Source organism: Cuculus canorus, chromosome 3 (genome assembly GCF_017976375.1).
Source record: "Cuculus canorus isolate bCucCan1 chromosome 3, bCucCan1.pri, whole genome shotgun sequence".
Taxonomy (NCBI): Eukaryota; Metazoa; Chordata; class Aves; order Cuculiformes; family Cuculidae; genus Cuculus; species Cuculus canorus.
Window position 1 is genome coordinate 18,436,600 of NC_071403.1, and position 60,948 is coordinate 18,497,547.

A 60,948-nucleotide genomic window follows, 5' to 3' on the forward strand; every position below is an offset into this window, starting at 1 on the left:
GAGACTACTGGAGGTTGCAAGTGCTTTTTTATAAGAAATACTTGGGATTTAGGTAGGAATCTAGTACTTTACTGAAATCCATAAATTTTAACCTTATTGCCCATCTCCATCTTCTGTCATTAAAACTGCACTTCATAGACTTCATAGACTCCAAATATTTCAGCTGCCATTCTGTCATCCAATTTGTGGTCCATTGTCCATCAAGCACAGCGAGATTCAGAAGTTTTAAAAACAAGATTCCCAAAACCTTTTGGGAGTAGAGAGAGAGGAACTAATCAACTGTCTTGAAAGATGCTGGAGGAGCTCATTCCTACAGCAGCATGTTTTGATGGCTGCCGCCTGCATCCGAGATGTGTGGGTGTTCAGAAGAAACAAACAGGTAAAATATGACACTGTAGTGATCTGTGGTGATCTCCAATTCACTGATGGAGAGTATCCTGACCTTGGTCAGAAGAAACTGGCCCAAAGCTTGTGCCTTTCTACAGATGCATCCCAAACAGGTTTTTTTGCGTAAAGACTGCTGTAAATCAGGCTTCAAGTTATAGCTGTGAAAACTTCTGCATGGAGTCATGTGGGTTGTGACTCATGAACTGGGTGACGTGGGAGAGAAGAAGGGGGTGAGGGCCAGATAAAATACTCAGGTGAAAATGGAAGCAAGCTAGAGGACCACCCCACAGGACCCCAGGCAACAGCCCTGGCATCCTTAGAAAGGGTCTGGACTCTCCGTGTTTCAGGTTTTTTTTATTTTCCGCCAACAAACTGTTTTATATTTTTTGTATTAAGACGATTATAAAATTTCTGCATTCAACCTTATTTATACTTTCAATTCTCCTTTAAATCACTTTAATTAAATTTTATTGCTTGTTTCTCTCCGATATTCAAAGGATATGGCTGTTGGAGTAGATAAAATGCAGCCAGGGTACTGGCTCAAATCCTGGCACAAGATCATTCACAACATTTAAATGTGGATAGATGGAGAGGCAGTGTAGTGAATTTAGTCCTCTGTGAACTCTACCAGGCCACCCAAGCACAAGCCAGAAAGTGGCCTCTGGTCCCCTTCATTTGCTAACAAAAATATGCCACTGAGTCCAAACCAGCCATTCTTCTTCCCCCCAGTGTCTGGGGCGCTGACCTGTTTGCCATCACTCCCACTGTAAATGCCCCATGTGGTTTTTGGACAATGTACTCGGGTGAGGAAAAGTTCATTTCAGTAGCAGTTCAGTATGCTAAGTGTTTTTGCAATTTTAAGAAGTAATCTTTCATCACTGGGAGCCAATATGCATTTTTGTAAGTAGATCTCTTATCTCTAAAAATTTCAGTGCTTCTTGCTATGAAGATACTTCCTTATCTCTTGGTGATCTTGTCTGGATGAAACATGTAAGTGAGCAGAGGTACCGCAACAATAGGAAGTTCCATTACATAACTAACAATAGCTTAATTGATTCATGAGTGCTAAAATCATGGACAAATCTTTTCAGATGCTATCTACATGTCCTGTGTTTGTGTGTGGAGAAGTAGAAAGGATCTGGGATCTCAAATGCTGTAAATCAGGGAAACCTAAGTAGATTCATGCAAGTTGACCATTTGGGTGAAGGCCATCAGGGTCGTTATGATCCCACAAAAGCTGCACAGGCAGAATCAAATACCTGACAGGCATTCTAGCTAGACTCTTCAGTAAGTACGTCAGCTCCTAAGTTATGGAAAACCATTGACCTAAAAATGTGCTTTCAGTAAGCCTGTACGTATGCCTAGTATGAGCTTAAGCAATTTAGCTGCACCCCACATCAGCGTCTAACTCGTTAAACCAAACTTGCCCAGGCATACTGCACTGGGAAAGGATTTGGGATGACACATTACTGAGTTAAGCAGCTACATGTGAAAAGGAAATTCATTTCTGTTCAGAGACAACTCTAATTTGTTCAAAATAGCATAGGTTTTAAGTTCTTAAAACTCCCAGGGTGCTTAATATATTTTAAATGCATGATGATGAATGAAGCATCCTAAGATTTTTCCTTTCCCACATTGATGTGGGTCTGAGGGGAGATAAGAAGGGGGTTTGATGTCATTGTTACGTAATTAGACTTGTTTGGATTATAATTATCCAGTTCAATCGTCCCCTTGGACTTGTCCATGTAACATGATTTGCAATTCAGCACAGAATAGGTTTCCTTGACTTCATGTAATTGCTCGAATTTTTATTTGTCAACTGTTGTAGATCACAAGCATTTTCAGTTCTGTGTAGACAGGCAAATGCTGCTTAAAATAACTCACATCTTGCAATTCTTCCCTCAGGAATTTATCCATGAACATTTTCAGTGTACTAATTAATGAGACCAAACTTCCCCCTTCCACTTGTCTGATTAAAATTTTTAAAGGAATACTAGACAAATTCAGATTGTATAGTAAGTACTGGGCATGCTCTTCTCTGTGTTAGCTGACTCTCGCTCATCTTGATAAAAGAGGGAGAGAAAAGCTCAACACATCAGAAGTCTGCTACCGCCTGCATCAGGAATGGTCTCTGTTGAAGGGGAAAAGAATTAATACACGGCAGAGAGGTGCCAGGTTGAAACAAGCAGTGAAATAGGCAGCAAAATTATTATACCATGTAAGTTAAAGAAGCATCTGTTGTCATGAGATTTTGAAAAAATTAATAATTGGATCTGCCAAAAGGTTAATAGTCTGTGGTTCAAGTGGAAAATGAGAAGTCCCAGTGTAAGAATTCAAGGGGTTTTTTGCATGAAATCTGCTAAGCTCACCATCTGAGTGTTGTAAGCATGTCTAATGTTCGGTAATGGGATGTTACAGCAGGCATCAGGTGCTGTCCATTTCAGTTGGTCATACGTGAATCACACATATTCTTCTTGTCAAAGTCAATGGACTCTCTTCCTCTGAACATCCTTTTTGATACCAGCTGCACTCTAAAACATGGGACTAATCTATATATTCCTAGGAAGGGTATAAAATTTATGAGGATACTGAGTGGACAGCATCCAAATGGGCCACTCTGAGGCTAATAGTTAATAAAGACATTTCCTCTACAACAATGATTTAGGAATCCTAATTTACATCTATACGGACATGGAATAAATGAGCAGATGTGTGCTATGCTCAGCACATGCATGCAGTTATGGTTGGGAAGGCATGAATACAGAGCAAGTAATGGTGACTTTTGCTACAAGTACAGGTCCCGCAAATACATATTCATATACTGACTTTAAACTACCTTTAAAGTACGTACCTCGCATCCTCTACAACCTTTAGCCTCTTGAAACTCACTGTGAACCACTGTCCCTTCACGAAGCTGCGAAATACTGTTAGCAAAGTTTTGGAAATGGGGAAGAGGGAGGCTGAAGACTGAGTTCAAAGAGGCAAGCTGGGGCTGACACACAACTGATGTCCATGCCAGTGGCACTTGTCTCATGCCCCAAGTTACATGACGAGTCTCCAACAAAGCTCAGAAACAAGCAGGAGACTCCTGAAGCCAAAAGAATTACACGATCTGTCTATAAAGACAAAACCCTGACAAGACAGTATTCACCAAAGAGGGAAATTTTAAAGTTCTGCCATAAATGCTGAGCAGGAATGGGACAAGCTCCTTGGACGGGAAATCCCTGTGGAAGATGGTGCATGAGATGACAGTGACACCCATGGCTCACTGCTCAGCTCTAGGTCTTCTTATGTCCCTGCAGAGATATCCCACCCGTGGTGGGTCCTGGGCCTGCAGGACAGGTGGCGGTGACAAAAGGACCACAGGCAACACGGGTTTAGATGCCAGGGAGTTGAACAGGAAAGTGAAAGTATTAATGGTCCTGGCAGCTTGGGATCTTGAGGTAGGAACCTCTACTCTGTTGCTGTAGCCAAAGTGGTACTGAGCCTTCTCCGCCTGCTGAGCCACCCTGCAGCAATGCAGGCAGCCTTAGGTGGGCACACAGGCTTTCCACACAGCCCACCCACCAAAATGGATGGAAGGAGGAAAACTGAAAGGATAAAGGAGGATGAGAAGAAAAGGCCAGGAGAGGTTCATTGAGGGGCGGTGGAGGGCAGGCAATAGAGTAATACAGACATAAACGAGCACGCGAAGTGACCAAGTGTGCCTTGTGTAGCTCCCATCCTTCCAGGTCAGTAGAGGCTGCTCTGATCAATGATTTCACCAGCCTATGGGAGAGATGCTAAAGAAGGTTCTCTTTAATCTACAAGCAAGGCACAAATACAACATTTGTTGATTTTAACAGCAAAAAATAACATCCATTAGTCAAACAAACAGCACACTCGGGAACTGTGCAGTGTGGGAGAGAAAACTGGTTGCAGGAGTTGTCTATTCTCCCTACATTTCTCAGCATTTCAAAGTGTACATAATATCCAGCTTTATTATTCGCTGGCCCTTTAAGTTGGAATTGAAATGCAATTAAAATAGTACTTGAGAGAGCAATACATTTTAATTAATGGCCCACACTGCTGAGAAGTTGAAAACCAAAGACAGCATTGCCCAGTTGCAATGAATAAATCAAGACAGATTCGTTCCTGGGCGTCCATATATCAAAATGACGACATAATCTAGTAAAGCGAGAAATCCATCGCTGCTGTAATATCACTCGTTTTGATTCAGAAATTTAGCCCAACGGGTGCATATGATTAGTTGAATGTCAGTTGAACAACTTCAGTTTTTAAAAATGGGACAAAATATATCAAAGGGATGAGGTTCTCCCACAGGGCTCCAAAACCAAAAGAAGCTCCTGTGAGACTCAGTCCACTGAACACCCCTCCCCACTGAACTGCCTCTCCTTTTGGTTTCCAGCTCCCAGAGCTCTTGCCCTGCGCTGCCAAACTGGTGGCTCATACACAGCAATCGCAGATAGGGGTGGCACCTACAAGTGGTGTGAGAAAGCTGGGGTCTGGGGCCTGAGGTTTGCTCCAGCTGAACAAGCTTGTCAAAGCCTGGGCCAGCCCATGCTCTCCCCAACAATCATGGACATTGCTTGGAAATATCCTGGCCAATCCCTTCTGCTCCCAGTGACACTGGTCCCGCGGACAGCCTAGATACAGCATCCTGCTTTGGGGGATATCTCAGTTATACAGTCTACTTGTATACGTGTGTGTGTTTGTGTGTGTATATACATATAACATATATATATATACACATATATGCCAAAGAGTGGTACCAGACACGTTTGCTAATATAGATCCAGACTTTACCAGTCCCTAAGTTCATGAATATTTCCCATGATGATCATCTGGTACATAGCATTTACTTAGTAACATATTGACACACTGAAAAATAAATAATGCCGCTAAATTTTGCTAAATAGTAAAATAGGAAGTAGTTCACATGATAGAAGTCACCGGAACTTTCAAGAGTATGTATGTTCACCCAGACATCACACTCCAGTTATGAAAATGGCTAAGGAGCAGATGCTAAGCAGAAGAGATTTCTTCAGCTCTTTACGAGGAGAAAACCAAACTGAACCCAAACAAAGAGAGTCAAACTCTTAGTAAAAGCAGAAACTGAAATGAGAGACTGGAAGAAAGTAAACCTAACAACCATTTAAAAACACATTTAGAGACCTTAAAATTACAGACCATGGAGGTAACAATTTGCAGAGGATAGCATTTTTTGAGGTAAAGTGGTCTTTCCTGGACTAGGGAAAATCCAGGAAAAAGTGGCAAAAGAAAGGCATTTATGAAACAGGATAATGGAGGAAATTTGCTGTTGTCAGTATGAGATAATGAGCCATAACAGAAATAAGTTGAGCTCTTCTGTTCTCTTGTTCAGTTCTCAGTTAAATCTGACCATTTTTGAGAAGTTGCGGACAACTTTTGGGGCTAAAATCCAACAGCAGGCTTTGATGTAGGCACCCTTATCAAAACACAGAAAGGACTGGGACAAAGAAGAGAGAAAATGCCCCTTACAATCCTGAGGTTCTTCTGCATTTCAAATGCTTTAGTCCGTTTTGGTTACCTCATCCTAAAACACATGAGGTTGAAACTGATGGGCTTCAGAGAGGGGTCAGCAAACAGGTGGACACAGGGGAATGCCCTTCTTACTTTCATCTCAAGGTGGAGGTAGCTGAAGGCTTCCAATTCATCTTGAAAGCAGTTTGGCTTTCAACACTTGTTCTATGCCACGAAGACCTGCCAATCCCAAACAGACCTATGACCTACCTTTGGAGAAGTACATCCTTCCCTGAGCAGTGTCTTAAGAGAGACAGCAACTCAGATCAGCCAGCTGCCACGGTCAGGGACAGTAAGAGGTTTGCTTGTGCAGCCTTTGACAAGACTGTGGGCTGGTAGAAACCAGGTCAAAGGAGAAACTGCAATGTCCTGGATACAAGGAAATGTCCAATAGCTTCGAGAACACATGAATATTCCTAATTTTATATCCATTGATTTAGATGTATGGATTTTATCATGAACAAATGTGGAATATCTGCTCCTCTCCTTAATCATGAAGCTACAAAATCAGTTTTTATTTGTGTACACTCTTCTTCTTCTTCTCCTCTTGGGAATACCCAGACAGTGAGTTGCCAGTGTTGGCTGATGGGATCATTAACTCTCCCTTTGGCAACAGGTTCTGCAGTTGGCTCTTACCACTTACGGAGCGATCCAGTCCAGCCAGACCATTTAGCTCATACTTCTACAGCAAAGTGTCAGAGGGACCATGGGCAGGCATAAGCACCCTCTGCCTGGTCTGCAGGTCCTGACTAGGCCTAGACAGAGACCTGCATGTCCAGATCAAGGACGTCCTTGGCACATATATGTGAAGAAGAGGAGTTCCATATGCACTGGCTGCGGGGACTGGGGAGAAAGAAAAAGCACGCTTTTGGCAGCCTGGCTTCTATCACTTCTGCCTTTTCATTAAATATTGTTGGAAAATATTTTTCAAGTACAAAATAGTTGTTTGTGTATTTTGGTTTTTTTTTTTCCTCAGCATTTAGTAGCTCTTTTTTAAAGCACCAAGGTTTTCTAGCAACTGGCAGACATAGTCATGGAGTCCACGGATGGAGTCACACTTTCATCACTGGAGGTGTTCAAGGCCAAGTTGGATGGAGTCTTGGGCAGTCTTATCTAGTGGGATGTCCCTGCCCATGGCAGGAAGATGGGAACTGGATGATCTTTAAGGTCCCATTCCGACCCAAACTATTCTATGATAGTTACAGACATCCACTTCAAAGTACATGATTTGTCCCTGAGACCAGAAGGTGGTGGGTGGCTCTCAATCCACACCTGGGGAAGCAGCAAAGATGAAGTACTTCATATTCAGACAAGTCTGCTTGAGCGTGTAGCTCTCTTTCCGACAGCATCTTAGCAGAAACTGGAATATCACATTGTCACTCAGACTTGTGAAATGAAGTCCAGACAGGCCCCTCACGAGCCCCATTTTACTTTCTCAGGTGTCAAAAAGCCAGAATAGGGTAAATGCACATGAAAGTTTACTAGCAGTGGAAGCAAAGAGACCTAATCAGATACCTAGATAAGTGTACTGAAGGGAGTGCAAGGAATCTAGAGGAAACAAAAAGACAATTTGTAATTATTAAAATAACTAACATGTTGCTTTATAAACCACGATGAACTGCATATTTAGGGTTATGCTGTATTTTGAGCTTTGATTAACTCACAAAGTTATGTATGGCTTAATTGCCAACCTTTATAACAAGACAAAAAAAACGCAGTCAATCTGAGTCCCTGTTGTGAATGGATAAAATCCATTCACCTACGGTTACCCTTTACTATACCTTAGCTTTGTCCCTGAATCTTGAATCCAGTCTACAGGCTTATTTAAGTGGACCATTTGCCGTGGAACGTAATTGGGAACAAGTTAAATATGGGGGGGGGAAAATAAATTCACTGGAAAGCTCCTGGAGGATCTTCACTTTCAGGATTTTAGCATTTACAAGGTTTCATTAAAAGCTACACTGCATTTTCTGGCAGCAAGTCCTTACAATGCTTCCTCACCCATGCTTATAATCAGCACTGATTATTTTTGCCATTGCTACCTCCAGTCTGTTCAGGCACCCCCTGCACTGGTGTATTCCTCAGAGTAGCTTCTGACAGAGGTGTAGCACATCTACTGGAAAAGGGTAAAGCCATTTCACAGGCATTTCTGTGAAAGAAACAAACCATACACCTAAAGCCACTCATAGCCATTAATGGGCGCTTTCTAACTAAAAATGAGAAGAGTCAGTCTCCTTAGGAATTCATCCCCTTTTTTGTTTGTAAAGCCAGACATCCTGAGTGCATATCCCTTAAAGATAAGTTTTCAGAGGAAAATAAGAACCAAACCCCTGACCTTTTCAAGATTCAAGATCTAGTACAAAATAGAAAGTCATGGCTAGACTCAACCACAAGGACAGTGACCCAAAATGTTTGCTTTTCTTCCCACTACAGCCTTTCTGTGACTAAAGCCACTGGTGGTTATGAGGCACTGTAGATCGGATCCAGCCTCAAGAAATCCCAGTTGCTATTGACTGTTTTCTGGAAGGAGACGAAGGATAACCTAAATGTGGCCTATTTATATACTTCTTCCCTACAGACGTGCTGCCTCTTGGCAGAACCTAGGCACTGAGCTAGGTGGACCTTTCTCTCATCTTTTCTAGGGTCCCCTCTGGTGTGCAAGTCCCCATGCCGCTCTAACAACTCCCAGGTTTTCTTCTTGCTGCCTCCAAAAGTGGCACCTGCTCTCCTAGATATTGCAGGGTAGTCTATGTTTGTCTTAGTTTTGCCTTCCTGCTTGTTTATTGCTAAGTCAGATTCCAGGGGTGCAGGCAAGCCTCCTGCAGCCTGCCAGGACCTTTGGGCTTAGTGCCCAAGGCTCATGGCCGCAGGCAGATGTGATTCAGCACTTCTTCAGCACATTGCAGATTAACGGCGAAGTGGCTGAAGCTTGGGCTGCCCCTGGGAAACTGCAACATGCAGGAAAAGAAGAAAAGAAGGACTCCAGGATGATTAAATCATAGAATCTCAGAATCATTTAGGCTGGAAAAGACCCTTAAGATTGAGTGCAACCATAAACCTAATTCTGCCAAGTCCAGCACTAAACGACATCCCCTAAGCACCACATCTACACGTCTTTCAAATACCTCCAGGGACAGTGACTCAACCACTTTTCTGAACAGCCTGTTCCAGTGCTTGCAACCCTTTTGGTGAAGAATTTTTCCTAATACTCAATCTAAACCTCCTCTGGAGCAACTTGAGGCCATGTCTTCTTGTCCTATCTCTTGGGAGAAGAGATCAATACCCACCTTGCTACAACCTCATTTCAGGTAGTTGCACTGCTTCAGCCTGCTTTTCCTCTGAGCTAACTGAATTAAAGCAGAGACAGAGAGATATTCAGTTACCTCCTACGGTACCTACCAAATCCCCAAGCACTCTTCATTTTCACCTTTCATCAGTAATACAGTACTCCCATATTTGCTTCAGTATAACACACATTTATCTCAGTTCTATACGTTCTCTCTTTCGAAGAGAACGTCCATATCACAGTCATGCAAAAGAGGTCACCAATAAAGAAGTGTTGGAGGTTAAAGTGACGCCCTGCAGGACTGACTCACTGCTGAGGTGGAGGGTCCCTTTGCAGGACCCCAAATTACATTGGTAACACCTGAGGTTTCCTCATGGGACAGCTCAGGGACTCAACACATTAACTGAGGAAAAACACACTAGAGCTTTAAAAATAGTATCAGTGGGCAGCGTTGCACTATGTAATAGAAAATCCAGCACAAGGCTGGATAATCCTGTGATATTTTGAAGAAATCATGCCCCCTGCTGATTTAATTAGGTTTTTTTTTTTTAGCTTCAGCTCTAAACCTGGTGAGAATATTCAAACTTACTGATTAGTGTTCAAGGTCAATAAATCAGGTGTCCTGCTGGACAGTAAAAATCTTCTCTTTCCGTCCTGAAATAAGATGCTTATTATTGATTTTTGGAAGCAGAAGGCAAAAGATGCATGATATATCCTTGCAGGGGCAGCCTTTCTGAGACTATGTCTAGCATTTAACGTGTCCTTTGAAGCATTTAATAGGGAAATAAAAAACTGGAATAATAACATAAACAGAGATTTGGGACTATGGGATTCACCAGATTTATAAAGCCCCTGTGGATGTTTGTGACTTACCTGCATGGTGACATTGTGTCATTTTCTAACCTGCCTATAAAGGGCAGTTATCAGCTGCCCATTTAAAACTATCATGAGTGATTAACACTGTAAAAATAGCTCACTGTGGAATAGAAATTTTTGATCTCAGATCAAGCCTCTCAATGGTCAGCAGTATGAAAAAAAATTTTTTTTTTTCAGAAAATCTCATCTCTGTCAAACATGAAGATCACCCTCAATGCTACCGTTGTTGCAAGTCAGACAGCAAAAGCAGGAAATAAAGGAAAAAAACCCAGTAGCATGTTGTCATGGGGGTGCAAACTGGGCTCCCAGCCAGCCCTGCACTCCCATCTCACAGCAGAGCTGGACATGGGCTCATGCTCCCTGCTCCACTCCCCACGTAAGGGCCATCAAGCCCCATTTCCCACTGCCCTGTTTCCATCTGGCAGCTCGGAGTCACTGGAGCTATGGTACAGTGATGTCCCTGTTGGATTTAAGCTAGTCCAATGTTTCTTTCCCCTAAAACCCTCCTTACTGTGCTTTCTGGTCCTGTATTGTGCTCTGCTTTTGTTAATGCAACTCTCCCAGACGTTTTCTTTGGGCTTTTCCTTGCTAGACTGCAAACTTGCCTTCACTGGAAGGTCATTGAGTACCCTCTAGTGGTTATTTTTGGAAAACAGAGCTCAGCTTTTTATTGGTCTCTGGAGACTTAGCAGCAGCTCTTTGGAAATCTTTGTGTTTATAGTTAAGATACACAGGGGATGGATTACAGTAAGTATAGCACATGCTAACAGTTGCAAACTCTCACAAGAGCTCCTTCTCTTTAGGTACATCAAACATGAAGGGCAAACAAGATTAAAAATCAATACTTCAGAGAGAAACTGCTTGAGCTTTTTTAACTAGTAGATGTGTACAAGGGCAAAATACCCATAAGGAAAAAAAATCAATCTGTCAATAGCATTCTGTTTTGGGTTTTTTGGAATTGGAAAGGCTGGAAATTATGCCAGGGCGTTCCTGAGAGGAGCAAGAATATAGCTTCATGATGGGCCTTCTTACCCTTTATTTATTAGCTTCATTAATCATCCCTTTTTTAAAATTAGGTAATGCATTTGCTCTTTGCTTCCTGTGAACTGCATGAGGTGGGTTAGATTTCACCTACAGCCAAACTCCCACCCAGCAGCTCACTCACCCCCCTGCACCCCTTAGAAAATGGGATGCAAAGAGTCTTGTGTCAAGGTGAGAAGAGGGAGTTCGCTTGCCAGTTACCATCATAGGCAATCTGGACTTGACTGGGGGGAAAACATTTTGATTTGTCATCAATGAAAATAGAAGACAAACAAATTATCTCTTTCTTCTCCCCCTTTTCCCAGGTTCGGGTTTGTTCCCAGCTCCTCTATCTCCTCCTCCCCTCAGGTTGCAGAGAAGGATGAGGAATGGGAGCTGGGGTCAGTCTGTAGCAGCTTGTCTCTGCCACTCCTACCTCCTTATGTTTTTTCCCTGCTGCTCTGTGGGGTCCTCCACGGGCTGCAGTCCTTCAGGATAAACCTGCTCCAGCGTGGGTCCTCGACAGCCTGATGGATATCTGCTCCAGCTCCTGGAGTATCTCCTGCCCTACCCTCTTGCTTCCCCTCCTCCAACCTTGGTATCCCCTCTGGTGTTTCTCATTTTTTCCCTCCTCTGCCCGTTCAGCATTTCCTACCCTTTCTGATACAACTTGCCGGTAGTATTTTCATGGAAATGTTGTATAGCACTGAACCAAAAGATTCACAGAAACCCGAATATCTGCCTACACAGACTGTGGACACAGTCTCCATGTAGAAAACCCTCCATGCCTTTCTCCTTTTCATTGCAGTGAGCAGCATTACTTTATGCTCCTGTCATCTATCAGTCCAATCCCTCTGTCAGCAGTCTCATTGGTTTGCCTTAGGCTGATGTCAGACTAAATGTTGTACAATTACCAGGCTCATCTTTACGCCTTTATAACAGCAGCTTATTACTAATAACTCTGCAAGGCTTCAGGAATTTCCCTGGTACACCAGGATGTATTCAAAATGAAGATGAGTGGGCCAATTATCTCCTAGGCAGATCTTCCAGGCCTCCTGAGTATGCAGCAAGACTTAAATCTATTTATGCCTAAGACAGGTTTTTTTATGTACTCACTTATAACTTAGCAGCTAAAAATTATGACTTCTCTCATTTTGCTTGAATATGCCAACCTGCTTATTTCTAAATGGTTTAAATAAATATTTATGGCTCTTTGCATCTTCTCCCCATCTCCTTCACAGGGACTTTGCTGTGGCTGCTGTCTGCAGTTTTTCAGAGATGTGCACCAGGCTTTGCTCTTTATATGTCTCATTTCTCTCCGGGATCACCAGCTCCATGTTGATCTGCTGCATATTCGACAAACATACACTACCTCTGCCAGCTCAGAAGGCTTCTGGATCCCTCTTGGTTCTATGTTGGCTGTCCATCTCCTTTTTTCACCTGGTCTTTCCCTGTGGAGCTTTTGCTCATGGCTCCTGAAACTGTACCTCATGTGCTGTACTTACACCAAATGTTGGTCACCGTTTCAATTCCTGAACCACCCTTATGGACAGAGTTTGCTTTTGCTGGGAATCACCATTATTTCTAGCAAGTAGCTGGCTGTCCGTTGTGATAAAACAGCGCATCAGGCTCTCTGTATATACATCTAAGTAAAAGACAGACCAGGTGAGCCCCAAGCCCTCTCTCTAACCTCCTACTTTGAGTCCTCCATAGTTCCCCCTTTCCACTAACAGTTGAAACACCTCCAGCATCCTTCAGTCTCATCCCTTGTTTTGTCAAGTCTTCTGAAGCAGCTGTGACCCCATGGAGAGGAGCCCACACTGCAGCAGACACCTGGTAAGACCTATGGCCCTGTGGGGAACCCATGCTGGAGCAGTCTGCTCCTGAAGGACTGTGGAAAAGACCCGCGCTGGAGCAGTTCATGAAGAACTGTAGCCCATGGGGACTTGCACTGGGAGAAGTTCATGGAGGCTGTCTCCTGTGGTGGGATCCCATGCAGCGGAAGAGTGTGAAGGGGAAGGAGCAACAAAGACTATGAATGATGAACTGACTGCAACTCCCATTCCCCATTCCCCTTCGCTGCTTGGTGGGAGGGGGAGGTCAAGAAATTGGGAGTGAAACTGAGCCCAGGAAGAAGGGTAAGGAGATGTTTTTAGAGTTGTTCTTATTGGTCATTATCCTACTCATTGTTAATTAGCAATAAACTAAATCAATTTCTTCAAGTTGTGTCTGTTTTGCCTTTGACAGTAATAGCCAAGTGATACAAATGTTTTATTCCATTTTCTCTCCCTTGTCCAGTTGAGGAGGGGGATCGATAGAATGGCTCGGTGGGCACCTGCCATCCTGCCAAGGTCAACCCACCACGTAGGGATGCAACAGGTCAAGTACCAAAGAGACTCTGTTCTACAAAGCAAACAACTGTTCATTTCTGTGTGATTTTGATCACAAGCAAACAGATATGTGGAGCAAAAAAATAAATTAGCTTAGCCAGCGCTTCAAAGGGTGTGAGCTGCCACCCATGGTAATTTCAATGTGATATCTCTTCCTCTTTGCAAAAGGCCGCTTGAGTGACTCATACTGTCATCTACCAACATTCCAGACTCCTTAAAACTGCAATGCTCACTCTCTGCCTTGGACCCAAAGTTTTCAAAAAGTTGAAAGACAGGCATTCCCAGCCTGCGCCCTGAGAGGCAGGGCAGGTAGTGGGAGGTCACCCTCCTCCCCTGCCTTACTCGCCTTACTCACCTCGTTCACACTTGGTTTCCCCGTGACTGCTCCCCACAAAGGGATGCAGCAATGTCCTCCCTCCCCACAGGTGAAAGTTGAGACACTGAGCCACTGGTGACTCTCTGGCTCTCCCCAGCAAGGGGGTGCCTTTGCCCCTTTTCTGATTAGACTGCAAAGTTATGATGCTGACCCAAAGAGAAAGCCAGGACGAGTGGGCACCTCCTCCCCCTGCTTTACTACTGGGCTGAGGAAGAAAGCATCTTGCTTCCATACCCTCCCTTCTCTTTTACGTGCTGGAACCCCCTGCACCAGCCTGGCTGGTCACCATTCTGAAGAACCTTGAAAATCTTTCCTAATGAGCGCTACAATTTTTTTTTTAATCAGCATCAGGCTGCTTTTAAAGAGGAACAAGGAGCTCCACATCTCTCCAGCCCTGCAAGAGGAGCTGTAGGGTGCTGCCTTGAGTGGGCAGTGCTTTCCCAAGGGCTCCAGTGATTGATCCACTTGGCAAAGGAGCTCTTCTAGTTACATTTAGCTCCTTGATCCTCATTTCTCTCTTTCCAGAAGTGACAACTTTTCTGTTTGCATTGCATAACACCACCCCTTTAAAAGCTGCCCTGCAATTTTTTTGCCTAACAGCATGTAATTAATCAGCTCAGATTCGTAATAAAATATGACGCCCATTTAATAGACTGAGTCATTGGTACAGCCAAGCAAAACTAGCTGGTGGGAAGGATGGCAGGGGAGATAACGTGGGGCTGTCAGCAGGCACGGGGCAGGCCTGCCTTGCGCAGCCAGCGCTCTTCAGAGGCAGCCTGGCCGACACCAAGACCAAACTTGCTTGTGTTTCATTGTTGCTTGGTGATGTTTTGGCACATTTTCCTGCCTTAACCAGTGCTTCTGCATCAGAAGCCAGATTGGTCAATCCTTTCCATAAGCAATGGGCATGAGGAGAGGATTGGCTGGGAATCGGGAAGCGAACAAAATGTGCAGAGCAGAGAGGGACCACCATCCCCCACAGGGACTGCTGTGCTCTGAATGAGTGGAAGGGATCAGATCCCACTGACAGGATGAGCCCTTCAAGGGAAGCCACCAGCCTTGTCCCTAAGCAGTTGCTCGCATTTCAAACATCGGATCTATTTCAAATGCCTATTTCTGGCATTTTTACGTTGTCAGCTGTGATATAGTCACGTCGTTAGTCTTCATAAAGGGGTGACAAAATACTCATTCCAAACCTGCACTAAAACCAGGTGACCACCAGCACTGTACTTCACGCGCTCTGGAGCTGCAAGAGAAAGCAGTTCTGTGGCATTATAGAAATCTCCCTCGTGCGGCTCAGGCACAGTCAAAGCTAACGAAGAGTCCACCTTCGGCAGCCAACAAAGGCTTTAAAGGTTGCATACACACAGCTAAATTGAAGTATCCGGGTCTGCCTATCAGTAACACCAGGAGGATGGTGAGGGTTTGTACAATCAGCTCTGCAAGAGTTGCAGAAACAGCAAAGACAGATCAGTTGTACTTTTACATTAGAAATACAGAAAATGGCCTGTATAGTCTTAGCATAAAAGATGATACCCACACCTGGGAAACAGAAGGATCGGCAAAGAGAAAAGTGCAACTTCATAATTTCAATAACATGGGTGTATATATCTAGATACAGACAGCAAAAATAAACTGACTCAGATGTTATGGTTAACACAACAGTTGTGTAGGAAGATTTTTAAGAAAATTTCTTTTAACTTTGTTTCATGCAATTATGAATATTCCCATATGACTGCTTTTGTCTTATTTGTTAGAAGAGGTTTATCTAGAAAACTTTTATGATGTAAGCTAATTACATTCCAAATTAAAAAGATTTTATTAATAATGAACAAGATACTGGGATCTGGCATTTATTTTCAGTATTCAGCAAAATTCCCATTTAATGCTGCGCAAACTGATTTGGTCTCTTCCCCAAGAGCAGAAACTGCAAATGTTGTGATGGTACAAATCATGCGTTGTGGGACACTAATTGCATGAGAAGATCAAGGCTGCTCTGCACGTAAGGAGAAAGGCAAAAGCTCTGCCAGTTCTTGGTGTTTCCTCATACCACCATGCCCAGGGAGGTCGCAGCAACCAGGGGAGCTCACTTTCAGCCCCTCAACACAATGAGTCCTGTACTGAGCTTGCAAACGCAGCAACAGCCTTGTGTCAGCCTGTCACAGCTGCAGGAGGAACAGGAGCAAAGGAGAGAGTTGTTACTGCCCAAGTTCCTGTAAGTCTTGTTTCTGGCTGCTTCCAGCCACATCGTGAACGTCCCTTTTTTGTATCGGAAAAAAATATTAGCAAAAAGCTAGCACTAAAATAAATTACCTATCCCAGTTCTTATTGTTGAATAAATAATCTCCCTACTTTATAGCGCTGCCAGGAGGGATAACAGTATTGTTAAGGCATGACACTACACTGCACAAAGAGTGTCTGCTCAAAACTTGTTCAATCCTCTCTCATCTTTGCCTGTACCCACTGTAAAACATACAAATCTCCTGCAGTTAAACTGTAAGGTAGCCATTCCAGGTAACCTGTAGGTCCTCTCTTTTGGTTTTAATTCCCTATTAAGGTAAAAAAACCCAAAGGTAAGTACTTGAAAGAGGCCTTTTAGCAGATGTCAAGAAGCTCCTGAAAGAGCAGCTGAAAGTATTTGCTTTTGGTGATGGGCTGACACTGGAAAAGCCACTTTAAATGTGTAACTGACGGGCAACCTGAAAGCCAAGGAGGTGGAGCTGCAGAAATGTCCTACCGATTGATGCCAGAACATTATTTAGCTCTTCCTTAGAGGACATCAGTGATTAGGAAAAGGTCCAAGTTTTCCTAAGGAAACACTGTAGTGAAATGCACCATCAAGCTGGCTGTCCCTTCACCGCCACTCACCTGTGTCTGTCCCTGTGCACTGTAATGAGGTATCAGCTCACAGGTTGTGCGAAACCCTCTAAATCCAAATTTCACCTAGAAAATGTTTTGCAAGCGGATGCAGCCTCCAGCTAAGGGAGGCTTCCCCACTTGAAAAAGAATAAAATCCAGCACCTGCTATTTTCTATTGATTTATGTATTTAAATGACTGTTAAGTCAATCCAGTAAATCTCCAAAGGTAAATCAGTCCTGAGGAACAGGAATGACCAGTGATGAGAATGTGGGAACTTCAAAAGGGGGTCAGGGCAAAATAATCCTAGGAATTCCAAATCTTTCACCTTCTATGGGATGCCAGGGCAATACTGCTGGGTGTGTATGTATTTCTCCTAGCTACCAAAACACTGCTTCTGCTCCAGAATTTCCAGCTTCAGGAACTGAAATTCTGTCTTAAATATTCAGACTGCATTATAACAGCTGAAAAAAGAAGACAAGAAATACAGTTAGTCCACTGCCCGTCGCTGATCGAGTGTGCCATTCATCTCATTTCTAAAGCATTCTTCACCACCATAAAGGCTATTTTATCTAAGCAACAAAGACAAACAGGTTCCAGCTGGAGCTTTACAATCTAAGACACTGATTTTCTTAAAATAAACAACATTAGTAAGGAACAATGACGATGTTTGCTAATTTGGTTGCTTCCACTACTAAAATAGCAGAGGGCACAGAAAGAACAGAAGCAATAACCTCAGTGAGAACATCGTGGGGATTTTCCTTCTTTACTTTATCCCTCAGTGCTGAGGAAAGAGATGACAAAGTTGTGGTGAATGTAGTGACTTTAAGAATTTAATTATTTAAATCAAGGATTTAGGACACACCAAAAGCCGTGGTATTTTTTCTGAATTCCTGGTTTATAAAACATAGCTTTTGCAGCTAATGGCACCCTGGCCGAGTCACAATGCTGGAAAAAAAAGCTGTTGACTCTATCTACTTCCCGGCAGATTATGCAATTTTTTAGAATTTATAATTCAGATCCAGAACACACCACTCATCAGGTCAGAACAATGCCGAGAGCTAATCTTGGTGTCTAGCATTATGGTTACGAAGGGAGTTTTGTTCAGTGAAGGAGGTACTGTACAGTGTTCTGCTCCTGCTCTAACAAACAAAAAACAAGATCCATATTGCTTTAAGATGTTATGCTGCCAAAACTGTTACATCAAAATTTAAATTGAGAACAGAACCCAAAATCACTTCTCTGGCTAAAACGACATGCTCTTTTCCGTGTCCTTCAAAAAGCAAGTAAACCACTAACACTGAGTGCATCTCTTGGTAGTCTGGCATATGTTCCTAACCCCCCTCGGAAAACCATACATCAAGACATGATGTGAAGAAAATACTAAGAATATTTTGGTCAGACTAAAATAACCACTTAGGGCCCCAGTCAGTCACTACAATTCCAAACAAAATTTATTACAGATAAGTGAATGAATATTGAGTGCATCACCTAGTAGAGTTGCTGAGCAGTCAACTTCTAATCCTTACAAAGATAGCGCTCAGAGCCCAGTGCTGCTCCCTGGTAGGTGGTGGCAGGATCAGAGGATCATAAAGGCAAAGACTCAGGGTACTGAAAGAACAAGAAATCGCCTCAAAGAGGTGCCAAAAATGAGCTGAACCATACTTTTGCACAGTGACATGTAAGTATAATAAAATACAGGCTTGCATAATTTAGAATTCACACACTTGTCCCAGTGGTTCAGTTAAAGGATTTTAGTAAATCAGCACCTCTATAGCTTTCAATGGTATTTGGACAATGCCTTCCAGATTGGAGAGATTTATAGATCTGCCAGAGGGCAATTTATACAGACTGCTCATCACTATGGTACACACTTCTGTAGTGCTGGTACAACCACAGGCATTCAAGAGATTTCGAGCTAAGAGTGCTGCACACACAATCTCATGTCTGAGCCACCCCTTGTATTTTACTAAAGTAATTATAGAATCATGGTATAGTCCTTAAAATAATCTAAACAGAAAAAAAGATTTCAGTATTTATTTTTCTATTATCCAGATTTCTGAGCATGCAATGTGAGATGAGGTCTAGATGGTAAGTGAGCTCTTACAAATTCTGTTAGCATCACAGAGCGTCCTTACTTGGTGAAAGCTCCCACCGAAATAAGTGGAACTTCACCCAGAGATTATAAAAAAAAATCAAAATGTGAGGATGAGAATTTTTACCTGTGCCAGAAAATATTTACACTGGTTACCTGACTTTCAAATAAAAAACCCAAAAGTCAGATTTATATAAAAATCCATTTTTTATTGAACTCTGATCACAGAAGAGAATAGCTCAGTATAAAATCTCTAACAAAGTGATTTTATAGTGCAGTAAACTATTTCTCGCAGCCATAAGCTCTGGTTATGAGCATACAACACGCATTTGTATCATAGAATACAAAACTGGATTTTGTCCTGGTAGCCTGGTATTTGTTAAGCAGGAAGACAAAACTTAATAAAAGCTGATCCTTTTCCTAGCTTATAGTATCCAGAAAACTCAGTTCTGTAGCAAAGCTTTGAGATCATGATATGCGAAGTATTGTTACTACTCAACCTGCTTGGACTGTGCGGCTGCTATTCAGCATTTCAGACCATAAGAGAAGTCACTTCAAATGCCCCAGTGACAAATCACAGCAGTAAATTATTTCCTGAACATACAGAGCAATTTTCATCCAAGGAGCCATCCTAGCAGAGCAGAAAGGCATGCACAGTGGCTAAAGACAAAGGGGAAGTTTTCCATGACAAACTAGCTACTACATAAAGCCTGAGTTTCTAGAAAAGTAATTTGTTTGCTTGTTTTCACATTTAACTGAGTATTTCCAGCACATTTGGTTGATGTCAAGCAACTAAGAACTGAAAAGCATGCTAAGCTCTCTACACATACTGAAACCAGAACTACATTTTCTTCAAACTCTGTACCTCAAGCTTTCAGTGCACTGTTCAAACACCTCCAGCCAAGTCTGGCGATTTGAAAGCAGGCTGAACTGCAAAATAAATAAAACCTTTTTTGGCCCATGGACTTTTCCTGACCCTTCTGCCAAACGCGTGGAAGCCAGGTCAGACACCAAATCCCAGGTGAGTACCTGCTGTCCAGCAAAGAAAATTCATTAGGGGCTGGATGGACTCAGATTGCTGTTCCCTGTGAGCAAGAGCAGCACTTGAGGTGAAGCCAGTGTACCAGGTGATGCCATAGACTCAAACCCCTTAACTATATAACACTCCAGAGTCCATTTTGACATTTTACTCACTTGCAACTATTACAAGATCTTTCTATGAAGTAGAACTCACTCTAGAATAGTTTAGTAAGCAAGCATTTGACCTGAAGACACACGTACAAAAAAAAGAAACAATGCAATAACAGCTCTGCAAAATAGGTTTTTAGCAGTTACATAGCAATTTTCATCTTCACAGAGCTTTGTGGTATTGCAATAAGCTCCTCAGGAGCTCTCAAGATTATTAATCAGAAAATAGAGAGTAAATACTAATTATTTGTGGGTCCTGCCAATGCAGGACTACAACATTTTTCATTACTTCCACTACAAGCATTTCTGGTTAGATAAATAGATCTCTATCATAAGACAAAGAAGTTTTTATGTACTTCAGAATGCACTTATGCATAAGTACATAACTTGTATACTGTTACGGCATCTATAAATAATAAATACACACCAGTAACTGTTACAGAGTAGCCATTGAACTCCAGCAACATCTGGAGGCAAGGGCAAAAACTAGAGGAGCAACTACTCCATCCTCTGTAGCTTTTGGCCTAAGTTTTTTCTTGTATTTCTCTAGTTTTCTCTCATAAACACACTTCAAAAGACATCAGTATAAGATGGTTTTCAACATGAAACAAATTAAGATGGTATCACTGCAAGAGTAACAGTTCTCAACTTAAAGGTAAGGACAGACAACTTTTATCTTCGTGTTCTTTCAAAAATCAAAGATTTCTCTCATTTAGCAGACTAAAACCTACCTGATGCTGATTTGATAGACAGCAGTGATGCCATACAAGCTCATATCAATAAAAACACGAATAGCTTTTGCCCTCAAAGCTGTACGGATTGTGTGGTGTTCTGGCAGGACCTGCTGGCACAGTATTGACACAAAGAGGCCAGCGTTCACTAATCTGCCCCTGGATAACTGGTACCGCTGTGATGAGAAGAGCCATAATCTTGCCCATCAATAAGTATCTTTGCAGTTAAGTCAAATGCAACATCACTGACATATCAGGCAATCAATAGAAAAGTGTGTGCGCATTCATTAGGCTACCTGATAAGTCTCAAGCATAAAAAGACACTGAAAGGCACTAGTCCATGTAAAGTACTGTCTTCAGTACATGCCTCATTTGTGTCTAAGACCATAGCGCGCATTCACCCACTCTTGAGGCAACTCTAATGCTCTAAGCTGAGCAACCAAACAGATAAAAAAACATTTCTCCCAATCACAATTTTCTAGATGTTAAGTAGCAAGTGATACAATAAAGAAAACCAGACATGAAAAACAAAGTATCTATTCTATTCTGTCCAACCACCTGATGAAACTTGATCAGGTGTGCTGATTTTTAACTACTGCTGGGGAATAAATATTATGGAAAAGATGTCTGGACAGACTGCCTACCACCAGCATGTGTCAAACACTTTAAAGGACAAGCTCTGCTCTGAATACCTAGTGCATTTTCTGATTCCAGGGACAGTGTAAGCAACAGATTGAAGCAATTGATGCAAATTATGCAAGAGATAATTGATCACACTGTATTTTGCTATGATGGCAGACTTTATTCTCTACTACCTGACACCTGGAGTAGCTATTTGCACTTGGTGTCATCTGACACTTCCAGTTTCCCTCAGCCTGAAGATGACACTTGGTCCAAATGCGATGCAGCTACACATTCTGCACAGCCAGAATACAATACAGGAGCCTTGTGTTTTTGTTTAAGTGGACATTCTATTTTCAGTCAGCTCCTTAAGGGTGATTTCACAACCACTAGACTACCATTTTGGGTTAATATTCAAAATTACAAAGTGCCCATAATCTTAAAATGGGAGGACGTGCCACAAAAGTGTTTCTCTCAAACTTCTGGGCTACATAACAGATTACATTAGCACGACCTGCACAATACCGCAAAAATCAGTGAGCATTTCAAAGTCAGGTGGGGGACACAACATTCTATGGAATGCATAAAAACAAACTCAAACAGCATGAAAAAGTAAATTTTATTTTTATTGTTTTACAAAAGCATGAACACCTTACGCAAAACCAGCATCCTGAACCACACATTTCCCTCATCTTCCTGGGATATTGGCAGAAAGCATTTTCTCTGTTCTGTAGGGCTTAAACATACTCTGCTAAGGTAAATGGGAAACATCTCACTGATTTCCACAGTTTTGGCTGCTTACATTAGCAAAGGGGCCGACTCACCAGACCACAACACAATGAGATGTCATATGGGTGACTTGCTCTAGGTGCCAAACTGCTTAGTCTGTAATTCTAACCAAGATGAATACGCTATCCAGATAATTAAAAAGCTACTCATTCTTCAACTTTAACTGAAACAGATCTAATTTTAAGTACCAGTTTAAACATTATGACTCTCATTCCACACTAAATTCATGTGGGGCTTAACTTTATGCACCATGAACAGTTCTATCCAAGTTTTTAAGAGATAGTAAGTGTGCTCATAAGCTATTTTAGGAGTGAGACCTTTCAGCACAACAGCTATTCACCCCTTTCTTACCTGCTTCCCCAGCATATGGAAGCCAAGTGCTTACTCTGAAGAAATGTGCCCTAAGCTTAATCTGATAAAAAAATGTGCAACATTTTTATTTTGCTTTCATTTGTTCCTTCTGATCTGAAGCTGGAAGTAGTAATGGTCAAATAATCAAATAGGCCATTTATTTCTTTATTTTAAAAGTGTTTTGTTATATAGAGAACTTGATTTCTATGACTTTAAAGACTTACCTGGAGCAAATTACTCACACTGTTTCCTAAAATGTTCCCTACTATAAACAGAATATTTCCTCAAGATCTGAGTCGAGGTCCTTTCCCTCAGAATCTACGATGCCTCAAACTATTTACTGCACTGGGAGAAATGGCTCTGGCATGTCTGCCATTCTGTGTTTAAAATGACTGACAAATACTATTTATGTCTGCAAGACTGATACTGGATCAATGAAAAGGCTTCATTTTACTGCTCAAGCTGTAGGAACTGTTCTACTAGCTTCTGCCAACTTCACATTAAAGAACTATAATTTACTTCACATACTGAAAGAACTTGCCAGGAACCTATATATTTATGCCGCCACACACATATGCTATGTATGCATACACATATATGTACACACACATACAGATAATTTGTATTTATTTTACACTGACAAAGTGCTAAAAGAATCCAACAACTGTCACTGCTAGAAACGAGGCTAAATTAAACGGTATCACTTATATGGCATCAAATAGTCATGAGACTCCAGTCCAAGAGCTTCAGAACTGTTAGCAAAAATGTATCTTTCCTTGGCAAAAACAGAAAAGTTCCAAGCGATCTGAGTTTCACTTTTAAATAAATTGAAGCATTAAAAAAATAAAGAAAAAAACCCATGAAGTAGATTTTATAGTTTAAATTTCAATTCTGTGTATAGCTAACACACATTTACACATATATTCTAGAATTTTCATGGCAAAATTCTGAGGTGCCTTGGACTCAATGGTGACTTTAATGAATCTGGCATTTATCTCACATGTGCATCGTTGCCTCAAATTTTGAAAAAGAGAAAGCCGTACAAGTTCAGTCCTGTATTCTGTGAATCTGGCTGCATAGTCAGAAACAGAAGTATTGCACTCAAGACCATGCCTACAAAAAAATGCACATTTAATAAGGCCATTATATTCAAGACCATAATGGGACTCAAGTCACATGAACAATCAAATATATCATAGACCTAGGAAAGCCATATTGCAGAAGATGGACTCAAAGCAGCAGTGTTCTAGCAATTTAATAACTGATTTTTTTTTTCCCATGAAATGCCAATCTTTCAAACCCGTTTTAACTAGAGAACCAGCCAACACGATATGTTTGTATGCATGCATTCTCACAATGCATTGTTTCATTTTTTCTTAAAAGTTACCAAGTGCTGCAGAGCTCAACGGTAGGATTCTACTCAAGTTCTGCCAGTAAGGTTCAAGTTATCATCAATTTTAAGCAGCTTCTATGCATGACGAGGGGAGACATTTGATTTTCAGTTATTTAAGTATTTGCCGACATGCATAACATAAATATTACTTTACAAAGTGTAGCAAAGAATAATTGGACCTGTACTGGGATACTTCTCTGTGCTCTTTCAGAGCTAGATCACATTCACATAATCAGTTTATCTGATCTGGCTCACCAGAAGACAGAGCAAACAACTAATTCAACATAATACAAGGAATGATAGGTTTACAAGTTATCTGCCCACATCCCATGGCAAATAGAATCCTTTAGTCAAAGTGGGGTAAGCTACCTTGAATTTAAAAAAGGGCAAAGTGTATTCACACCAGCCATTACCTTGGAGCTGCAGGCATGCCGTAAATCTGCTAACTTGCTTTGTAGTTAATTGCTCCTTTAGCCATTCCAAAGTCTCCCAGTCAGCCAACATTTGGGCTTGTTTACAGGTAGTGGCATTTGTCCAGAAAGGAAAAGTAGCCCACTACCCCTTTTCCCTGTGCCACACCACATAAATACATAGAGTTATGCAAATGAAAAAAGCATCAGTACAAAGGCTGGAAGAAGCATAAGACACAGCAGACAGGAAACTTAATGGTCACATACATTACAGCTCACCAGAGACATACTTTCACGATCCTATATTCTGCCATAAAATCCACAGTGGTGGAGATTATGGATGAACTACCTTCCAGCTGAATCAACTCCAGCATTAGGAATTATTTCTAAATACAACAGACTATGACCAACCCTTTTTTTTCCCCTAGGACTTGTTTCTCAGGTTTAGACAGTTTTCAGTACAGAGACAAGACACAAACCTGAGACACAGAAGATGCTTAGTTAATATTAACAGACAAATGGATAATTGAGACAAGAAAATTATTACACGTCACACACTTTACACCTACAGCTCCATGTACTTTTTTTCTTCAATGGTAGCGTCACTTGCTGGATGCAAGTTTATCACTAATGATGAATGTGGTTTTTACCAGAGCTGGGAGGAATACATTTAGACAGCAATAATCTAAGCCTTGGAGTGATGACCAAGAAACCTGGGAGCTGGGGATATGGTTTCTAATTCCACTCCTGCCTCATACTCATTGCATGCTGAGCGGCTCAAAATGTCTTGCTTAGTAATCACATTATTTGGAAAAAGAATAACTCTTTCCACATTTTCTTCACAAAAGAAGACGTAAGAAGTCCATTAATGTATCAAGTAAGATGAAAAGTCATCTAAAAGGCTTCTATTTATGTTAGTAATTTTGACTAAAAAATTATTAGCAGAATCACTTTGTCAATTAGGTTGGCAAGAGCTGAGAATATTTTGGGAACAGAGTTTCAGAAGCCCTTCTTTGACATTCACATTAACATGGTGGCCCGACCGTTAGCAACACTTTGTTGCAAGTGTCTAAACAAATACAGTATTGTTGGGTATCAAGCAGTAGCAGCATTTTCAACATTTTTTGTTTGCTGTATTTAGTACTTATTAACTGAATTCTCTCTCCCAATAAAGTGACAGTCTCGTAGTTGTAGCATGACTACTCACACATACCGCATTTCTAAATGGAATTACGTATTGTTGTCTTCTCTCCATCATAATATTATCTTACCATTTTCAGTATCAGTCAGCACTGCAGGTTTAATGCAGGTCATGGACAACAAGTAGCAGCCCTACTTTTAACTACCTGCTTTAGATAATGTGTTGTTTCATATTTATACATTCTTAAAATGTTTTCTTCACTTAGTCTTACTAAAAGTACCGCTCCAAAATTTAGGTTTACATTGAAAAAGGTTATTGATGCCTTAACCAAAAAAATGACCCCCCAAATCCCTTTTACTCCCACAGGAAATCATATTTTCTCCTGAATTAGTGCTAACAGATACTTATATTCGAGGACTCCATATTTCAGAAACCAGTTATTTAATGCTCAGTATTCTTTCCAGCAGATGAAGAGGTAGGTATATTTCCACGCAAGAGAAAAACAAAACAAAACAAAACAACTGTAACAGACACTTATTTAAATCAAGTAATGTCTGAAAAGTGAAACACTGTTCTGACAGCACATAAATATAATGTGTCTGAAGATACTTTCCAAGGAGGACAAGAAAAGTTGCGCATTCTGATTAGATAATAAGTCATAATTTGAAATTTAATCAATTTCTGGAAAGAAAACACAAATATCCAAATGCTACTTCCTTCCCCTCCCTCCCCCAAAGAAATGGGGTGCCAGCAAAGCTGCCTGTAGTAATGGTAGTATTAACTTTTGGACTGCTAAGCATGGAGCCAATTCTAATTCTTCCTTATATTCACCAACACCAGCAGTCTACAAGTTTACACAGAGACCATAATGCATGATAATTACATAATTACAACAGAAATTCAACTTTAGAGGTGTTCTTAAAACAATCTTCATAAATAATGAAAGTATCTGTGTTCTAGCTCTTCGGTAACCTAAGGTTAATTGGTACAGATAGTGGTTTTTTTCTTCCTTTTATAAACCAAACTGGAGGTTCCTCACTGCCAACAGTGGTTAAGGCCTAGATCAAGTTATTCTCCTTTTGCTTTTCCCTTTTTCTGCTTTTTTCCATTTTCCACTACTGCATTATTTTCTGGTTTGCTTACTCCATTTGCAACAGCACCATTTGCTATTTTGCCATTCTTTACGGATTCCTTGGGCAGCTTATATGTCCGATAGTAGAAGTTACCAAACAGGAAAATGAAGGTGACAGCATAGAAAATTACACCCCAGTGCATCCATTTAGGGAAAGGACAATCAATATAAATAGACAAAGCTGTGTGGCCAATAGTCACATGGAACTGCACCTGAAAGACAGAAAATATAGAATCAAAAAGGTCTGGATATATTCTGTAGGTCTGACAACATCAATGTATACTGATGCGTTAAGTTATGAAAACTGTTAAATTGGGAGCTGATAGGGAAGCTCTTATTTGGTTGTCACATCAGCCACGTGCACCTGTTTGACCAGGGACATCAACTTTATTGCACCAGTTTTCAGAAATAGAAAAATGAGAAGATATTCAGAGATCTGGATATTCTCTACTTTTCGAACAGGTTTTTGCAATTCAGTTGAAACAACCAGTGAAGTAGTATTAGACTTTACTGACACAACTCTTATCCGTGCTGTGTATTTTTTGAGAAACGAAATAAAGAATTCTATCTCCCAGAAGTATTTTAACTGAAGCTGTGAGAATTTAACAGCTAAGAACTTTTGGAAGGAGCAGCATCTGTTCCAAAGCTCTCCAAATGCAAATCCACTTAGAGACAATACCTTCTGAGATAAAGGGAGAAATGTTACTTACCAACTGTAATATGGTCAAGTATCGCTTCCACCACAGGTACTTCTGAAATTTAGGGCCACAGGCAGCTAATCCGTAATACATGTACATAATGACATGAATAAATGCATTCATCTGAGCTCCAAAAAAAGCTGTTGAGGAACAGAAGGTAAGATTATCATGCAATTCTGAAAAAACTAAAGAAGTCTTTTCTAGTACTCATGTGATAGTAAAAATTACAAAGTATAGGACATGCTATATATAGATGGGCTTCCATCTTTGAAATATTCAAAAGTATAGTACAAACATGACTGCCAACATGTGCTGACACAAACACCTGTGCATGCAAGCAGCATACCACATCTTTCATGGAACTACTTATGCAAAAGCTTTTCAAAAGATCTTTGTTGAACAGACATAAATCACATGTATGCTACAGTAACAAATGTAGTATAAGTGTAACTGTTTTGCTCAAAGATTATTAAAAGCAATATTTGACAATGTATAAAGTTCTGAATTCATATCTTTTAAATTATATTTAAATGCACAAGGTTCACTTCTCAGCAAGACATCAAGAAAGTCATGTGGAAGTCTGATTAAAGAGGCCAAAACCCACATAAAGTAAAACTTTACTTATGGTTCTAAATGTTTAAGAGTATAGCCAAGTGAGTCTGTCTAAACTGCTTATCTTTAGTTTCCTTATTTATGACTTAAGATATGCAACATTCTTAAATACATAAATATGTAGTATAACTTTTTCTAGAATCATTCATGCCAGAAACAAAGATGACAGTTCTCATTTGCATTAAAAGCATCATTTGCTCTGTCAAGATTAGCAGCCATATAACAGAAACAAATTATATTTTGTTAAAGTATTCTTACATTGCCAGAGGGGCTCAAAAGAGTTGTGATACATAAGATTAGGGCAATAAACACAACAGCTGCTGACATCAAACTGTTCAGGTGCTCATGTGGACTAGACCCAGTTAGTTAAAATATGGTCTAGCTTATAATAGATCTGCCCATGTAAGCAATGTGCTATAAAACTAGAAAAGAGAAGAACACAGATCTATCTATATTTATGTAGTAGTATTACATAAAAGCAAAGAGTGATTGCTGCTTTTCCTTTTGCAGGGGCTAGAAGAACAAAACCCGAAATAAATTTGAGAACAGTTGCAACTGTTGTGCTGAACGCTGCAGGAATTTATCAAGAAAAATCTGAAAAGGCAACGGAGGAGAAGACATTTTGAGATATGAAGGGAACTTCCAAGTACGCATCCAATCTTCAATAAACATTTTATAGGTGCAATAGCCAATCAAGATCATGAAACCTTGGTTGAGTACCTGTGTCCTGCAGATTACTTGAGAGAAATTCAAGCTTACAGGATATTTATAGGAAATGAGAGCATTCCCCCCCATGCATTAAGTATTAGCGTGGATTGACAAAAACCCTTAAAATATTAGTCTGTTGTGCTATGGGTTCTTTTTCTTTTCAGTGACTTAAGCTTACAAAGCACATCACAAGCAAACCAGGGTATTTTCCCTGTACTCTCAGCTCTGTAGTGCCTATAAATTGAGAGAGACAAGCCAAAACAATAGGAACAAGGGTACAATGCAGGCAAGGGAGGATGTGGCAAGTACAATGAAATAAAATTCTTTGATGGGGGCTTTGGAAAAGATGCAAGGAATAAAAAAAGGCTAATAATGAGTTATAGACTTGTCACTATGAATAGGTCTTAAAAGTTAATTGACAGATTTATTGTCTCACCTTCAAGGGAAGGTTTCAGAATTTTATACATGCCTCTTTATAAAAAAGAAAGCAAACCCCTGACTCAGATATAATGCCAATATAATGACTCCGTTAACTTCATTACATTTGCACACAGATTGGGGCCCATAATTAGATTTTGCAGTTCTCCGTATCTGCAAAAATTAAAGTTAGGCAAGACACGTTCACCCTTCTATTTCATACACAACAAGGAAAGTTTTGAAAACAGAACTTCAGGGTTGAAATTGATGCCCATGATGAAAAAAAATTTTGCAATTCATTAGATTAGCACCCTGTTATCTTTTCCTCCCCCACATTTCCCACAGAGGAAGACTGTGTGCATTACAGCTACTGCACTGCTTCAGTGCTACTTAAATAGTCGTGTATATTATAGTGTTAAGTCTACAAAAGCATTTTTCTATTGATCCCAAACAATAATAATTCTCCCTTATGTGCAGTCAAAAGACAATGGGAGGAAGGGAACTCACCTTGTCCACCTGCAACCCACTTAATACCAATCCACCACAAGGTGAACATGGTGAAATGGTGATAGACATGAAGGAAACTGATTTGGTTAAATTTCTTCCTCAGGATGAAGAATACTGTATCCAAATATTCAATTCCTTTAGAGATATAATACCACCATAAAGCAGCAGCTATCTGCAATAAGGGAAAAAAAAAAAGACAACACAGAACTATTAGTAATTCTAAGTTGAGTGAAATAAAATTCTCTCCACCTACCTTCCGTAAGAGAAGAACCTCTCTTCTTTCCCCAAATCCTAGTAAATGCTGAGGTGGAGCCATCAATTGTCAAATGACAATAACAACAAAACCAGTACTCCATTAATCTATTCTGAACACAGAGTCTACAGCTCACAAATCACTACTGTAAAAAAGAGCTAACATAATTAAAAGCTTTGCCATCTCTAAACAGTTTACCAGTTAAACACAAGGAGTTTGTGCCCTCATTCTCTGTCCTAACCTTTGCAGGAGAAGACTACCACAGGGCTTCCCATACTAATGAGGCAACACTTTGACGAGGTCAGAACAATGAGGCAGAAATATGATAAAAGGAAGCTGCAGGGGTTGAAACCTTATATATAATTCTTTCAGTACCACAGGCACGTGAGTAGGAAGATAGCAAATCACTTTTACAAGCCAGATGCAGTATAGATTTCACATCCCTTAGGGCAATATTCCCCCCTGCTTCTTCTGGCCTGCTCTGCATTCCCCGCTGGAAACCAGCATTCCTCCAGTGGTTTTGTGCCTTCCAGGGAACAGAAGAAAGAAGACCATGGGAGCAACACAAGCTGCAGAGACATAACTCATCCACCCAACTATGCTGTGTTACACAGTCAAAATTCTTTTTCTAATCCACCCATAACTGTGGATCTTGCCAGAGATGCAACATGAATATGGCTTCCTGATGAAACCAGGATATTGTTGTATTATTTGAGTCCAGAAGCTCTGCATAGCAATTTGCTAATACTATGATATGGGGGTATGGTGGTGGTACTTCCTTCCAGATGCCAATGCATAGCAACATGTCTAGTTCCTGGCATCATTAAGTCATCAAGCTCATTATGCAAGGGTGGGACCAGAACATATGCCAGATGGTGACTCACACATAGAATGAGAAAAAAAAAAGAACTGGAAATGGCACTGCCAGCAAGAAGAACAGGCAATGTCATAAACCATCTATTTGTAAGAAGTTCAACTGATATTTCAGGACTCATCTGATGGCAAACATGGCTTTTTTACCCTAACACAGTGTGAAATACCTCCACCACCCCCTTAGTCCCCATGGGAGACATAAGAGAAAAATTGAGAGAGCAGCAGCCCAGCCCCTCCCCTCAAATACACACGTACTGTAAGGCAAGAGAAAGAAAGGGGAATAGGGAGAATGACCAGTACAGAGCAATGCTAAAAACCTGCATGGTGTTTTCCTCCACCTCTCCAAACTAGTGGGAAAGGAATGTATCTCTCCTCAGAGTAAGTTTGTCACAGCCAATAATCAGACTGGGGAACATTTTAGGAGAGCTTACAGCAGAGGCAAAAAAGCAGCATGGGAGCAGAAGAGTGCCGCAGATCTGCATTGCAGACTCTGCAGTTTCCCAAAGGGACTGCACAACTTACTGTTGCCAAACTGCAGACTTCTGTGTATCCATTACCGAATACCCTTCTCGCTCTCTGGATGTGATTCTACGATTTAGCCTAATTTGGGTCTCGGAAGAGGAGGCAGATTTTTGTCAATTTGTTTTTTTATAAAGATACTAATACCTGTCAAAGTCTGAGAAAGGCGACTCCCACAGAACTTGGAGTTCCCAGACACACAGCCAAGCTGCAAGAATCACCAATATATATGTTGCTCAATATCCAGTATAGTTCTGGATAGGTATCGAGGTGTTTAATAACACCCACATCAAGGCTTTGTCTCACGCTCAGAGATTAGCATATAGTCCAGCATCCTTCACAGATCTTTGCTAAAGCTGCATCTCTTAAATAAATTAAGATAAGCATCTTTTCATCTTCTGAGTTAACAATAAAAGCTTTGGACTGTGTCCATAAAATGACAAACCAGGACTACAATACTAAGGCTCTTTGGAGGTCCTTCCGAGAAACTTTTAAGGAATCAATAGGTCAGTTAAATCAAACTGCCATAAAAGCTCTTATAAAGCTGCTGTGCATTTTGTTAAATAAACAGTGTAACAGTGAGCCATGCTGTACCACATAGAGCAAAAATGTAAGTGGAGAAAAATCCAACGAAAAAGCTATGTTGTATTCCCAAGATCCCACAGATTCACTATACGTTCCTGCACAAGGAATTTAACCCACCTCCTTCCTTTCCTTTTGAATTCCACATGCCTTACACAGAAAACAATTACAAACCGTTGATCAAAAACTACTGAAGTTTTGATCACAACAATTCCTGTCACTTAAGAACAAAAGTAGCCTCTGTTTCTTTGCAGGATTATACCTGCTGACTTTTTGGTTTCCATACGATTTTTTTTGCCTGAAAGGTCTTTCACTGTCTTCCCATCATCAAACTTTACTACTGTTTATTCTCAGACCTGACAGGTTTGGTGCACTGATCTGTCTCAGTGCTTCCAGTGACTTATGCAGGCGTTCAGATCATTAGCTTATAGATGCAGAAAAAAGTGAAACGGTTAAGTCATTTGCCCAAGGCCATGCATGCAGTCAGTGACAGAGAAGGGAAATAAACTAGAACAATACACTGAGGTGTAAGCTACGTCAGGAGCAGATGGCTACTATTAAACTACTTCTACAAAGAATCAGAAGTTAGGACCTAACCTTTAGCGTTTCTTTGGACTCACAACGAAGGAAAGATTTAGCTTAAAAGAAATTGTGCATGAAAAAGGCATATTCCTGAAATGAAAATACAAGTCATAATGATACCTTTTCTGACAATTTTCATATGCGTCAATCTAAGTCTGTTAAAACACCAGATGGCAGAGAAAGATTACATTACAGCCTAGGATTAAGGAGGTCACCAAGAGGTCCAATCCCATAACCTCTGCCTGTTTCAGGGTTTTTGAACAGAGGGCAGTTTTAACACGGGACTCTGTTCCTGCAATCTCCCTCCCCATTTCAGGCTGTGATGGTTATCCATTAAGGGAATGAAGTGATAGGCATTTCTTGGAAGGTAAGAGTAACGTGTAAAATAAAGTGGCTTTAAAAGATAATTGTTTTCCCTGCTTCAATTACAGAATTTTGTTTATAGGTCCACAAAGTCTTTTTTGTTAAGTTAAGCTCTGTTTTCATAGAAGTTTAAAGCAAATTAATGTTATATTTCTTTCTGAAGAGGAAACTACTCAAGCTCTAGACATAAACATAAACAGTGCAGATTATAATTACAATACAGAAGACAATCATAGCTCAGTTGATGATTACAATTAGCACACTTAAAACCAGGAATTAATGCATACATCCCCAGATTCCTAATTCTCACCTCTTCAGAAATACTAATAAAATAGATGAACCTTGACCTGGGAAACAAGGACACACAAATCTAAGCAGAGGGTGAAAGTGACTACTCACAGACGCTAACATGCCTAAAGTTAGACAGCATTAGGAAACTGTTCACTCCAAATACTGTAGCTTCCAAACAAGCTCTACAAAGCATGGATTGAACACCTCAGCCCTTTGCAATTATTATTATGACACCTAAGTTGTAACGAAAAAAATTCTTTCAAGATGCAGCTGCAGCTCCTTCAAAATCCTTTCTTGGGAAAATCTCCTTTTCCTTTCTTGCCTACTATTAACATTTTCTTTTCTACATACAAACAATTACAAAACACACTCCCCTGCCTTAGTCAGTAAGGCGGCTACCTACTACACACACAAGATAAGTCCTTTAGAAAGGAGATTATTTCTGCAACTGTGGAATCTAATTTCCATCCCCTGTAACTATGGCATCCATAATAAATTCCATTCCCGCTTGCTCCAGTCATCTATTGCTTCTTACAGAATAACAGTAAGGGGAGCTTGGATGAGATTAACAGGTGTAAGTAGGTTCAAAACACTAAGTAGGAGGACCAACTTCTTCACTACCTACAGAAGCACGTAAGCTACCTACAGAATTAAACGCCAATGAAAGATAGAAGCTCAATAAAGCTGAAGAAAATGTACAGACAAATTAACGGACGACCAGCCCCCTAAAAAGTGGCAAGCCAAAGAGGCTTTTTCTGCCTTAAGAGATCCATGAGCTGCAGATCACTGGTATTGCCAGACTATATGAGGGAAGTGTCACCACATGCCCTTACACTGTTCTCTTGAAATTACCACTGACCTACTGTCTTGACACACAACATGGGCTGGAGAGTAGAGGAAAGATTCTCTGGCGTTCACCATAGCTGAACTTTTTTGTTTGTTTTTTTTTTTTCGTAACAGTTTACCAACTCCTTGTACTTGAGAAAAAAAGATGGTTTATTGACCTCTCATTTTGAGAGGGAGCTTTGCTCAAAAGGTGGCCACTACATGGCAACATCACAGTGGCTTATTCCAAAAAAAGACAGAAACAGAGGTCATACCAGGGCTCTAAGTTTTCATTTAGACCACCATATGCAACTAGTTTCAAATTTCTCAATACTTGTTCCAGCTTTCTAAGCCACACAATAAAATCTATGAAGCTCTTGCTCTCCAGAGCATGCTCCATAATGCTTTCTGGGCTCAATGATGTTTCCATTTTAACTAGTCCCATTCTCTTTCATCTGACGAATATAGGAGTTATTTACTCATCCTCTTACAAATAAAGTCATTGCATTTGTAATTAATTCTACTGCTGCAGTGCAGCCTGGTGCCAATAGATAAAAGACATTTAGTATTAAGATCTATTAAAAAGAAATGAAAGATCAAATACAAGGTTTATCAATTCTAAACTCAAAACTGCAAAAAGGAGCCCACATTTACTTACATTTTAAAAATGCGTTTGCAGGTTTTATTAAGAAAAATGATGGTGAAAGGAATCTTGAGGAGGTTTGGGGTATATTTTTTTGTCCTAAAGATTTAAAACCCAACAACCTACCTTCAAAATGCAGAGCATGATACACTGTAAAACAGGCCAGAAACATATCCTAGATTCTTTAGTTAGACAAAGCACACTTGTGGAGCATGTAGTTTTCTACCTCAGACTTATTTACCTAAATTGAGAATTCATTCAAAAGAATTACCAGAAAATAATCAATATAAGGTTCCTAATCAAAAAAAATACTATAAAGCTGCTGCAACAACTTGAGAGAGCTCAACTCTCCCAGCTGCAAACTGAACATGTTGCAACGAAAAATTTTTAGAAATAAAGTTTATGCAGATCCACAAGTTTTCACAAAAACTTAAAATGTCAGGAAATCCAAAGAGTAAACGTTGCTAGAGCACACTTTCTTTTCTGGGCATATCATATGCAATAAATAAATTGTGGAGGTAATTTTGCCTTTATTTAATGGTATAATAACATTTTTTGTCATAATTAACAAAACAAAAGATAACTCTTTTCAGCAGGTCTAACCCCCGCACAGTCCCCCATGAACAAGTCCACCTACAAGTGAAACTATGAAATAGAATTTTTGCATACTAGAACTCTCCACTTCTTGTACTTAGCTATTATAAAAATCCCTTCAATATATGTTATACCAGTCCTCAACATCATCCAGCTAAGCACAAGCGCATTTTATTTTCTTATCGACTGAAAACCAAATGATGTCAAACATTTATTATACTATGCTACACTTCGTTTTTAAGGAAGATTATTAACAGAAGTGTTCTAGTGACTGAAATAGTGAGTGCACTGTATTTGCAAAGGTGAAAGACAGGTGACTACCATAAGGCCAACAAAAATCTACACAGAATTGTTCTGTATCAGCTATTATACATAAGGTGTAAGACTCAGACCTTTTCTTCTCACTGCCACACCTGCCACGTGTACAAACTTTTGAATAATGCTACTCATCAACAGCCACCTTGTAGACAGACATTTTTTTAAATGTGTTATAAATATTAGATGTATTTAGATTATAACAGATTTTCATTTTTGCCCCATCTCTGGAGGTGTTCTAGACCAGGTTGGATGGGGCCTTGGGCAGCCTGATCTAGTGGGATGTCCATGGCAGGGGGGTTGGAACTGGATGGGCTTTAAGGTCCCTTCTAACCCAAACTATTCTATGATTCTATGATTCTGTGATTTATCACATTTTCAGAAACATGTTCTAATCTGTAGATGAAACTTGCAAGAACAGCTGAGAGATTCTCAAGTGTCAGCTCTATCAGAAGATAAGGTTTAATACACAAGCTAATCAAAAGCATTACAGAAATTAACAATCATCTGCACTTTGATTTTAAATTGAATGCTTTCCAAAAAACACACATTTGAAATCTAAGCTTCTGCAATGAAATGTACTGATAATACATTTACCAGAAGTCAGCAAGCCCTCATGAAGCCAAACACGGGTAAAGGAGACAAAAAGTTGCCTCACCAGTATGAGGGAAGTGCAACCACAGTATACGCTGACAAATCTTACCTGCTTTGATCTATCTATAACACTACACTTTTACTGTGGTTACTCTGGTATCAGAAACTTCCGCAAAGTCTAGGATCCAAAGTATGCATACAAAGTTTATCCTGGACTGTTCAATCGTGAATGAAGCCAAGGATGGTATCTTTAAGACTACCCGTACTTGTAGCAGTCAGATGAAAGTTAATGCAAATACACTACTGCACTTTGATTACACCTGCTCTGTGCAGCCTAGTGAAACCTGAAGAGGTTTGTGAGAACATAATGGAATACAGTCGTGGCTGATGGCAGAACTTTGGAAACGCTGTTTTCAGAGTTTAAATCACTATGTAGTGGTATATATTACACACATTCACATAGAAATACAAAAAAGAAATACTCACCCTAACTTCATAAACATTATCTGAATAATCCACGGTCTGGCAGACATAGCTGTAGCCTCGAGCTCTTGATGACAAAAACAGCTGAAAATATTGAGTCATACATTAGGTGTATATAAAAACACGCTCATAACAATTATCAGCAAATTTTTTGCTATGTCAAACTTGCCTGAACAGAAATATTTTAAATATCTTTATCGGCCCTGGCAACACTATGAAGAAAGACAACATCTAGTTCTAACAACCTGTTGTTACACAGTACCTATTTTTTTTTTTCTTGTAAATTAAAAGGAAAGTACTCATTTTTCCCTACATATATCTGCACGGACTAATATAGCCCTATACAAATTAGTAAGAATTGCAGCATGGCTTTAATTTATTTGAACACGAGTACTCCCTCTGATGGCTGACAGGAAATACCCAATTGCTTTCACTATGAATGACAGAAATGTTATTCCCGTGATGGATTAGAGTGAACTTTCTCCAACAGACAAGGATTAGATAATTTGGATCTACTATTCTTAAAACAGTGTATCAACCAAAATACAGAAAAAAAGGCCTGAACAGCCAATGCTGAGCACCCCTAAAACATATTGAGAGAAACTGGATGAAGAAAAAGTTCCCCATTTTGTGTCAACAGAAATAGCCTAAAGCACATGAAGTGATTCTGTAGGACTACTCCAAATAAAAGCACATTGCAATAACCTCAACAGGAAAAGATAAATGTGACATTTGAGCAAACTCCCGTTGGAAAGAAGAGCACTTGCCTAGAGCTGCACAAGATTCAATTAATATTTCTAATCTTGACATTCATAAATATCATCATCCAAGATAGTATAAAGCCAGATAATTGCACCTTGTTAAGGATTAAAAGAAACAGTAGTGGAGCAGACATAACCTGTAAATTGTGAGCTCCTAAACTAAAGAAGGGTGATACAAAAAGATGCCCAAAGTAAACATAGGTAGGCACTGACTATTCTTACAGCTAACCTGAATTCCATCACTTTTAGACTGAACTCAAGTTTACTTTGGTATGTCAACTTGCACACAGCACTAGAAATGCAGAGATGCATAGACAAGTGTTATGTGTAAAGAGACAAGTGTTATGCAGGTAAAACCAACGTACAGAACCTTGTGAAACTCTGGACTTATTTACTGTCTGTTAAGGAAGGAAGTGAAAGAACTGTCCACAGAAAGGATCCCAAGAAAGAAATTTAACTACTTTTGGATCATCCAAGTCAATTTACGAACTGCTGTTTACATGACTACTCTCCAGAGAGGTTCCACACAAGCATGAGAACATTTGACAACATAAGAAGAACAGGCAAAAGTTTAGTTGGCACCATTTCAGAAACTAACCAATCTCTACTGTGACCTACTGGGTAACCTGTCCAAAGTTCATTTGGCAAAAGGTGGTAAACTGTCTTCACCAGACCACTTCAAAGCAGAATGAGAAATTCAAGATTTTGTTGCAAAACAGGGGCTACATGTCTGAGACTTCTGCATATTCTAAGCAAGATTTGTTCCTAACTTGAATTTGAACTTGAGTTTAACGCATGAGAGTCTTGAGCTATACAACCTCGCAGCACTTTATGGACTTGCAATTTTAACATCAGTTATCACAGAAGAACAACACAGCTTGCCATCATGATGATTATTTAATTAACATTTAACATTCAAATTCTGTTCTCACCAATAATTGTAAACTTTACACTCATTCACAAAATACAAACTGTATAACATTTTACTCCTAGTAGTTACAACAGTGGCACACTGATATTGTAAACCTCACACAGACTGAAGCAGATGTTGCCTGGTTAAAGAGAGTAATTGAAACTTGAATACTTTCCTCCTATTAGTCTCTAAGATCTAGAAGACATTTCCTGTTAATATTGCATCCATAGCCTTAACATCCATTGAATAGCAATCTGTCATTTGAAACAGTAGGAAACTAGAACCTCTGTCTGTATCTAAAATTCAGAGCTTTCAGCCTATCAGTAGCAAATGTGCATTTGCAGTCTCATCCAATTTAATGCAAATTTGGTTATTTGGAAATGCCATGTAAACACATCTGTTATCCTATAAGCAATATAGTTTTGAAAATTAATTGACTATGAGTCTGGTATAATTTAGCTTATGGATAAACCAAACCAATTTAAAAGAATAAGTGAAAAGGCCAGACATGAAAAAAAAAAATACTGCAGAATTAATTTCAGAGGAGTTTCAGTTTTAACCTGCCAAGATAACTGGATTTCATCCATTCCCATAACTACCTTTGGATGTCAGCACTAAATTCTGTTGTACCTTTAGTATTTTATTACTCAGTTGAATAGTGCAAGAAACAATTTAGACAAAATGACAATGGAAGTGTGATGGCTAAAATTTTACTGAACCATGTATTAAAAAAAAAAGGCTGAAATCAATTAATGATTTTATTACAGAAGCTTTGGGGAAGGGTCAATATGCAGATCATCATCAGATATGCCATTCTTTCCTCTCAAAGGTACAGAACAGACTGACTAGGAAAAAAAAACCCAACAACAAAAAAAAAAAAGAATTCTGCAATGCTGTAATTTTAACTGCTCTGTTCATCAGCTTACTTCCGGAAACAGACTTTGCAAATTCACGATCTGAGGTCTTCCAAGAAGTCTCTCACTCCACATGAGTAAAGTCACAGTAGCATAAACTACTCCTTAGCATCAGCTATATTCTGGACAGCTTGAATAATGATTACCAAACTGTTAAGTAACTCTACTCAGCTACTGCTAAAAAGCTGATCCACTGCATTGTTACTAGTCATTTCCTCTGTGCAGAAAACCTAACAAAGGAGAAACGCATCAACACTGAAATTTATTAACACACTCCGAACACTGCAATCCAAATATTAGAAGATTGTATCCTTCTTCTTAAAGGAACAGCTTGCTTCATTTTTATTTTTATCCTAAAAGATTCCTTACAGACAAGATACTTTTTCTCACTACAGACAACAGAGAAACGAATTTCTAACGATATACACATTGAAGGCACCAAACAGCTCAATTTCTAACTAGACATATTCTGATATCCTTTAGGATTTTTTAAAAACAAAATAAAATTAGTTACAAGCTAGTATGCAAATTCTCTCTATAGACTCATTTAGCACATTTGTTTTCGAACAGAATGTACCTAGCTACAGAAGTACTCACAAAGGCAAAATCACCTTTAAAAGTCTGTGCAAAACACTCACCCTCAATAGACATCATGAATATGTAAGATTATTTTCATTTTGCAATCTGTAGACACACTCAGACTTAAATAGGAACTCCCGCTTGCGAGAAGGCATACACACCTCTTTGAAAATGAAGAAGTTGAGAAGAACCATTCCAAAGTTGTAAACAACCAACAGGAAACGTAACTGGAAGGGCTCTCTTGTTTTCATCCATTTGGGGCCCAGCCAGACAGTGAGGAGATAAATAGTGCTTATAGTCAGCGTTGGAAATGGAGACTGCATCAGGGGCCAGTCATCAACACGTTTGTCTGGGGGAGTGAAGCAAACAGAAGGAGTCAACAAGGTCTGAACAAAATATATTCCAGCATCTTTTTAAAATTAAACAAGTGTTATTTTCTGCTGGAACAGCTGCATCAGGTAGCAGAAACACAACACACATCCTTTCTAGGAAGGTTAAAGAAAATAGTTTAACACACACACACTATATCACATTACCTCACACAAAGATTCATCATGTCATGCAAATTCTACTGTCCAGTTCTGCAATTCAAAACAATAAAGCAAACAGAATGAAATGAGCCGAAACCCAGCCCACTAATCCCCCTCAAACCAATTTTGGTTATGTTGTAGCAGCTACATAACCAAATATTCAACACCACTGCAAATGAAAGATACATAGAAGTGGCAAAATACTGATAAAATTAATAGCTTTCTTAGTTTAGAATCAGGCACTAAAAAGCTTCCAATTCATTTTACACAGGTTGTATGATGCTAACCAAGCACCTTTGCTATTTGATGTAGGTCCATCTTACATGTTTCAGACAGAATACTAATAATGTTATTAGAAACAACTAAATAAGAGTATAAATGTTTGGGTCTAGGTAGAGAAATCTGTGTTGCCATATGGGAGACAAAGGTTTTGTTTACAGTCTCCTTCAGTCTCTCATGAGGTCAAGAGTTATAGATACTCTAGGGCCCAGAATATGCTATATTAAGTTCTGGATCTGTATCAAAAAAAGTGCTCTTAGCCTGATGAACCAGTGACATCTAGGATTAGAAGGCTCTGTTACAGAGGAGGGAAGGGAAACACTACAGTGACACCTCCTTACTCAGTGTTTCCTTCCCCATACAAAGGCTAATCTCCAGTTATAGCAAGATATAAAAGGTAACTTTTCTATAACTTTCAATATTTCAAATGCTGCACAGCTCTGTGATACTAACTGGATTATTTCCAGATGCTTAGGCCAGTCAGAGTTCAGATGGAAATCACACCACGGGGCTCCTTGGGAAGCTCAGACATCTAAAATACCTACAGGACAAGTTTTTTTTGAAGAACTGTTTTTCTTCACGGTAACCCAAAGACAGTGGAAATAACCCTATCCCATAAATTAATTCCTGATTCCAGGTGTATTAACAGCTAAATCAGAAAACCCTTATCTACAAAATGAGGAACTCTGATGCAATGAACAAAGTACAGAATAGCACTGTCACTACTCCTCGTGCACTTCTTTCTTGTTTCCTTGGTTCTCCTTAGGATCATGAATTAGAATCTCATTTCAGGAGCAGATTTGATGAGACTCTCTATTTCTAAAAAACAACAGATATTGTGATCTACAGAAACACAGTGTGCATAGCACTGATCCAACAGTACTTGACCTGCACATTGCAAGGGTAAGAAGCTAAAGAGAAGTGGAAAAGAAGAAAGAGAAACTAGCATAGCTGCTGGCGTTACAGTTGTTAATATCAGAAGAGAGAAGTAATCCTAACGCATGGAAACATCCAGCAAGGCTGATGTTGCCAGAATTACAGGAGTCAGCCTAGCGACCACAGCCACCAACAGAAGCCCAGGGCAAGCAGGCAAGGAGTACAGGGAGAAGTGGTAAAAAACTCAGGTAGATTGGCTGTAGAAACACAGACAGTGAAAGAGAAATGAAGAAAGCAAGAGAAGATGGTCAGTTACCTCCAACTTTTCAGCAAGTCCCTGGAACGCACTTTAATACAGTATCATGTATTCTCTGTAAAACACCAGAGTGATTGCTTTATAGCACAGCACAGTGGCTTAGGATGTAAAGGAACAGCCCCATTTTCCTGACATCACAGAATGCTACTTATTGAAGCTGAAATGACACCGCTGTGTTGCAGTTGTTACACTATCTCCCTTATACTTCAGCTTCCATTTGCATTTAGCAATTGCTCTACCAATCTGAACTTAAAAATAAAAGATTACACCATTTAAAAGATAAGAGAAATGGAGAACCTCAACAGTCACCTGGTGCGAAGTAATGGAAAAAGACTTCTCTCCACCAACCAAGCAAGAAGAAAGCAGTCACTTATAAATTGAGAAACAGCTCTGAGAATATCCAATGTGTGACATGCTTTTATAAAATTCACATCTCACTTCAGACACTGTAACGTGCAAAGAGTTAAGAGCAGGTGAGGCAAGAGACCGGGTTGCTCTCTCATCCTTCTTGCACTAAGCAATATAAACAGGCAAGGACGCATCAGAGAATCTGTCTTCTATTTTCTAACCCAATGTTTCACAGTGTCCTGAACTCTAAAGCGACAATATGAAAAACATGAAAATGGAAGAAGATCGGAACTTCACCCAGCAGCTGAACATTATGACCCACTGCTGAAAACAGGAAACCATGACCTATTCCAGAATTCTTTTTGAGGCTGGAGACAAAAATTTCTGGAAAGAAGAATGAAGATTCACAAGAGGGTGAAAGGAAAGCCAAAGGGGCTACTTTCACAAAAGCCCAGCTGCAAGTGGTCTTTGCCTCATGCTTCATCAGCACCGTAAACAATTCTTTCACCTACTTTCCACAAATTCTACAAATTTAAGAACTTCACTGGACAAAACAAAGAGATATATTTAATTAACTCTGACAAAAACATAAGAGCACCTGGGCAGCTACTATTACACTCCCATATCTGTATCATGGCTTCAGCCCATTACTTTCCCTCTGCACAGTTTCTGGAGAGTGAGCCACATCTCAGAGATGTCTTAAAGTATTTACAAGAAAAGCATAGCTTACTGATATCGACAGCATAGCACACTGCCCAGGGTATCTATCTGATTGGGATTTGGGGCCTGACTTCTCCTAGGAAAATTAATTACATTTTAAACACAGAAGGTCTGCGTGACAGGGAACAGAGTAGGTGATTCAGTTCTGGAGTACATCCTGGCCAAAACAGAAGCATATCAATCAGTCAAAAAGTTTACTCCAACTCCTACTGTGCTACCTAAGAACAACACCTTGCACGTATTTTGAAGGTATTTAGCAGACTCTGCAAACAATTATTGTTTAGTAATCCTATAGCATAAGAAAACATGCTACCATTCATCCCAGAAATTGCTAGACTTAGGAACTTGTTCATCACAAGATCTCGCCTGGATAATACAAAACAACTTGTTCATTTTAAATCAGCTCCATGCACCATTCTTGTTGCACAGAAGGTGTTACAAATGCAATATAATTTCAGTTTACCAGAAAAACCTACTTGTTGGTGTTCTACACAGACACACGGTTACTTGCAGACCCTGTTCCAAACTTCTTTACAGATGCCCTCTTTTAAACAAGATAAAGCAGGTGACTTAAGAGAGTGGATTAAGTGACAAATCTCCCAAGCTACTCCAACATCCTCCTTTCTGCCACCCCCCACGCAGTTTTAGCAAAATCAGCATAATTTTGTGTCCTACTTAGTAGCTGGTCCTGATAACTACAAATGATTTCTACAAATTAGAGAACTGTGATAACTTAAACGGACATATGAGTGTATTAAATCCTGCAGTATTTCACATGCAATAGGTACATTATTACCTGAAAAATTAAATAAGCTCAAAATAAAAAGGCCAGCTCTCTGAATTAAAAAAATCCCTCCAACCACTTTGAACCAAAATGACCAATGCCTTTACCTGATTAGAATTGACAGAGACTGACTGAATCTTCCAGGGGATTAATGCATTTGTCTTTCAAATCCTAAGACCCAGATTCTAATTCGATCACAAATAAAATGGTGATGGCACAGCCTGTAGTACAGTGCTTTTTTTGTAAGGTGAGAGAAGTTTTAGAACAAACATTTAAAGCGACACATAACTGTAAAAGTGAATCCTGAGTAGAATAAGGCATCTGCTAATGTGCTGCTAATTATAAAATAACTGTTATGTAAAGAAAGAATATGAAATGTTTATATACTCAAGGTTTTCCTGTCATTTTCTGTACATAATTTTAAAATTTCACATTGCAAAGACAAGACAAGAAATAGAAGAACATATATATGTACGTATATATAAATAATTGAAATTGCCCTGAGGAACCTACTCTTGCAGGATTTAATTCTTTATGTGGGGCAGTTAACAGGAAACAGATACATACTTCCTCCAAAACAAGAACAAGAGCAGGATCAGTGAAAAGGACTAAACAGACTACCCAGAAATGTGCAAAGAGGACATAATTAACCTGTATTGAAATACAGAAGGCAAATGAAGATAAATTTCAATAAGCAATGCTGCACTGACAGTGATTTAGAGTTAAAAAAAACCCAAAAGAAACGTCTGTGAAACATACTGTAAGTGTTTTAGTACACAAACGGTTCTGTTAAATATGGTTCAGCATTTTCTTTCCAACAGGGAGGATTTTAGACTGTTAAATTTCCTGCATGTTACTAAACTTATGATAAATGGTTTGGGTTTTTTTCCTTTCCTCAAGAAGTACAAACTTTAAAAATAAGCAAACCAACCAATACATAGCAGAGTCAGGAGAAATCCTGAAACAGTACAATGGTGACTATCTCTACTTTTAATATTAGCTTTAGAAAAAAAATTACATAACTAAAATACAAAACTTTTTAAATTCCCTGCATTCATATTAGATATATTTTTTTTATTCAAAAGCCTTTATTTTTCCTTTAACAACACATGCATTCCTTAGCTATAAGATTGCTACTCACTAATTTATCTGGAGAGCCTTTCAAAGTTATTAATAGCTATTGATACTATTCTCAGAGCAAAGACACTTACAGTGCCAATCCAGCACATCCATCTGTCCAATCACATTTCTAAAGACACTGCAGAAATAATGGTGGCTGTTTAAAAGTGGTTTTTAATACTGAGAGCTCTGCAGATCATACAGTTTATTTTAGCAGAAGTCCTCTCAAAGCCCTATCTCAAGTCCAAGAAAGATTTCCTTAAACAAGTGAAATTTTAATTCCACAATATAAGGCAAACTACTATTATCTAATTGGAGTATTGTTCTATGAACTACACTGTTTTAATTATCTAAGAATTTCACATATCTTATCTTCACATATGTCTATAACATAACTTGTTAGCACTATAATTGAAGTATACTAGAAAATGAAAACACGTATCATAAGAAAACAAGCTAGAAACACAACTTCACACCCCTTAAAACATTTACTAAACTTTCACACGGAATTCCTAAGCAGTATTGTAGTGCCTACCTTCCCCCTTTTCTTTCTGGTGAGAGATTAATATTCTATACAACATACTTCTCTTTCTGCATTTGCATTAGAAATATTGGCTCAGACCTGTAAATATTTACAAGTGAATATAAGGTTCACTGTGGCTATTCAACCACTGCAGATTAGTCTAAAAGCCTAGGGTCTAATCGTGTAAATGCTTATTCAAGTTTACTTTCAACTGAGCTAAACAAAGGAATGCATCAGAATCACTTAGAAGTACATTTACTGTCACATGTTTATAAAGATTCCAAGACAAAAGCTCAGTCTTTAACTAACCAAAGCTTCAGAATGTACAAACAGAACAACAGCTGAAGCTATAAACTTAGCCTTTAAAACAGACCACGACTAACTACAAAGGCTGCACAACTTGAGACTTAGGGCTGTTAGAGAAGCACCACTGCAGAGTTAAAACTGAGAGGCCACATCTCTTTGGATTGCATACCTACAGAAGTTATAATTTTCTATTCACTTACTTATTACAATTTTATTTATTTATTTATTACAATTTATATGGACCAAAATAAATTATTCTTCTAAAACTCTCCAGGACTTGAATTGACTTGTCTGCTTTTATATTGATTATTCATTGCACATATTGCACTCTAATCCTCAATTATCTCAGTTTATCAAGTTTCTTTATGATAAATCCTATGACAGAGGATTGTAGCTACTGCACGAACTAAAATAATATGTCTATTCCCTTACTCCTGTTTCAATCAGACAAAAACCACACTACATTCTCCAAGGAGAGACTGTGCAGACAGATTGCTGCAGGAAAGAAAAAAATGAATTGGACACAAGAAATTTCCAGTTTATACTTCTTTCTCACCTTTATTTCACCTATCATACTTGGCAGTGTCTGCAGTCTTCCGGCACTATGAGTATTCCTAAGGAGTCTGACAGGTTCAAAGATACCTGCGTCTAACTCAGGAATATTGCAATCCTGTATAATCTACAAAACAAAGGTCATGAAACTCCCCCTAATGCATGTTTTAGCTAAGGGATTTTCCTTAGAAGAATGTCCTATCTTTCCAAAGGCAGAGAATGCAGTAGAACGCATAACTGCCTCCTGTAAAATGTTAACTAGACCCACTGGGTAAATTTGGTCCTCAAATCCAAAGGAATTAGGATTAAATTTTAGCACAGAAAAGTATCAAACTGAAAAAGACTCATCTTTTCTGCATTTTTTTTCCTCCTCATTTGGGTAGTTATAAGCAGCTATCAAGTCACTCACTAGCTGCTTTTTTAAAATCATTTTACTTAAAGTAACACCCTTACTTCATCCACCTGAAGATGTATTTTCCAATCCTTTAACAATTTTCATGGCTTTTCTCTGGATACTCTACAAACATATAAATTGTCCTTGTACCTGTGTGACAGGGAAAAGTAGCTATACCAATGAAGTCCCTGCCACTTTCCCTAACACATGACTCGAGTATTATCAAAATAACATCACAGCATCAGTGGTGGTTATGAGGGGTGAGAAAATTAAGAGGCAAGTATGTTACTGGTAACGCTGAGGATGACATGCATACAACGCTATATGGACAAATGTTCCCAAAACCAAGCACAAAAAAGCACAACACGGCACCTGTTTTGAGTATTTCTTAAAAAATACAGAACAGTGTAGAGAAAACATGATCAAATTGATCTTCAGGAATGAAAGTAAATATCTGAATTAAGTATTTTGTCTATCCTTAAGCTTTAACTACCCAAGAACAAACTAATCTGTTTGGGCCAAAACCAAGATGCATCAAAATTTTATGACAAAGCATCGCTGTTTTAACAAGCTATGAAGCATCAAATTAAGATGCAAGAATAAAAATATTCAGTCTCAAGTACAGTGAATAATGAAAGCATATACCTGAAAAACAAAGCAAAAAAACCCACTGATTTCAAAAGTTCACAGATGAAGCTGCACTAATCAATCCTCTCACACCTAAAAATGACAGATGCCTGCCTTAAAACCAAAAAGACTATGGACAAGACTAACAGGTACTGCTTATGACCAGCTGTGGCTTTGTTTTAAATTTCAGGGCTTTGTAATTGTCCTGCTCAGTCTTCTTTAAAGACAACAACATAAAATCAAAATAACACACAGCTAAGAAGAACATCTCCTGCAGCTAACGAACACCTGTGTAATACACGTGAGTTTCATGAACTCCTATTAAAGTAACAGGAATGCCTAATTCCAATTCATTATTAAAAGTTCAATAGGTTAAAAGGTTAACTAGTTTTCCCATTGTTCTAACTAGTATTCTGGGGACTTCAATTACTAATATCTTATTATCTTTGGGTCTGTACACAGCAATCACAAGATATATTTGTTTCAAGATAAGGATAATAATAGAATTACAAAGTTCAAGAGCTATATCAATTCACCATCAAGTCTCAGGATTTTCAAGTCTAAGATACCGTCTTGTTCAAATTATTTCTGATTTACCTCCTCCACTGATCATGATTATTTGTGAGGACAGTGCAAACAGTCTGCTTCAAGGAATAATAAAAATATAATCCTTAATGAAGCTTACACAAGATTTGCAAGATAGTAAGCCCTTGAGGCACGTAGCATTCTTCTGTTTGTCAAATCTTACTTTTCCAAATACTACAAAAGCAAGATGCATTCTCAGTGCAGTGATGCCTGCACACCTTTTCTTAAATGTTACAAGTTTGGGAGTAAAACAGATTAAGAAAACAGACGAAAACACCACCAACATCACAGCAACCCACGGGATGAATTTTATGAACCCTATGATCCAGCCCACATCTCTATATTTCTAAAGAAATGAAAATGCTGCATAAACCACACTTTCCTTCTATATAGTGTTTTCTTTATTGAAATGTCTATTCAAATTTCTCTGACCTTAGCCAAAACTGCATTTCTGAGAGCTCAGACTGGAGAGGTCATTACTTCACACCCAAGGTGCTGGGTTTGGGTACTATGAAAAGAGTTGTAGGGGTATCAGTACGCAGCAATACAAATATAGGATTTATGTGCACTCAATGTTGCAATAACAGTTTAGACCATTGGCTCGTCTATTCTTATTCAGAGTTTTATAATGCTGAAGAGGATGACCATAGAATAAATCTTTGCCATCAACAGATTTTTTTATTGTATTCCTTCAGTTAGAAGCTAGATCCCTTAAAAATGTGAAGGATTACTAATAACAGTTTAATAATGAATCTGCAAGGCCTGATCCACTGCAGAGAGACACGCTACATACTCAACATTCACGGCACAGTAAGTTTGACACTGATATACATCCTGCTAATGCGCTAATACAGCAGAATGATACTGATGCTTAACTACACAGCAAATTTAAACAACTTAAGTTGCTGCTCTCCCAACACAGAATGATTTTGTGTTGCAAATGAACATTTAGAGACTCCTAGATGCAGTGATTGACATGTATGAAATCCAGCAATGGCAAGTGAAATCTACGCAAAAGTAACACCAGAAAGCTATGGGAGAACATTTGCAAGGAGCTGCACACAAATCTCTGTGATAAACTGGTTTTTTTTTGGTTTGCATCAGCACAAGGATGCTGGTCATCAGTTTGGTTTTACAGAAGAATGAATGAAGTGAGAATTCTGTTTTGGGTGAAAACTACAAAAAGAGTTATTTCAATGTATTAGCTCTTATCTTCAAAGTTCAGGAGCAGAAGTAAAATTTACAGTTGTGAGATATAGTAGGTCTTCTGCTAGCCTAACGCAAGTAAACCAGTCAAAGCCGCTGAAGAAAAAGAACACTGCAAAACATTTAGAACTTATTTCCTCAACATGCCTTCAACATCAGCAAAAATGACAAATTGGGGCAGGGGGTTGTGGGGAGGAGAAGACTAATTTTGAAACACTGATTTTCAGAACATGAACTTAATGAGAAAATGCTCTTACACCCAAAGATGACCAGAAGAAAGATCAGTGTCTGACTCTTTCACTCACTAAATACACAGTAGCGAAATCATCAGTTTGACAGCTAGATAATGCAACACCCCAATGACTGTTGCAACTAAGTCTCTTCACTTCTGCAGTTGTGTTCACTTTCATGGCCCTGAATCTGCGCTTCTCTAATGGATTCTGCAATACAATTTCTCACTCTTGATCACTGAAACTGAGATTAGACAGAGTAGAGGAAAATCTAACCTAACTATGAAAGCATTTTGGGGTAGCCTACGTTTAAGTATATTTCTATTGGGCACATTTATTCCTGGTAAACTATTAAATATTAAATGCAAACTCAGAAAACATGGTCATGAAGTCTCCTGTTTAGAACTCAGCTATTCAATTTAGCACCCATATTCCCTATTCTTTTTAGTCTCTTTTAAACCATTTGAAAACAAGATGTTATAATGATGCTCTAGGAGCAGAAGTACATAAAATCTTATCTACAGATCTAAGATTTACTGGCTCAACAGAAAAAGTGAAAGACATGGTCTATAAATTCTCTTCTTCCAGCAACATTCTGTGAGCATTTAGAAAGCAACAAAACAATCTTATGTTTGCTATAACTGGGAGAGGGAAACATGGAGATGATTTCTATAAGCAGATTAAAAAAAATAGAAAATCACCATTGTCGAGCATGCAATCTGAAGCATAATGTATACAAGAGCTGGAAGAGGAGGCTTCTGAGATACTGCAGAAAGAGATAAAAAGGAGCAGGAAAATATAATGGAAGCAAACCAAATAGTCGAGTCCATGATCATGCTGAAACAGAAGATTACATGTGGGAGGATGGATGGATGGATGGATGGATGGATGGATGGATGGGAACTAGGGAAGACGCTCACGGTACAGGTGGACACAATGCCATGGAGAAAGTTAAGGAAGGAGGGAGCAGGAGTTAAGGATCAAACAACCAAAAATTATTCAAGTACATAAGGAAAGGGGTTGAGTTGCAGGCACATGAGTTAACCTGACACAACCAAGAGCAGTTAATGCCCACAGGCATGCCATTATCTTGCATCAAATGTAAACCAAATTGAGGTAGCTTATTCCCCTTCACCTTCTATGAGAGAAAGATAAACTAGCTCATGTTTATCTTGAGATCCAAGCACACACAATGGGAGTTAATACAAACCACATCTTGCACTCAATTCTTCTCTAGGCTTGCCTTGAAGCTACTTATTGCTTTACCGACAATCTAGGGTGCAGACCTGAAAATTCCTACAGACCTGACACCTAAGTCTCAGCAGGCCTGAATTTCAGAGCTGCCTTAATTTACGTCTTTAAAAATTCCTAAGGCTTTGAAGTCCATTTGCACAGAAGCACTTAAGTTATGACAAAATTAAGCACTTAAGTTATGACAAAATTAAGCACTTAAGTTATGACAAAATTTGCTACTTGCCACCTAAACAAGATCCAGAAACGATGTATCCCCTACTACACCTTTCTAAAGTCACAGGCACAAGGGTTTCCTATGAAATGCAATGGTAACTTCAACTTTGTTTTCAAATACAGCCTGGGAAAGCAAAGCCCTGTCAGGTAACAGCTTACTAGTTAGAGCAGTCCTACTTCATGAATGAGATTTTCCTTTAAAAGCATACTGCCCCAACTTCTGTGCTCCCAGCACACTCCTCATACCAACACTTTCTAAAAGCCAAAGTTCTTGCCCTTTTTATAGCCAATTCTTTTTAGCTAAATAAATCTCATTTAGCTCTAGTTTTTCAGGCCATTCATGTTTAGCCCCATTTGCCTTGCTGTAAAATAACTCTTCAGTACACACCACAGCCTTCCCCCTTGATTCCCCAAAGTCTTGCATCCTAGCAAATTCTTCTTCCCAAGGTTCTCTCCATGACTACCTGGAGCTTCCTTAATCCTTTCCATATGAATCACGTAGCTCCAAAAACCTGTCTGGACTAGCAGAGGAAAAAGTGGAGTCTTGCCTCACTCACTCTTCATGGTACCTGATCTACAAGACCTTAAAAGGGACTACAACCTATGTTTCCTACACCTTCCTCTACTAATTGTCCTTATGCAGCATTTAACAATCTTTCCTGGTTACACAGGAAGAGCTGCCTTGAATACAACCTCTCCTGGTCTTCCATAGCTATAACCAGAGCCCTGCTACACACCTCTTCATCCGAAGAACAGGATAAATACAGAATGACTACCACAATCACTTTCAGTCAAGATTCTCCACATAGAAACAGGTACCTATGAACAACAGTTCAACCACTATGCTCAATCACTTCATGTAATCAGTGCAGTCCCCAGGATGAATGCATCTGTTCCATGCCACAGACATTTTCAACTGCTCAAGATTTTTTCACCTGTCATCGCAGCGTGTGGCCCCAGGACCACACACCAATTTGCACCTCATTAATGGCATGCAGCCTCAGTTGAGAAGCATGGTCTGCTGAGTGCTGCAATTTTAAACATCCAGTCTGCAGCAAGTAATAAGGTCATGCCATCAGCTGGATAAAATTCTGCATAAAGTAGTTTCCCAACCATTGTCCATGGAATTTGCTTTAAGAGTATTCATAACACCTTATTTCCTCCAGAGAATTCAAGACACGCTATCTACACAGCCTTAAAAGGAATTTTCAGAAGTTCAGTCTGTTCCTGTCATTTTGTCCAAATATTTCCATTTGCTTCTGGAACATGCTGATGAGTGTTCAAACAGAAGTTCATATCACATTCTTGCTGGTTCATATCACATTCTTGCTCTTTAAAGGCTTTTTTTCTGTTTCATTTCTTTGCTAGAGCTGAATTGCAGATGATGACCCACAGCTCCCCCTGCTTCACTTTAGGCAAGAGAACTAAGTCTTCCTCTCACAACTCAGCTCCTTATTCATAGTGTCAGCTTTGCTTCAGGCTACTCCCTCAGGCTCGAGTTCTTGAAGCCTGGTGAAGTCTTGCCTGTTCACCTAGTGACCTTCTGTGAAGGAATGACCACAACGGTGGACAAGAGGAGAGCTACAGATGTCATCAATCTGGACTTCTGTAAGATGTTTGACATGGTCTCCCACAACATCCTTCTCTCTAAACTGGAGAGATATGGATTTGATGGGTGGACTGTTCAGTGGATCAGGAATTGGCTGGATGAACAGATCCAGAGAGTAGTGGTCAACTGGTCAACAGCTCGGTGTCCAGATGGAGATCGGTGACAAGTGGTGTCCCTCAGGGGCCCATATTGGGACCAGTGCTGTTTAATATCTTCATGACTGATATGGATAATGGGATCGAGTGCACCCTCAGCAGGTCTGTAGATGACACCAAGCTGAGTGGTGTAGTTGACACGCCTAAGGGATGGGCTGCCATCCAGAGGGACCTGGACAAGCTCAAGATGTGGGCTCATATGAACCCCATTAGGTTTGACAAGGCCAAGTATAAGGTCCTGTACCTGGACTGGGGCAACCCCTGGTATCACTATAGGCTGGAGGATGAAGGGATTGAGAGCAGGCCTGCTGAAAAGATCTCAGGGTTATTGGTGGGTGAAAAGCTGGACAGGAGCTGGCAACATGTGCGCACAGCCCAGAAGGCAAACCATATCCTGGTCTGCATCAAAAGAAGTGTGGCCAGCAGGTCAAGGGAGGATACTGCCCCTCTACTCCCCTCAGGTAAAACCCCATCTAGAGTATTGTGACCAGCTCTGGAGCCCTCAGCACAGGAAAGAGGGCCACAACAACAGTCAGAGGGATAGAACATCTTTGCTACAGGGACAGTCTGAAAGAGTTGGGGTTGTTCAGCCTGGAGAAGAGAATGCTCCAAGGAGACCCAATTGCAGCTTTTCAGTACTTTAAGGGGGCTTATAAGAAAGATGGGGTCAGATTTTCAGATTTTTTAGCAGGGCCTGTTGCAAGAGGACTAGGCGTAACGGTTTTAAACCAAAAGAGAGCAGATTTAGACTAGACATAAAGAAGAAAATTTTTTACAATGTGGGTGGTAAAACACTGGAACAGGTTGCCCAGAGAAGTGGTAGATGCTCCATCCCTGGAAACATTCCAAGTCAGGTTGGAAGGGGCTCTGAGCAAAGATGTTCCTGCTCATGGCAGGGGGGTTGGTCTAGATGACCTTTAAAGGTCTCTTCCAACCCAAACTAGTCTACGATTCTGTGATTCAAAATCTCTAAGCAGACCCACTTCAGTACCACACCGTTTCCAAAGGTGCTGAGTATCTGTTTTGTTCTGATTATCTGCCTTTTGAGTTCTGCAATCTGATAACATCTCCTGGTGATGAAATGTGGGAGGAACTTCCCTTAAACACCCAGCAATTTGTCTTCAATACTGACAGCTGTTTTTCCTTCACCAATGAAGTCCCTTCTCTCCACTGACAGTCAGTCAACAGTGATGCTTAATGAAATTTATTGAGTAAACTGGGATTCTTCTATTGCTCGGTTTGGCTGGCAGTAGACTCACATAATCTAGCCTTTACTTCTGTAATCACCTTTTCTCCAAGAGCTGCTTCTGCCACAGGGGTCTCTTTGTGTTTCTGCTACAAGATAGCCAAAACCAATTACACTAGCTTTTCCAGTTCCTGGTGTTTCTTCTGTCTAACCCTTGTGTCCTAAACAGTCATAGTCACAGATCAAAAAAACTGTTCCCTTGAGAAGAAAACTGTATCTGCAAGACAAGTATTGTACCAAATCACTAAGTCTGATGCTTAGCTAGCCCTCTAAAAGCTTAGGAACACATTCTGCTTTGTTTCTATCCAACAGGCTTCATGAACCTCCATCTCACCCTTCATTCTCCCTCTTCATCATCACCCTCTGGAGAACTCTCATTGGGATTCCACTTGCCTCCAGCTTTTGCACAAATCATGAAATACAAGCTACTGCTTGCACTTGGGACTGTTCTGGTAACCACCCCAATGAACCTTCCTCAAGCGTAAACACTCAGGATCCTTTAGCCACACATGGTTTCTGCATGGAGAAAATAATGAGGGAGGAAAAAAATGTATCTTCTTCCAGTTCTGTTCCCTGGACTGAAAAAGAAACTGAACCTGAACTTCCTGAGCATTGATAACTTAGTCCCAAGATCTTTCTGGCAAAAGGTTCTATGGTAATTTGAGTTCCGATGGAAGCTGCTCTACCTGATCGCTTTTAGGGCAAGTAGTTGTAAGTTTCTTAAGTTTCCCATGGTCATCCTCTTACACTTCTGACCCAATTGATAAAAGCTACAATAGATACTGCTTGTGAGCAAGATGCTACTTAGAAGACTACAACTAAAGTGAAAGTTTGCATCTTTCTGCTCTCTCCTTTCCTCCTGACGGAAAAAGTCTGTAATCTTATTAACTGCAACAGCTGTAAATAGTCGCTGTTCCAAAGCAGTCCCACGTGGCCTGGGATGCCCCTGCCTTCTTTTGACTTTGAGCTCCAAACCCAACTATTTTCACCCAAAGTTGATAAATTCTCATGTTCTTTAGCTCAACACAAACATAGGTCCTTTGAAATAAATCTTTCTGATCAGGGTTTCACAAATCTCCTTTACGAGCCACAATCTCCTACTTCCTCTCCCCAACTGCCAATGGTCTGTTCACCCACGTTTTAAGATTTCCACATTCTTCTTTCCTGGATTGTTTCCCAAATTATTCATCTTAATAGTTTCCCTGGATTCAGCCTGGAACCTCCCTTTAAGTCACTTGCTCTGTCATCTAATCATACCCTTAATCCTTCCTGACGGATCTAACCCTAACCAGCTACCCAAGCCAAGAGAAAGGCGGAAGCCCTGCCCTACCTATTACACCTTACTGTTCCCATGCCCTTACAGAAATAATGGTACAGAATTCCTAGATCATCTTTCCTGATAGTAACTGTTCCACTGACCACCTTTTTTTCTCCTGATGACTGCTAAGACCATGTTTTTGGCTTCTTAAATTATCTCCTTCAGCCTTTCCAGGTGAATGTGAGGTTACAATGGATTTTAGGCTTTCATGAAAAGGGTCTAAAAAGATAGTCAAGGAAGAAGAAGAAAGAAAAAAAATGTGTTTCCACACATTTACAGGGAAAAACATATTAAGCTAAGGCTGAAAATGTATCTGATAATGCACATGAGGGAAAAAGTCACCAAATACTGTTATTATTCCCAATTGCAAGATTGAAAAAAAGCTGAACCAACAAAAAAAACTGACCAAAGCACACCTAGAAGCAAAATTTTTGGCATGCTTAATGCCAAAAATATTACAGCATCATTTTAAAAAATAAAAAAATGCAGTTAAGCTCATCATATACTTGGTCTTTTGAGGTTCTTTCTGGTCTCAAAACAGGTCAGTTGCTTTTTCAATAGCATAAGGCAGGTGAGAAAAAACACCAAATCTTTACAGCACAAAACCAAAGCAGCACAAGACTCCATGGGATGTTCTGGCACAGTTCTACACAAGTTTCATCACAGTAGTGGAAGGCAGCATTAGAAAACACCTGCTAGCAGAACAAGCCCACTGAACACTATGAACAGGGCCAAAGACAGACTTGGGTGACCAATAAAAAACAGAACCAAGAACTGGAGAAAATAAGCAAATTTAGTTTTATATGAATGAGAAGGTTTTGTGTAGGAGTAGTAGTGGGAATAAAATTTCTTCACATTTTATTGTGTAATTTTGCTGTGTAGTAGTGTTTCATTGAGATTTATTGTGTAATGCTCTTGCATAGCATCATTTGTTGAGCAACTTTGCTGCGTGGTATAGTTTTTTTATTTAATGATATTGAACATTAGGCAATGGTCTTGCATGCCATAATTTGCATTTTCTGTTAAGCAACATCACTGCCATAGTTCTTGACGCAAAGGTGAATTGCATGAATTCACACAACAGTGCTGAATTCATGAATTTAACGTATATTCACTCAGAGATGGCAAATGGAGACTTAATTTTTTCTGAAGGAAAATATGCAGAGAATCAGCAAACTGAGCACATGTTTAGGTAGAATTTAGGGCATTAAGATAAGATTTTATTAAATAGCAGTGCACCATCACCTTATAAATCACTTCTTATTCAGAGCTACCTTGTAACTACACTGTGTGAGATTATGTTTCCCATATCCATACCCGACCATAAAAACTACAGGGAGACCTTGTTTTACATACTACTAGATATAAATAAGAACAGTAACATGCTCTTGATGTGACTTAGGCTCTGTTCAAAACTGTCCTTGCAGGGAGCTGCTGAAATTCAGATTCTGAAACAGAAACTCTCCACCCACACAACTGAACTCAGAGCAATAATTTAAAACTTGCATTAGTAAATTAATACAAGACTTAAGCATATTTTAAATGCCATGATAATGTTATCCTACTACTGCTTAAGAGTCTCCAAGTGCCAGGATGAGGAAAGTTTGCCCTATAGGTAGTATTAGTGTTAAGTTACTTATCTTCACATTCATTACATAAACTTCCTTTTTCATCCTTCTTTTTTTTTCCCCCAATCATTTTTGCTTACAACAAATGTGGTCTGTTTGCTTGAAGGTCAGGAAATGTATCAGAACTTCAAAGCTTTTTCCAAATAAAACACATAATCCATAAGGACATCAACTTTGCACTCACATCCATTTATATATCCATCTGAAAATGCCACTGAGCTAGAAGAGCACCTGTTTCGTGCATTACCTAGCAGCCTACAAACAATTGTATGTTGTGAGAGGCAGAGGAAGAGAGCAAACACTGATAGATTACAGTGCAGTGCTGCTGCAAGCACTTTGATTTGATCTCATATTCTGGCAGGTTTTAAATCCAGAAGCATGCATGCAAGCCTAATTGCCCAGAAAGTTGTCTGGGAAGGTAAATCGTGAGGAAAAAAATGAGCTCCCTCTATCTATAACATAAAATTAATTTATTATCTGACAGATGGCAGAAGGGAGGGGGGCAGAAAAGTAAAGATTGGTGATGCAGCAGTGAGATTCTCGCCTGTAATGAAGGCCCCACGTTCTCACCTATCGTACTGCCCCAAAACACATCCATAGTCAAATTCACTCCAGAGTTTTGCTTCATGTATTTTCAGGTTTAAATCAAAACAGCCTAGACCTCATTGTTGTGTGGACAACTGAAAAAAGACGAAAACATCCAGAGAAGCGACTCCTCTACCAACTGCCCAGGGCTGCAACTATGAAAGCTGCGACTCTACTCCGCTCATTTCATTTGACCAAGGAGGAAGAGCCATTCGCGCTGACCAATACTGCCACAGCTACCGGTCACTGTAGCAAGTTACGATCTAATTTGCTGTCCCAGCACTGAAAGCTGCTTTTGCACATTTCTCCATATTCCAAGGAATTTTCTCTTCCTTCAGCATCTTCCACATTGCAGTCATGGGGTGCCAACACAAAACCGGAGCACAGTGAAAATGGAAAACAGCAGAACCGACCCCAACACAATATAAAAAGCTTCTGCATCGATGCTCAGGGATACGGTTTAGGAGTGGACAGGTACGGTTAGGCTTGATGATCTCAAAGGTCTTTTCCAACCTAGCGATTCTACGAAGGCAGCGATCATTTCCGAGCTCCAGGCGATGCTGTCACAGGATTGCCACCTGCCGCAGAAGCCAGAGGCTGCCCGAGCTCCGGCAGGAGTTACCGGAGGGCCTTGCTTACCTCCACATCACATTCCCGCAGGGACACCGCCAGGCACGGGGGGGTGAGAGAGAACCAAGGAACGGCGGCTCCGGGTACTGCCGCGTCCCTCCCGCGGGCGCCCGCGGACACCGTCCCCTCGCCGGGAGGAGATGCCCCGCGAGGGATGAGAGGCAGATCAACAAACAGAGCACCCAGAAAGGCGAGGAGGAGACGCGGGTGACGAGAGCCCCGCACCCCCCATCCCATCCCGCCCCCTCGCCGCCGTCCCAGCCCGGTGTCCCCGTGTCCCCCCCTCCTCCTCCCAGGAGACGGAGCCATCTTGAGACGCTGCGCCTCGGGGACAGCGGGCGGGGGCGGCGACAGGGGACGGCGAGAGGGATGGCGAGAGGGACGGGGACGGCGACAGCGACGGGGATGAGGATGGAGACAGGGATGACCATGGGGACGGCGACAGGGACGGGGATGGTGATAGGGACGAGGATGAGGACAGGGATGAGGACGGGAATGGGGACGGCGACAGGGATGGAGATAGGGATGAGGATGGGGGCAAGGACGAGGATGGGGACAGAGATGGAGACAGGGACAGGTATGAGGATGGTGATGGCGATAGGGATGGAGACGGCAATGGCAACAAGGACGGCGATGGGGATGGAGGCGGCAATAGGCCGGCGCTAGCTCCGCCGCCCGCGCGCGTTACCTCGGATGCTCCACGTCCAGCGGTAGAACTCGAGGGTGTCGTTCACCACGCTGGACACCAGGCCCAGGGCGCGGGGGGTCTCTGCGGCGGCAGCGCCCATGGCGAGCAGCAGCAGCGGCGGCGGAGCCGGCGGGACCTGTCTCGGCGCGTGCGTCCGTGCCTCTGCGCCGGGGCTGCTGCTGCTGCTGCCCTTCTACAGCCGGGGATGTGATTTAAATCTCTATCTCTCGGTATCTTCCCCGTAGACTCCGCCTCGCTCCCCCGTCACCGGCTCCCGTGCCCCGCGGGCAGGGAGGAGGGCGAGGAGGCGGAGGCGGGCGGGATGAAGATGTTCTTGCGGGTGGATGGAAGGGGGGGGGGGGCGGCGCGGCGGCCGCAGCACCGAGCGCGGTGCGGGGCTGTCACGTGACGTCAGGGCGGCTGTCGCACCTCCCTCCCCCCTCGCGTGCGGTTAGGCTGGGTCACGTGACGGGTGGCTGTGCGACCCCCCCCCCCGGTGCGGTGCGGCGGGGTCACGTGACGGGCGGCAGGCTGCCACCCCCCCTCCCCCGGCGGGGTCACGTGCCGGGCGGGTGCCCGTGCGCGGGGCAGGTGCGAGGCGGGACCCTGCTCCTCCCTCAGGGGCGTCCGGGGAGGGAAACAGGTGCTGGTGTCTTCATTGGCGGGGTTTCTTTAATTATTTCTAAATATGTATGTTTTTTTACCGGATGGGGAAATAAATCATAGAATGGTTTGAGTTGGAAGGGACTTTAAAGCCCATCCAGTTCCAAGCCCCTGCCATGGGCAGGGACACCTCCCACCAGCCCAGGCTGCCCAAAGCCCCATCCAACCTGGCCTTGAACACCTCCAGGGATGGGGCAGCCACACCTTCCTCGGGCAACCTGTGCCAGTGCCTCACCACCCTCATCGGGAAGAATTTCTTCCTTAGTGTCTAATCTAAATCTTCCCCTTTCAATTTAAAGCCATGCCCCCCCCCCCCCCCCCCATCCTGTCACTCCATGCCCTTATAAAAAGTCCCTCTCCAGCTTTCCTGTAGCTCCTTCAGGTACTGGAAGGTCGCAGAGGTGCTCCAGCCCTCAGATCATCTTCATAGCCCTCCTCTGGACCCATTCCAACAGTTCCACATCCTTCTTATGTTGGGGATTCCAGAACTGGATTCAGTTCTAAAATATTTCAGTCAGCTTTTATTTCCTTTCTTCTTTTCTCACATTTTAGCAGTTTGGATTTTTTCTTCACAGCTCTTTCCCCTCTCATCCTCCCGTGACGGACAGGCCATGGCATGAGTTTGAACAGCGCTCACTTGTCCTCAAGCTGACTGTACTGAGGTACAGCTGCCCCCAAAAACTTCTGCTAAACTCCCTCTTCCTCCCAGCACTGATAAAACCAGCAATCAAAACATGATCTCACTGTCACCCTGCCCCACCAGTGGTGGTTGTAGCGTTTCCCTGACCAGCAACGACCCCAGCCACCCCTGAAGTGCCTTTTGCATGCTTTCCTCTCCAGCTCCTGGATCACAGCTTTTACGGTCACTTCAGGATGCAGAGAGGGGGGTTCAGCTGCCTGGGCTGTTGCTGGGTGCTGCAGGAGAAGGAGCTTCTATGGCAAAGGCTAGCAGGGCTGTGGATGTAGTCCTGGTTCTTCCATTCTGCACCCTACATTTCAACCCAAACCAATCCTTTGCCTGGTGTGGGTGAGCTACTCCTCACACCCTTTGCCTCTTATCTCCTCCTGCCAGCTTGTCTCTCTCCTTCCCTCTCCCACGATTTGGATAGTGCGGATGGCTGCATGACACCCTCAGGATCGGTTTCCCCACTGAGGGACAGGAAGGGAGCTGTTCCACCTGATTTGCCAGCTTTCCTCCTGGCAGACAGCATATCAGATGGTATCGACCTCTCCCTTCCCCAGTGCACCAGCACCTGTGTCACTTTTTGTCACTCGGTCTTGGTGAGCACTGCTTTCACTCCTCCTCCTGGGTGAGTCATCACTCCTGGACCTCCCTGACTGCTGAGATCCCAATCCTATGGACGGGAAAAGCACACTGGCCATTGCTAGTTAATCCACTGTGACTAGAGCCACTGCACCTTCCACTTAGGAACCACCAGGTGTTCAGGAGTAGGGATCACCTGCACTGGGAAAAGGAAGAGGAGCTATGTCAACACTTGGAGACCTGGATGAACTGGGAAGTCCAATTTATCCCAATGTTGCCTGAAAGGCAGAGTCAAAGCAAGGTTCCTGCATACCGATGTATGGACAGCTACTTCTTCTCTCGTGTGAGAAGAGTCAATCAAAACTCTGCATGAATTGCACTGGTTTGAATTTCATTTTATTTTGATGGCACTGATCATGACAGGAGGTCTGGTGAGAGCTCTGAAATGGACCTGTCACTGGGTAGGGCACGCTGAACACCAACCTGCTTCCCAAGTTGCAGGCAAACAACGTAGTGTTAGCTGTGGTTCCTTTGCCTCCTGCAGCTGAAAACACTGCAGTGTGTCGTTGGGCAGTTAGAATCTTGATGTGCGTTCAGCGTTGTCTAAAGCACAGCTTCAGAACTCTTCTTTTTATCATTTAAATCAAAAGGAAACATGAAGAATGTGCT

At 40.8% G+C, this 60,948-nt stretch overlaps 1 protein-coding gene across 1 annotated transcript; it reads right to left on the reverse strand.

Annotated features, from left to right (window-relative positions):
* Positions 1 to 19,015: 19,015 nt before the first annotated feature.
* Positions 19,016 to 58,664, reverse strand: ELOVL4 (ELOVL fatty acid elongase 4). Its single transcript, XM_009564767.2, has 6 exons — positions 58,353 to 58,664; positions 39,793 to 39,980; positions 36,468 to 36,548; positions 29,548 to 29,719; positions 27,316 to 27,443; positions 19,016 to 26,817 (listed from the first exon to the last, which is right to left on the reverse strand). The coding sequence occupies exons 1-6, from the start codon at positions 58,450 to 58,452 to the stop codon at positions 26,542 to 26,544; spliced, it is 945 nt and encodes a 314-aa protein (XP_009563062.1). The 5' UTR covers positions 58,453 to 58,664; the 3' UTR covers positions 19,016 to 26,541.
* Positions 58,665 to 60,948: the final 2,284 nt, after the last annotated feature.

What these genes read in the sequence shown, in the direction of transcription:
- ELOVL4 (XM_009564767.2), bottom strand. Translation starts at nt 58,452, where the DNA reads ATGGGCGCTGCCGCCGCAGAGACCCCCCGCGCCCTGGGCCTGGTGTCC. An exon ending in GTGGGTTGCAGGTGGACAAG is followed by an intron (nt 27,444 to 29,547) that starts GTGAGTTCCCTT and finishes GTTCCTCAACAG; the next exon opens with CTTTTTTTGGAGCTCAGATG. An exon ending in ACTTGACCATATTACAGTTG is followed by an intron (nt 26,818 to 27,315) that starts GTAAGTAACATT and finishes TCTGTCTTTCAG; the next exon opens with GTGCAGTTCCATGTGACTAT.